At 37.2% G+C, this 60948-nt stretch overlaps 8 protein-coding genes across 9 annotated transcripts; 4 read left to right on the top strand and 4 right to left on the bottom strand.

Annotated features, from left to right (window-relative positions):
* The first annotated feature begins 541 nt into the window (after positions 1-541).
* Positions 542-4839, top strand: LOC134792255 (dnaJ homolog subfamily C member 9). Its single transcript, XM_063763520.1, has 5 exons — positions 542-724; positions 802-1071; positions 2770-2897; positions 3000-3141; positions 4025-4839. Exons 1-5 carry the CDS (start codon positions 634-636, stop codon positions 4198-4200), a joined length of 807 nt encoding a protein of 268 aa, XP_063619590.1. The 5' UTR covers positions 542-633; the 3' UTR covers positions 4201-4839.
* LOC134792254 (26S proteasome non-ATPase regulatory subunit 5) lies at positions 4832-10099 on the bottom strand. Its single transcript, XM_063763519.1, has 7 exons — positions 9819-10099; positions 9412-9556; positions 8504-8725; positions 6969-7221; positions 6432-6620; positions 5546-5860; positions 4832-5100 (listed from the first exon to the last, which is right to left on the bottom strand). Exons 1-7 carry the CDS (start codon positions 10001-10003, stop codon positions 4904-4906), a joined length of 1506 nt encoding a protein of 501 aa, XP_063619589.1. The 5' UTR covers positions 10004-10099; the 3' UTR covers positions 4832-4903.
* A 4675-nt stretch (positions 10100-14774) lies between these two features.
* Positions 14775-19084, bottom strand: LOC134792253 (zinc finger protein 830). Its single transcript, XM_063763518.1, has 4 exons — positions 18455-19084; positions 17870-17991; positions 15643-15812; positions 14775-14950 (listed from the first exon to the last, which is right to left on the bottom strand). Exons 1-4 carry the CDS (start codon positions 18921-18923, stop codon positions 14806-14808), a joined length of 906 nt encoding a protein of 301 aa, XP_063619588.1. The 5' UTR covers positions 18924-19084; the 3' UTR covers positions 14775-14805.
* On the top strand, positions 16092-17792 carry LOC134792252 (ATP-dependent (S)-NAD(P)H-hydrate dehydratase). The gene is made up of 2 exons (XM_063763517.1): positions 16092-16400; positions 16820-17792. The coding sequence occupies exons 1-2, from the start codon at positions 16170-16172 to the stop codon at positions 17558-17560; spliced, it is 972 nt and encodes a 323-aa protein (XP_063619587.1). The 5' UTR covers positions 16092-16169; the 3' UTR covers positions 17561-17792.
* Positions 19085-19429: 345 nt separating the features above from the next.
* LOC134792350 (uncharacterized) lies at positions 19430-33575 on the top strand. Its single transcript, XM_063763620.1, has 14 exons — positions 19430-19815; positions 20008-20212; positions 20654-20850; positions 21840-22092; positions 23040-23214; positions 24120-24259; positions 24736-25282; positions 26026-26204; positions 26458-26741; positions 27652-29548; positions 29879-30126; positions 30668-30764; positions 31493-31662; positions 32514-33575. Exons 1-14 carry the CDS (start codon positions 19688-19690, stop codon positions 32692-32694), a joined length of 4701 nt encoding a protein of 1566 aa, XP_063619690.1. The 5' UTR covers positions 19430-19687; the 3' UTR covers positions 32695-33575.
* On the bottom strand, positions 33431-34809 carry LOC134792394 (tRNA (guanine-N(7)-)-methyltransferase non-catalytic subunit wuho). Its single transcript, XM_063763687.1, has one exon. It carries the CDS (start codon positions 34720-34722, stop codon positions 33595-33597), a length of 1128 nt encoding a protein of 375 aa, XP_063619757.1. The 5' UTR covers positions 34723-34809; the 3' UTR covers positions 33431-33594.
* Positions 34810-34952: 143 nt separating this feature from the next.
* LOC134792535 (signal recognition particle 19 kDa protein) lies at positions 34953-37164 on the top strand. Its single transcript, XM_063763800.1, has 4 exons — positions 34953-35111; positions 35193-35370; positions 36210-36349; positions 37030-37164. Exons 1-4 carry the CDS (start codon positions 35056-35058, stop codon positions 37097-37099), a joined length of 444 nt encoding a protein of 147 aa, XP_063619870.1. The 5' UTR covers positions 34953-35055; the 3' UTR covers positions 37100-37164.
* Positions 37165-37591: 427 nt separating this feature from the next.
* Positions 37592-49702, bottom strand: LOC134792251 (uncharacterized). 2 transcript variants are annotated; one of them, XM_063763515.1, is made up of 8 exons: positions 49556-49702; positions 45066-45158; positions 44497-44592; positions 43800-43886; positions 42636-42731; positions 40342-40443; positions 40039-40107; positions 37592-38805 (listed from the first exon to the last, which is right to left on the bottom strand). In XM_063763515.1, the coding sequence occupies exons 1-8, from the start codon at positions 49608-49610 to the stop codon at positions 37631-37633; spliced, it is 1773 nt and encodes a 590-aa protein (XP_063619585.1). In that variant the 5' UTR covers positions 49611-49702; the 3' UTR covers positions 37592-37630. The 2 variants fall into 2 exon arrangements, with proteins under 2 accessions (XP_063619585.1, XP_063619586.1); XM_063763516.1 differs by lacking the exon at positions 44497-44592.
* Positions 49703-60948: the final 11246 nt, after the last annotated feature.

Genomic DNA, 60948 nt, shown 5'->3' with positions numbered 1-60948 from the left:
TCGTATTTCGCCGGCAAAAGAATTGAGAAAGAAATTATAGACTGTCAAGCTTTGTCAGTAGAAAAAGGCGCGAAATTCAGATTTTCTATGAGACGATAACCCTTCGCGCCTATATTTTTTAAATTAAGCGGTAAATTTAAAAAATATAGGCGCGAAGGGTTATCGTTTTCTACTGCCGGGAACGGCTTGACAGACATATATTTTTGATAGGATAATAAAATTTTAACCTCTCGAATGCCGGAACGCGGATCCACGGTAGTAGGTATTGAAATCTAATTATTTATTAATTAGAATTCAATACCTACTGCGCGGATCCACGTTCCGGCATTCAAGAGGTAGTTCTTTCTAAGTTAATGTCATGTCATCCAACATTACAACACAACTATGATCAGGCTGACCAACGTACAAATAAATAATCATCATCAACCATAGACAAAAGCTATTTGAGACAATATCTAAACCGTTGAAAATACGCGCAATCGTACGTCAGTTTTAAAAAGAAAACTGTCATTTTGATGTCAATGTCAAAGTTACAATCGAATCGATAGTTTTCCGTTCTGTTGGCGCGTAAATTTCTTTGTTATTTTGATAGCCCTAGTCTGCATTTGATTTATTTAATATAAAAATCACAAAATGGGTCTTTTGGAGTTGTGTGATAAATATTTCCAAACCAAAAATCTATACGAAGTTCTTGAAATCACTGAAAAAGCTACGGATAAAGAAGGCAAGTCGATAGTGTACAAAATAACCCCAATCATAATACCGGAATATTGTTTTACTGAACCTGTTGTTTGTTTGCAGTTAAAAAAGCGTATCACAAGTTATCTCTCAAAGTGCACCCGGATCGTGTTGGTGAAAATGATAAGTTAGAAGCCACTGAGAAATTCAAGGTGCTTGGAGGCGTTCATGCAATCCTCAGCGACTCAAACAAGAGAGCCACCTACGACGAGACGAAGTGCGTTGACGACGATGATGATGTTGTAGTTGACCGCGACTGGACAGTGTATTGGAGACTGTTGTTCAAAAAAATAACAGAGGATGACATTATTGCCTATGAAAAGGAATACATTGGTGAGTTGTTACTGCTAAGAATCCTTACTTTAATTTAACTAACAGCTTTCAGTAGTATAACCATTGACACATATCTAAGGATAGGCCTTATGGGCACTAAGAATGGTGCTAGCACAGCAGTGTGACTCACAAATTCGAGCCTATTGTGCAGTCGAATGCAACTAGTTGTGACCAAACTCATCAACCAGTGTGTGGTGTGATGCAAACTCATCAACCAGTCGTGTTGTGGAGTAAGACTGCATGATTGTTCGAATTTGTGTGTGTGACACCGCTGTACTGGCCCCAGACTTATTGCCCCTTAAGGCCTGTCCTCAGATATAAATGTCAATGAGTATAACCAAGGAGCCCACAATGTATTGATAAGGCACCATGATAATAGCAATTCATTCTTACGTTTCTTAAGTTTTACTTCATTTGTTTACTTTTTCATTACTTGCTGTGTCAGCTCATAGTAACCTGGCTTCTCAGCTAAGATGTTATGCTTCATGTACCTGCCTCCAATACTGTCTTTACCATAAGGGCAACCAACCCCAACCTCGGGGGGCCCCAAAAGACAGACAGTAACAGTATATCTGATTACTCATAAAAAAAATGGATAAATGGAAGATTCTAGTAGAAAAATATTAGTTTAATTTGCTTTCTTTACTTTCCAAAAGGGCCCCAAATTCTTGTGTCCAAGGGCCCGAGTATAGTTTAAGACGGCCTTACCTTCCTTTAAATCAGGAGACCATTGCAAGATAATTTACAACTCAAAATATGAGAAGAAACCTTTAATAATTTAATTTGAAACACAAAATAAGAAGTGAATAATTATGCAACAGACACAAGGATGGTGTAATAATTAACACATTCAGTGCCGAAAACCCGACTATCGGATATTTTATGATTTCGTTCCCAGGTCGGACGACCCGATAGTCCGATAGATGGTACTACTGCTTTATATGACGAAATTGTTGTGGCCTAGCGCGGACGTCTTGTTTGGCTGGGTGGCAATGAATGTGTTAAATCATCCACACTTATATTTTTTCACTGTAGCTATAATATGGTGTTAATTAGTTTGTAATATTTCCGCTTAGTTGTAAAACATGCTGTGTACACTTGTTTTGGATCTTGTGCTAGATTTAAGCCATAATGTGCAATTACCCATGATATTGAACAAAGTAAAATTAAATTAAATAAAATGTAACTGTCCTTATCCCTTTTGTAACAAAAGAGTGTTGCTGATTGTATGGCCTTAGCTTATGTTTCCTTTTTTCAGGCCTTGGTATGTTGTTAGGGTTCCGTACCCAAAGGGTAAAAACTAAGACTCTGCTGTCAGTCTGTTCGTCTATCTGTTACCAGGCAAAAACGGGACCCTATTACTAAGACTCCACTGTCCGTCTGTCCGTCCGTCTGTCTGTCACCAGGCTGTAACTCATGAACCGTGATAGCTACACAGTTGAAATTTTCACTGATGATGTATTTCTGTTGCCGCTATAACAACAAATAGTAAAAACAAAACAAAATAAATATTTAAGTGGGGCTCCCATACAACATGTTTTTTTGCAGGTTTTCGCGTTTAACAGTACGGAACCCTTCGTGTGCGAGTCCGACTCGCACTTGGCAGGTTTTTATATTATAGACTCCAGAGTTAGAGGTGTTTCCAGAATTCTTTTAGGTATATTCACATGCTCAGTGTTACCTTCAACTTGTTTTCAGGATCTGAAGAGGAACGCAATGATCTCAAAGTAGCTTATTTAGCGGGTAAAGGTGACATGGACTACATTGTTGATCAAGTGCAGTTTGCAAGGAGCGAGCATGAAGACAGACTTAAGGGCATCTTGAGAGTGAGTAAAAATCCTTAGCGACTGCTACTAACCTTTCAACCCAGAGGGAAAATTATGCCTCAATATACTGGTCAGGTTTCCTCAGGTTTTCCTTTGTTCCAGGATTTGATTGACAAAGGAGAAATTCCAGCATATAAAAAATTCACTCATGAGCCAGAGAAAAAACGCCAAAGGAGGATTGCGAAAGAAAACCGAGAGGCAGTGGAGGCTGAGGAATTGAAAAAAGAATTAGGAGTTGGTTCAGGTGAGACTTCACATACAGAAAATAGAAAATTATTTCACTCCACAGTATTGGATATAATCAAAGAGAATTTGAAATAGAGGCGGATTGTCAAAGTAAATTATGTAGCCACAGTAGTTTTACTGCCATCTTTCGACAGAAGACTAAAACTTTTAGAATGCCATTTGACTTTGATCCTTAATCTTTCACTTATATAAAATAAATAAAATAAAATAAAATATGTTAAATTTGTTTATATCAAAAAGTAACGCTATCTACTCAAAGGTATGGTGTAATCTTTTTTAGCAATGGTGCCATATCTTTGGCCTAGTCTCGAGATCGTCGTCGTCGAAAAAGTATCGACTTTTTGATATTTAAAAAATTTAATACATATCATTGAAAGAATAAGGATCAAAATCAAATTGGCATTCTAAAAGTTTTAATCATTTTTAGGGTTCCGTACCCAAAGGGTAAAACGGGACCCTATTACTAAGACTCCGCTGTCCGTCCGTCCGTCCGTCTGTCGCCAAGCTGTATCTCGTGATCTGTGATGCCGAAAACCCGTCCCGTTTTACCCTTGGGGTACGGAACCCTAAAAACAGAATAAAATAAAGATTTAAGTGGGGCTCCCATACAACAAACGTGATTTTTGACCGAAGTTAAGCAACGTCGGGCGGGGTCAGTACTTGGATGGGTGACCGTTTTTATAGATAATGGTACGGAACCCTTCGTGTGCGAGTCGGACTCGCACTCATTACCTTGTGAGATGTGGCCTGTTCTGGGACTGCCTGGACACGCCCACAAAGTATTGTGGCTGCCCGTACATTTCTTTTGTTGCTCAAGAGTCCTCACAGCACATACATCCAGAGTAATAAGTTAATAACTAATAATATATTTATTTTTTTAGGTCCCAATAGTCTGGAACTCATGATAAAACAAAAGCAGCAGGCACGGGCGCAACAGATGGACTCGTTAATTGATAGTTTGGCAGCCAAATATGGTGGCGGGAATAAGCCAAAGGCTACGAAGAGGAAGGCCGCCACTAAAACTGAAACTGCATCGAAGAATAAGAAAAGAAAGTGAGACGTAAGGCGTAACGCCGTTTTTACACACGCGGAGCGTTGCGTTGGTTTTAGGCAGCGCAGGGCGCACTAAAGGGTGACATACGCCGATGTGGGAGCATTATTGTCCCACCTACTGTATCTAAGAATCGTGCAAAACACATAGCCCGTGCTGAAATTTGAAATATGACCTTGGATAGGCGGAGTCCACTCAGAACGAGGCATTACGGCCGAGGCACGTCTATACAGACCGAGCTGATTCACGCGGCAATTTCCTCGCGAGGCGACTCGTTCTGTGTGGGTTTACTTTATTCACCATTTGCAGTCTCCAGCGCGATTACCATGATCTGAAATTAGTATATAATTTAATTAAGCTATATTCCATTGAGTGTAGAATTTAACCTCACTCTTCAAGATGATTCAAGAGACGCTTAACAGTGAGTGAAGTAATACAAGATCATATTTCCTTGCCTCAGCTTGCAAGCTCCAGTGTTTTATCTTCTACGCATCGCGAGATTCGCGAGTCGCCACACAAGTCGAAATCGCAACGCGCCGCGTATGCAACAACTAGGCCTAAATTTGTATTGTGATGATGTGTCAGTTCAATTTTATTATTGATTAGGACTAAGTAAATTATTGTAAGAAATACTGTCTAATTTTATGATGTGTTTAATGAAGAATAAAACATTTTTCTTTACAAAAACATTATATTAAATCCTCCAAAATTAATCTCCTTCCTCAGTAGCGACTTGCATTTCGCTTTCGGGATAAAATGGACCTTGTTGTACATAAACCTGCAGTCTTAAAATAATACTATCATCAAATGCAACTGAATTAGAAAGTCTTTTAATGATGTCATATTTTACTTCCTTCAACTCCTTTGGGTAGGTCACTGAACGGTCCAGTAGATATTCAATGAAACCTGTAAAAAAATTAGAAGTTACAGAAATATATCTTAGACATATTATTAGGCGGGTAAACACAGAGCGTGCCGCCTTGCGAGGAAATTGCCGCGCGAAGCAGGTCGGTAGACTTGCCTCGTTCGTTGCTACAATTTCCTCGCGAGACGGTTCAATCTGTGTGATTCATCCGCCTGAATCACGCACAAAGCGCAACAGATTCTATGAAAAGTTTATATCAAGTTTGATCCACTCTGTGTATCTGTTTTATTTGTTACAAGGCTGAGTTATTGACCTGAACCATCAATTAGTGGTGAATCATTTTCTACTCATGAGAGTGACTAATGGCCAATGAGATGGGGGTAATGGTGAACCGAAGTCAACGCCGATTAGGCTCGCGTACTTCGCGAAGTCGTCGGCAGACTGGTTTAGGTTTAGATATATGTGAAGTTATAACCAATAAAATACCTGCAGTCCTTGCTACCAGTTCTTCACCCCATTGATGTTGGCACACCGCATCCAACAGCGTAAAGGCAGCCGACCTAATATCCGGGAATGGATTTTTACATAACTCTAACAATGTAACCATAGGTGATTGGCTTAAAGTCCTGAACCATTCTCTAGTCATGAGGGTGACTCTATGGTCGATGGGTCGGGGTAATGGTGAACCGAAGTCGACTCCGATGAGGCTCGCGAAGCAATGTAGGGCGCGGACTTTGATCTCTGTTGTGCCGTTTCGGATTAGCTGCGCGACGGCGTTTATGCCTTGGGTGTACTGGCTACCTGCATTAGAATAAAAATATGAATGGGTCTTTAAATCTACTAGAGAAAATAGTACATTACGATACAGGTGCGAAAAATAGGAAATTCGCAACGAGTTGCGATAAATTAAATAGACACGAGTTGCGAATTACCTATTCGCACATGTATCGTACGTTTTACTGTACATAAGGCCCTTTAAATTTTCGACATAGTCACGTAATGTGCTAAGTATCTCACTAGTGCGGTAATGTAGCACCATATATATGTACTGTAAAAAATAGTGCATTAACATACAAGAACACTGCGTCGTATAGATATTTGTTTAGTTCCATTCCTATTACTAGTGACTATTAAACTTTTGAACGCCAAACGGTGCATCCATTTGCCACTGACGCCACGGGGGTAAAGTTTAGTTTTGTGAATAAATAATGCCAACCTAAGAGTGGGGTGTTTTTCAGTAGATTTTCATCAAAAAACGATCGACGTCAAATGCCGTCTTTGGCGTCGTTATCACGATTTTGCGTTGACGTCAATTGCCGTCTGTGGCGTTCAAAATGTTAACAGTCAACTCTGTGTTACTATTACTACGTACCCAAAGCAGCCAAACTTAGTTTCCCTTCAATAGTAGATCCAATAAAGCCCAAAGTATCCAACGCTATTGGCAGGGTGGCTTGGTCCTGGCTTGCGAACGTGTCAAACATCAGATTCATCAGGACAGGGTATTTCGTAAATATTTCCTGCGGGTATTTATGGGCGACAGTGCCGAAGAATTTCATGTAGCCTGAAAAAGAAAAGACATAAAATCATAATTTATGACAAAACTGTTTGTACTTTGTTTGTTATCTTATCTATATTTGTTAAATCTTAAGTGGCAAAAGGTGTGCGTCACTCTGTATTTTACGCTGTGCCGCTAGAAATAAATACCTACCTACGTCTTGAGGTCTAATTTTTCAGGGTACGCATTCTATGCGTCCTTTTAAGGGGTGGCCCGACTGTGACCAACCAAACCTCCGAAAGTCCAAGGACCTTTGTCTCTACATGGTCGGAAACCAGTCAGTTCACCTTGGCAAGAAGCTATAAGCTTTAAACAGTCAGCTACAGAAAAAAGGAGTTTTATAACAACTTTTACCTGGTGTAAGTAACACGCTCAGAGGATTATTAGGAAGCGCAGCCACCAACTCGCTGACTCTCTTCAACACCCCCGCTTTCACAAAATGGTTGATACCATGCGGAGCGACCGCGAGACGGGACATCAGCTCTAATATGTTCAACTGGTATAGGACATCGTTTGTGTTTAACTCTGATACCATTACGTCGAAGTATTGGTGGTCGGCGCAGAGCTTCAGTAACTCTGGTGACTTTGAAGCAACGTTGACTATCACCTGAAATTATTAAACTCCGTGATTTCAGTCCGCAGCTCGTTAAGGACATGCGTGCGTGCCCGGGATCGCAGATATCATTGATAGGTATTAAATTTTTATTTTTTAACTAAAAAAAGGAATCAGGGGTTATTCCCACTAGTTACCACCAAGTTTTTACCAGTGGTAACTACTGGGAATTTTTTTCCCACCTTTTACCACTGGTAACTACTGGGAATAAAAATTCCCAGTAGTTTCAAAATAACTCTATTTATACTATTCATACCTACTGTTTTTATTAGTATTTAACACTAACAAAGTTTTGGTGGTAACTACTGGGAATAAAAATTCCCAGTAGTTACCACCAACTCGGGTTAGTGGTAACTACTGGGAATTTTTATTCCCAGTAGTTACCACCAAAACTTTGTTAGTTTGTTACCACCAACTCTGGTTAGTGGTAACTACTGGGAATTTTTATTCCCAGTAGTTACCACCAAAACTTTGTTAGTGTTAAACACTAATAAAAACAGTAGGTATGAATAGTATAAATAGAGTTATTTTGAATTACCTAATAAAATCACTTGAAAAATCATCTAAATGGATTATTAAATTTATCCTTAAGTACATATATCATAGTTTTTGTACTAATAGTACCGGTTAAACTGTTTCAATATTTTTGGTCACTTTTAAGGGAGTTTACTAAACACTAATCGACTTATAATTATTTATTAAATTACTCTATATATGTATACTACACTATTTATAGTGTTTTTAGTAGTATTTAACTCTAACAAAATTTTGGTGGTAACTACTGGGAATAAAAATTCCCAGTAGTTACCACTAACTCGGTTTAGTGGTAACTACTGGGAATTTTTATTCCCAGTAGTTACCAGTGGTAAAAGGTAGGAAAAAAATTCCCAGTAGTTACCACTGGTAACAACTTGGTGGTAACTAGTGGGAATAACCCAGGAATCAGTGAGTTCAATGAAAACTAAAAAGTCATTTTAGAAGCAAATTCTCATGTTTAGGTTTTATGCAAAAAATATTAAATTTTCAATGGTGCCTTTTAGATAGTAGGTGTTCCTGTTTTTTTTTTCTATCGAGCGAAAATTGTTTAATCAGGGTTTCGATTCAATGAAGTTACTCAGGATATTTTTATAAATGGAAGAAAAAACTATGGCATTGAAGTTGTGGACATAGTTGTGTGGTAATACTGGACTATAGTCGGGTGATTTCACTGTGTAAGACCAGCTTAAAATTAGTCCTTTTATTTACCAGAATCCATATTTTAAAACCTGTGTATTACCTCAAAAGCATTACATTTACTGCTGCTGTCATACTCAAGTGCGATTTTCATTTCTTCCAAAACTTTCGGGTAAGCTTCGAAGGGCAAGTTGGATGTAACAAGGATGGCTTTGTTGGTAATAGACACATCTTTGTCTAGAATCTGCTGTGCTACTGCCACAAACACGTCAATGTACTGCGGCACTGGCAGTAGTGATGGGTCAGATGTTACTACTTTTGTCACCTGGAAAATACAAGTTATTCATTAGTTTCTTAAGGCCCAAAGGTATCATATTTATTGCAGGGAAAGGTAAAATGTGTAACTTCAACACCAGAGGAGTTACAAGAGTGTTGCCAGCCTTTAAGATGGGAATACACTCTTCTTGAAGGTATGAAGGTCAAATTGGTTCAGAAATACTGTTATGTTGGCAACAGTTCATTCCACAGTTTAAAACTGTACAAGACAGGAAGATTTCAACTAAACCAGTGGGGTGAAACTGGACCTTTCGGGCAATCTCGGCTCCGTTCAGCTTAGCAACAAGCAATTATTAGAGTTGGCAAAAATTGACATTCCCTTGCATGCACAACCACAGATCACTTGAAATTCAAGGGATGTTTACAAAAACAACATAACTGACTACACTGGTTGACACCTGAAATGATTAACAATGTTCTTAAAAGTGGTTGACACTTGTTGTTATAAGACATATGACACTTATGCTCTAAGCAGTTATGTTGTTTTTGTAAACATCCCTTCAATTAGACAACCCTAAATAGCCGAAAGGGATAGTGCTATACATTAGAAAGGGACAGCATGATTTGTCCCTGAATTGCTGTCAAACATCGGTTTTGTAGGAAGTTTCATTTCTGTATCTATTATTTATCTATTTATTCTGTATTCTGCTACTAAACAGTAAACTGTAACTTTACCTCATCAACTGCAATCTGACGCACACAGGTCTTTTCATGTCTCAACATGAACATAAAGTGGCCTGTGTAATTTCTGATGATGCCGCCAAGCTCAAACTTATCACAGCACAGCTTTAGCACTTCACATGTTAAGTGGAATTGGGTCCTGAAAATATTAATGTCTTATAAAACAATACTACAAATATGGGGCATTATCTATGAAAAGGGACCTTATTGTCGATGGTGCTTACGCCGCACGGCATCGTATTTATATCGGTGTATTTTTAATAATGGCGTAAGTGCCATCGACAAAAGGTCCCTTCTCATAGATAACATCACATATAAGAATGCTACATGTATAGGTTGAATCAGTACAACAAAGATTTAACATAACCTAACAAAAAATAATATTGTAAATAGTAACTTACTTGTCTGGCACATTAAGACACTGAACAATCTCTTTGATTCCAACATCTCTGATCACGGCTGAAATTTCATTTGCAGGCTTCAAAGAAAGTAAGTTTATGATGTCATTTAGTGCAGCCGGTCGAGATTCATCACGGTGGAGACTATTTAGAAACTGACGGTATTGATCTGCATCTGATACAACCATTTTGGTTGGTAGCTTTTAAGTAATACAATAAATAAAAAAATTAAACACTGAAAGAAATAAACAAAATTGTCAACACACTTCAATTCACCGCGGCGTAGTGATTAGGGTTGCCAGACATACTATGAGCAATTCTCAAAAAGTTTGTACAATCAATCAATCAAAAATATACTTTATTCATGTAGGCCTAGCAACAAGCTCTTATGAATCGTAATTAATCTTAATCTAATTATCAGAGCAATTTATTGATGTTAATATTATTCCGTAATAAAATTGGATTATTATACATATCAAATTTAACACTAAGAATTTCACAAAAGGATCGTCAAACATTAAAAAGATTGTATAAAAAAATACTAGTCTAGAATTTCTAGAATAAAATCTAAATGCCAAAAAAAAGCATAAGTAACAAAAGAAGTAGATAGTATTACATCGGAATATCCATTTCCTCATCAATAATCAAATATACCTAATAAATAAATAATCATTTCGAATAACAATTAATCCCACGTTATAATATCATTCATGTAGTCTTGTGTGGTATAATAAGCTTTAGAAATAAGTTTACGCTTTACATAATTCTTAAATTTATTAATAGATAATTCAGTAATATGGTTTGGAAGTTTATTATAAAATCTTACACAATTACCCATGAATGATTTTTTAATTTTATGGAGCCGAGTGAAGGGCACTGCGAGCTTATGTTTATTTCTAGTATTAATATTATGAATTTCACAATTTACATTTCGATCACATCTTAGATTTCTATAAAAATTGGTATGCTGGTAAAGCAGTCGTCGATCTCAAAGTGCTCGTTGCCAATGAGGTGGGCGTAGCCGTGGTAGAAGCACTAGTGCACAAGGGCGCGACGTAGGCAAAGTGCAAGGGGTAGGTCTGGAGATCTAGTCCAGGTTTTGAACACCTAAATACAACCTCCGTGGATATAGTATGATATTAAAATAATGAAATGAAGTTTTTATACTTGGTCAAGCAGATCTTGTCAGTAGAAAAAGGCGGCAAATTTGAAAAATGTAGGCGCGAAGGGATCTCGTCCCATAGAAAATTTGAATTTCGCGCCTTTTTTTACTGTCAAGATTTGCTTGACCAGCTATAATTCACCTTTTTATAAGAAGAGTTTAGAGTAAAAATATGATTTAATTTTTATGTTAAATAAATCCTTTAACTTTTTAAATATATTTTTATTATACTGTGTAAAAACCGAATGTACTCACACAAGTACAAAATATTTTCAATTAATTAATTTCCTTCTTGAAGAGGTGCTATCCATAATAAACATTAGAGATGCACCGGATATTCGGTTACTATCCGGTATCCGGCCATTATTTTACTATCCGGCCCGATACCGGATAGTGACCTACTATCCGGCCGGATACCGGATAGTAACAATGCTTGATTTTGGAGTAAACAAATTCGATTTAAGAAACAGACACGGTCATAATCGTTCTTGTTTATTATTTTAAAACAATTTAAACATTCCACTGACTTGCACGCGCACTCATTTCGAACCTAGAAATGTGTCCGCGCGAACGTTCACTAGGAAACAGGTCAAACCTGCAGAATGCGCGCCTGAAAAACCGAAATGTAGGTATAATTCCGCTGGCCGAATATCCGTCCAAACAACTATCCGTTGCATCTCTAATAAACATACCAAAAAAAATACAGAAAATAAGACCTCACTTCAAAAGATCTCTAAAATCGACATCTTTTTGTTTTGGTCTGAAGCACTATTCTTGGTTTGTACTTGGTATAGTACAGCCAGCAGATATGACTACTGCTGTCGGAAAAATACAGGAGTGACGAGGTTATGAAATACGAAACATATAAAGTATGCTAAAATACTTTATTTAAAACTGAAACTAGAATAAGCAAAAATATGTAAGAAATAAAGAAATACTTAATTTTTTCCGTGTATACTTTCATTTTTGATCCTTTAAACCGCCAAATACTACATATCTCAAAAAAAATCTGGCAACCCTAGTAGTGATGTACGAATATAAAAAAAATCGATGTTATAACGTAAAATGACAAATCATTTTTACATGCCGTTAATCAAGTAACCAGGAATAGAACGGTAATAAAATAGTATTATAATTGTTAAACGCCTTGTGTTATATCCAGTAAAATAATCAAGGTTAAAAATCAATAAATTGAAAATGTATGTTTCATAAAATCATTCGATACAAATCGTGTTTGCATGTGCATTACAACACTAGCCGACTAGTGTACAAATATGGCAAGTCATTATTGACATTAAAGCATGGAGTTATAAGAAGGAGTGAACTGTCACTTTTTTTGCCATACTAAATTGAACCTTATCACAGAGCCAGAAAGACGTTCGTACCAGTACAGAGAAAACGGTCCACTTGAGATAGCAAAGGTGGGCCGCGGTGTCTCACTCGCACATGTTGCCAATGTTAAAAATATACCATTGTGGTAGTATTTATATCAATATACTACTGAAATTAAATACCTTCTTATATTATTTAAGTGCTATATTCAGAGTACGGTTCTGATATCTTTTAGGAAATTTGTAAATAATTATGATGTCAATATTATTAACTGATTTAACCAAGCATGTGCACAACAATAAAAAACACTAATTTTGATATGGTAGACATTGTAGTAGTAAGTTTGAATATTAATTGGTATCCCTAACCTGATGACATATTTACAAAACACGTGAATGCAAAATTTCTTAAAAATGGTGAAGAAATGTTGCGTTAAAGGTTGTGGGAGTGAAATAATTTCTTACTGTGTAATATCGTTTCACAAGGAAGCCACAATTATTACATTTTACATACATTTCACATAAAAATACAAGTTAGACATTGTCAAACTCATTAGGGTGACCATGATGTCGGCACGATGAGAACCAGTTTTACCACTTCCTTTATGGTTTTACACAATTCTTATTACGTACTTAAACGTAAGTTTTCATAAATAGGTATGTATTTATTTCGGCATGTTTGAATTGGTGAAATGAGAGCCAATACAGAATAAATAATTGCAAAAATTGAAATCCAAAGTCCTTAAACATTACAGACACATTTATAAATTGTTATAATAATAAAAAAGCACATAGATAATAAAAGAAAAATAGAAGTTTATCGTAATTTACTGACTTTTGGGACGATACCAGAAACGTTACTGGGAATTTAGCCCTCATAAGCACGAGCGCTTTTTCAACGCGCGTTACAAAAGGGGTTGAATCCGTTCACACGCTAGATTCGATTTAACGACCAACGCTTAAAGTCGAAAAAAAAAAACAAGGCTTGATAAAAAGCGCCACCACCATCGTGTGAACAAATACACATGTTTCCATTTGTTTCATTCTAACGCGCTTTTTTAACGCGCGTTGAAAAAGCGCTCGTGCGTATGAGGGCTTACCCTCTTTGGAAAATTTACTGGGAACGGCACATCACTAGTTTCTTTACATTTCACGACTCTTCTCTTTTCGCACAGATGGCCTACCACCGTGAACACCGAAGTTCGCAAATTACGGGCATCTTTCTCTTTTACTCCTATAAAGGAGTAATTACAATGACAGAGAAAGATGGTCGCAATTTGCGAACTTCGGTGTTTATGGTTTACGGTGACGCCGAAATAATTTTTAGCTTGTAAGATTTTTACTTATGTTAGTTTGTAAGGTATGGGCCTTAGTCGCCTGATAATAAATGATATTTATTTTTTTAATTTAATTTATGCTCCAGTGACAAGCGTCCTAGTTAAAAACTATAACAAACGGGCGTAGCGGATCCACGCGACCCTGAGGCAGTGGCGGATTTGCTCTAAGGCCGAGTAGGCCCGGGCCTAGGGTGGCAGTCTATATGATGGGTGCTGAGAAAGGGGCGTCTAGTGCTTGCTACAGGGCCTGGGGCCTAGGACGGCAAATACTGTAAATCCCCCACTGCCCTGAGGGCCTACCCCAAACCACTTTCGACATTTTGTCTCTCTGTCGCACTTGTAAATTCGTACGTAAGTGTGACAGAGAGGCAACACGTCGAACTTGATTCGCGGTAGACCCTCTGGTTCTGTCACCATATCTGTCTCTCTATCTCTCTCACTCATACCCGTGTTCTTGACAGACGTTACGGCGGACCACATTCCTGACGATCCACTATGTTCGTGGTCCAGTGCGCCTATTAGCAACAGCTTTTAGAACAACTAAATTAAGTGCCTAAGGTTGTGTGAAGCGTTTTACAGAAGAGAAAAAAAACTATATCCATCCCTTTTCAGACCATAATACTAGTACAGCGAAAATACAGTATGATTCTCTATAACTATGCACGAATAAGAAAAGATCCTGGCCAAACTATATATTCAATGTTATCCTAATATCCCACATACATATGACTTATGGTCACCCTAATTAGAAAGAGATGCAACGGCCCACCTTGACTTCTCATGTGGACACACTTTTTGGCTAATGTACTCTGTCCGGTTTACTCTCTAGGTCCGTGCATTAAAGCTACATCTACATAGCTGTAACTAAACGTAATAATTTAATAGAAGTTTGACGTTTAAAATAATAATAACACAGTGCTATCAAAATCGTTGGTCCGTTAATTCCTCAAGCGCTTATTAGATGACTACACGGTCGCCGGGCACTTTTTGTAGGGAGGCCGACCGGCTTTCTCGTATGTATATGTAATATAAAGCGCTTCAGATCTTTTGACTAGTGTTGTCGGTTTAAACTAGTAAATTGGTTACCAAATCGCAAATTAAAATCCAAAAATTCAAATGAAACATATGGTGGATTTCAAAATATAAATTTATTATCATTATTAACTGTATGCTTTCTTAGCTCGCCAATCCAAAAATTCGTCAATATCACCTTCATCATTTGAATCTTCTTCATTTTCACTTTGTTGTTCTGTATCTAATTTGTTTTTTTTTGTTTCTTCTTTTTTCAATTCTAGTTCTAAGACCCTGCAAAAAATAAGACATATGAATAACTAAACTCTAAATCATAATTAGATTCCAAAAAAAGTATGACAATGTTGCCACTTCAATAATTTGTTTGTAAAATAGTAAATTTCTTTTTTATAAATAAATACGCTAAGATAATTTATTTATTGGTAATTTTACTCCTACGATTAAAAAAAGTACTTTTATTTACTTATTTTTACATAAATACAAGACGCGCTAGTAAAAAGTGGCAACATTGTCTTACTTTTTTTGGAATCTAATTATGATTTAGTTAGAGTATAAACGCTTCCCATGCTAAACTATGGCGTATTGTCAATCGCATCCTTGAAAATCTAAGGAAGCATTTGATTTCACTCTAAATTTATATTGGACGCATATGACCAATAACATGTCGGTTGTAAAAGCACAGCAATTATCATGCTAATCCTAAATGTATAATTGTTTTAAAGAACCAAAAAGAAAATTACGGCTTATTGGAATTGCTTAGGCTATATAAATAATAAACACTCGTATAATAACACCGCGATAAACAACTACCGGAATTACAGCTCACTTGCGTCCAATCACGTCATTCATCCTATACCTAACTAATCTGATCACGGGCGACGCCGCTAAATGTGCATGCTTGCCAGTTCAAGTATCATTTGCCAGGAAAAGTATAAAAGTGTTGTAACTACAACACAAGTGCGTACCTGTTCCAATTTCTCATCTGTTCTTCTATTTCATCAATCTGTCTTTCCGCCGTGGCTTCCTCTTGTTCCCCAGCTATTATTTCAGCTGAGGCAGTAGCTTGTTCCTTTATTTCTTTTTGAAACTTTTCCCATTCCTCTTCTACCGGATCCTTGTACTCTATATTTCGCACCTGAAACATAAAAAGCGATTTCTTACGTTAGTGTACCTACAGCATTACCTTGCTGAACATAAACGTTCTGATATTCAATCTAATTAATCAATTTACGATGTTTTTATTTATATATATAGTTTATTTTTATAATACTCTATTTTTAAATAATATAATATCGTATAACAAGATATATTTACTTTTCATGTAATAGAATAACGAATATAGGAATAAATATGTAATAAATTAGACGTCAATTTTGGTGACTTTGGAAGTATCCGAACGATCCCTCCCAGTGTAATTTTGTGAAAACGTCAAATCTTATCAAAACATCGTCATTTTATATTAATTATTAATTATTATAAACAGCGTTTTGGTATGTTGATATCGAGTAATATTTTATCAACAAAGTTATACAATTGGTGTTTAAGAATTAATACTTGTCGATACAAAGGCACAATGAACGAAACACTGTTGAAATCGGTAAAGGCTTGCATACCAAAGTTAGACGGAGGTAAACACAAGGGGCAGGCCGGTAGGATAGGAATAGTTGGAGGATCCTTAGAATACACGGGAGCGCCTTATTTTGCTGGGATAAGTGCTTTGAAAGTGAGTTTGGTCTATCAATATTATTCCCACTTAGTACATATTTTAACACACCACATTATAGTATTTTATGGAACTTATGGCAAGTATCCGTAAGTACTCTGGACTTTGGCCTAATTTTTAGCCTCTCCAGATTATTCTGAATATAATTGAAGTAACTATAATGTCCTTAGATTTAATTATTAGTTTGTTCTGTAGATGTATGTATAACACATAAAGCACTTATAATAATTTGAGAGCACACACACACAACAAAATATATTCAATTGGCGATTTTATAACTAGATTAATGTATTCAAAAAAGAAGGAAATAAAAATACCCAAAGGAAATAAAAATATGAAATTTTTAAGTGTTTGACCCTATAATATCTTGAGAAGCCCTGTCCTAGATCATATGGCAATTCATAATTACAAATTTACAGGTTGGAGCTGATTTGGTGCACATATTTTGTGCATCTTCAGCAGCAAGCGTCATCAAGTCGTACAGTCCAGAACTGATAGTACATCCATTACTGGACCACCCTAATGCTACCGCACAAATTTCTCCATGGCTGGAAAGACTTCATGCCTTAGTCCTCGGTCCAGGACTGGGACGAGAGACGGAAACCTTCAATGTTGTGACAGATTTGATAAACATTATAAAAGACAAGAAAATACCCTTAGTTATTGATGCAGATGGACTGTTTCTAGTAACTAGCAAACCAGAAATTATTAAAGATTTCTCATCACCTGTTATATTGACTCCTAATAAAATAGAATTTGAAAGGCTATGCAGCAGCCTTGGTGGGACTTCAGAGTTACGAACCCTTGGGGAAAACGTAACAGTTTTCAAGAAAGGAGAAGAGGATCAAGTATATTCTTCGCTTCCGGAAGCCGAGTGGAAGTCTAATGTATACGGATCTAACCGAAGATGTGGTGGACAAGGGGATCTTTTATCAGGATCAATTGCTACATTTTTAAATTGGACTTTGAGTAATAAGGATAAGATTGAGATTGGTTTGGCTGCTGATCCTCGGACAGCAGCATCCTTGGCCTGCTATTCAGCATCAATTCTTGTAAGGTTATGTAATGAGAAGGCTTTTAAAGTCAAAGGCAGAAGTATGCTAGCTGGTGATATGATTGAATACATCCATGAATCTTTTGAAGAGTTATATGGACTATAATATTATAGGAATGCAAGTACATACCATCATAGTACTGTTTAGAGAGTGTTGTTTTTTATATTTAATATGGGTGTTACATAGATTGGCCTGGGTTGTATCTTTTAGTTTTAAGAATACAAGAAATAATTTTTGCTATGTTAGTTTTTGAAAGCATCTATAAACCAAAAAGTTTTTGAATTTAGTAATTTTATAACTGAAATATAAAATAATTAAAAATAACATGATTAATGCATTGTGTGTAGTACATTTTGTGTTTCATTGGGTATGCAAATCTGTCATTGTCTCTTGTAAGTTTATGGAGAAAATTACCTTGGCATCCAATATAGGGTCATCAAAAAATCCTTCTGGTATAGGTGCCTCTGGTACAGGTGGAGTTTTATCTTTGCCACTGGAATCCTGGACTTTCATACTGGATCCAGGCTTCTCATCACCTTTAACATAAAAAAAATCAAGATATTACATTGCACTGATGAGCTACAAGTTTACTTAGCCCTTTGAGCACAAGAGACAATACAACATACCTGATGTGCATGGCTTCAGCCCAATATCAACCTTCATGACTTAAGATTTTGACATTGTCTATTTGCATGCAAAGTACTATGTTTTTATCAGCAAATAAACGATTGATTGATTTGCAAACATAAAACGTGGGCTTGTTCATGGCATACATACCTATAACAACTAGGTTTTTAACCAACTTTGCTATTGCTGCTTGAAATAATATTTTGAACATTGAAGTACCTATGCATAAAGTATAGCAATACAATTGAATTGGTACAAAACATTTTAATGCTTAGCAAGTAGCTTAGAACCAAAAACATTTGTTTGCAACAAATACATTTGAAATAATGCACTAGTTTTAAGTGACTTACATATTAGAATATTTGCTATTACCTCCATTTAGTGTTGACTGCACTAAATCCAAATTCAAAGGAGCCCTTTTTATCTCCTCGTCGTGATAAGTAATTATGTTAGGCACATTACCCTTCGGTAACTGTACAGGTTTAACATCGCCAGCATTCTTCAGTATGCTCTTTAATTTTTTCTCCGGTGGAGCATCTGATGGTGGAACACCTAATCTTTTAACTTTTTTAGCATCTGTGAAATCGTTAGTGATTTTCTTTAACTCCTTAGCTTTCTCGACGTTTTCTTTGTGCTGTTTACTATTAAGATGCACTGGCCATGCTGCTTCTGAACGGACCACAGAAGAGCATAGTAAGCACATAAGCTGGCCCAAGTTGTTATATTTGGCCAGCGGATTATCTATCTTCGTAGCCTTGACGTCTTTCTTTTTGCGTTCTGCCATGAGGCGCCGCATTTCTTCTTGGGCCTTCTTCTTCTCCATTTGCGCGCGGAGCGACATGGTGAACACGAGTGCTACAATTGATAATGCTGGAACTGCTAACGCGCGCTATAGATAACAAAGAGACGTGCGTGCTCTGGTGTTATCTGGAATACTCTGAATTACTGTTAAAACTAAAACTATGCAGAGCAGGAATACGAAATCCAAATAAATACATTTGACAAAAGTAGTAAAGTATGTCAATGTCATTATAAAATTGACAGTCCAGTACGTCCAGTCATAGACATCTTGTAGATACAACATATCAGCGTCTTAATGTGTATCTCAAATAGTACCCCAAACAAATATTATCACAAATACCGGTTAAAATACTCTTAATGAAATAAAACCAAACATAAGCTTGCTAAATGCTCTAGCATTATAGGTAAATCTTCGATGTTTATCATAATATCAAAGACTCAGAATTAATTTAAACCATTTTAAGCATTTTGGTTTTTAACGGACATATTTTTTATGAAATTTGAACGCTACCATAGACATCAAAATTCTATGCGATTTTGGCAATTTAGTGCTTCTTCAGTTGGTAGCAGTCACCAAGATTTTTCTGATTTTGAAAGCTAAAATTTAGTAATTGTAGTTAATTTCGCCGCAAAATATATTTTAATATTAATTTTAAGTGTACATACTTCACGAGTGCGGTATTGTAAATATCAATCGTACGCTTCAAGCCCTAAAATTCGGTGTTCCGATATCACGTATTTGTCGCGAAGTGTGGTGTGTTTATTCCCGATGCTGTGATACTTCAGCTGTATTTTGGCTCTAAAATGGACATCGACGTTAGCAAGGAGAACATCCAGCCGTTGAGAGGCGGCAGAAACTTGGCTCAGCTGGGTACGGCGTTGCAGGCTCAATCAGATGTTGATGCCCAGAGGCAGTTGCAGTTGCAAAAAGAGTAAGCTTTTAACATGCTTTTCAAACATATGAGCCGTTCGTTTGGTAGTTTAAATGAGTATATAGGGCATTCCGCTATTGTACACGTCTCAGGAACTGTACCGCTTTTATTTTAGACTTGAGACAACACATAGATTGATTCAGGAAAATTACTTCAGATTGAATGTTTTACAAACAATTGTTTTGTATCTAGGGAGCATGAGGCTGCTATCAATAACTATCAGGGGCCTGACCCTTTGGATCCATGGTTCAATTACATACAATGGGTAGAACAGTGCTACCCAAAACATGGCCATGAGGGCCATATTGACAAGTTGATCAAAGATTGCTTGTTATTGTTTGAGAAAGATGAAAGGTATTATCAAGACAGGAGGCTTGTTAAGCTGTGGATCAAATATGTAAGTACCTTTATATCAATACCATTATTTCAAGAGCTTTCTAAAGAACTTAGACTGTATCAATATTAATCCTTCTTTTGGTGATGATCAATTTTTAAACCTCATTTTAAGGTCATGAAATCCAATAATGGTTAATTCAGTGTTGATATTCTTAATTAATGTTAATGTTTGATATTGTTTATGCTCTAGAATTCTATTTCATACTTTAACCATTTTTTTTAACACTAATGTACAACTGTGTGGTCTGAAAACCTAAAATTAGTAACAGAAGTTTCACAGTATATCCTATGTTTTTTTTCAAATGCTGTTTGATGTTGTTAACTTGTGAACCTGTATGACTAGACAGCAAGATTCCATTGGATTATATTGTTAAATTACCTGATGACAGATAAACTCAAACACAATTAGGTTTCCCTCATTAAAAACCAATTTACCTTTTAGGTTGATTGTCTCTCCAACCCCTTGGAGATATACCAAAGGCTCTACAACACAGGCATAGGAGTAGAATGCTCAGAATTCTACCGAGCCTGGGCCTGCTACTGCGAGGAGTCTGGAGACTTCAAGAAAGCCAACCAGGTGTACATGTTAGGGCTCCAGGCTAAAGCGCAGCCTCTGGATGAGCTTGAACAGGCCCATATGTCAGTAGCATTTTATATTCTTTACATACATAACATACACAAGTTACACAACAAATTTTAGCTCACCCTATGAGCCTTTACAAAACAATTTAAATTACAACTCAAATTTATAATTAAATATTTTGATTTGTTTTTTTACATACTCCCAAGCCTATATGTATAAATTACAAATCAAAATAGATGTCTTTAGCGCTCGGCTTGAGGCCTTGGTCACTTTTTTTTTGTATATGGTATTTTGTTTAGTTTACCATTTTAATTGTTGATAATCCAATCCAATTTCAACCATAATTAGGTATAACAATAAACTGTAATTCGCGAAGTTGTACAGGAATTTCATGACATTGCATCATTTATGAGTTTATTGACTTGATATTACATGAACAGTAGTTTTTATTGCTGTCTAAGCAACAGTCAATTTGGCAAGTTAGTAATGATTATTGACCTACATTTTTTGGTTACTAATTCATGTAATGTGATGAGTTCATATCCACTACATGCATTTAAATAAGATTAGTTAGTTTGAAACCGAAAATAATTATGTTTTAAACTTAATACAGCTGTTCAGTTCATAAATACTACAGTTAAATTTCGTTTGGTTATACCTATTCTATGTTTCTAATACAAAGACTTACTTTTATAAAGGGGTTTCGTCCCAAAAAAAAAAAAGTCCATTTTTCACACCCGAAAGTTATTTACTGTTGTCTGTTGTTTCCTGATTTTTGCTTATGTTTGTGTCAATATTCCACAAAAGCCATTGTAGCCACAAATTGTCGCGCGAATCTGCTGGTTTGGTATAGATGTGCCTTACCTAAAGTATTGTGGTAGTGCACATATGTTAGCCGAGGCCAAAGCATGTCTACATGGACCTAATAACAATTTCTTCGCGAGTTTACTTATTCTGTATGGCATACTAGTGGATCTTGAAAAAGCAAAGTATTTTGAACTAAGAGAACACTTAGAAACAATTCTAATATAAAATTTCGTTTTAGGAACTTCCAACTAGTCTTCGCACAAAGAATGCTCCATGATGATTCACCAACAAAAAGGAAGGCAGCATCAGCCCTAGCCGAGACCAGAATGGCGCTCACTTCCCTCAAGTCGTTCAAGCGACGGAATATAGCCAATGTGCCCATTCAGAGAGTGGGGGATAGCATAAGGAGTGTAGTTCCTGGAGTTGTGCGGCAACAGCACGGATTTGACTCTAGGACACCTAATTCTAATGTTATGATCAGCGTTTATGAGGTTAGTGCTTATTTTATTTCTTTAACTCTTAATTGTTATGTACCTTAGACATCAGAAATATTTGGGAACAAATAGAGAGTAAAATCAAATTGAGGGTGAGGGCCCTTTAAGTGTGGGTCAGACAGGGGATAACATAATGTGAGTACCCATAGTGGTGGGCAACAGCAGAGCTTTGACTTTAGGATGGGCCTTCCTAATGTTATGCTAGCTGCTATACTTGCTGCAAAACTACCTGGCGAGTGGCGACTGAGATCATAATGACTCCTTTACCCTTGTTAAGACCTACCAAGAGTGAAAGAGATGGCATTATGACCTGACTCGCCATTTGGTTTTGCAGCAAGTATAGCATGTATAAAGTTAAATTCAGTTTTCTGTAGACATTTGTGTGACATCCAGGTAATTCAGGAAGTAGTTATTACATAAGGCATCTCTTAACTTTGCTTGCTCTTAGCGTAGCTTTGTTGGTGTTGCCCCCAGTCAAAAAACTGCTAAGAAGTGTCTTGTGCTGCTACTACAGTTTTTAGAATGCCTATCCTTAATGTCGTGGTCACCATTTATGAATGTATATTTCCAATGACCTTTATTTGACCTTTAAGATCGCAAGAGACTTTCGTTATTCATATTGAAATTTATATCAATTATCAGTTGCTGAAAATCAGCCCATATTAGAGGATGAGTTCGTATCAGAAATTCATGTAATGTTACAACGATAATTCGTATGTTTTTGGACTGAGAACGGACCAATACCAATTTGTTCTAATTGTTCGCAATAAAGATTTCTGATGTTCGTGTCAGGGTAGGACCTCTGGCATATCAAAGGACAAGTGTGTATTAAAGTACGTATTTTAGTCACTCTGACACTACTTGCGCGGACATCTGGCCAGATTAAGCCTGAGCCCTGAAGTATACTAAACTTATCTTATTTTTATACTTTTATTTTCACTAAGGATGCCCCATCAACCTCACATTCTGCCGTCCCAATGGCTGACAATCCAGGCCCTGCCTCCATAGTACAATCGTGCGGCAACATAGAGAACGAAAAAGAAGTTGGGATTTGGACCAACGCCAAAACCAAAATGGTACACACCAATGTTGTACCACATCAGCCTTTGCCTTTTACTCGTAAGTACAATGTTAATTTGGTTATTAACTTATTATTTACAACTACATATTTAGGGTCGGTTGCACCAAACTGTTTGTCATCGTTAAAGCCTTCGTTAAATTCTTAGTAAACCGCGCGCTGGGTGACGTTGATCAGTCTGTCAAGTGAGAATGGTGCAACAACTTATATGAGACAGGATATTTTAAGGTGTCAATACTTTCAATGCAAAGATATTATTATGCTGTAGAATTGATGAATTGAAAAGTACCTGTAGGAAGGAAATTGTTAAACTATTTCAATTCTCTATTGTCGCTACCGTGCATCAATCCACCAACGGAGCGGCAGCTGACTAACGAGGCTGTAAGATACGTAACAACTCATCTAAATATTACATTGGATGAAATGCTTAACGTAAAAATTAATATCATACGAGTAACCTCGAGTAATTTTAAAATGTGGTGTCAAAAAAGAGATATCATCATCATCTTCCTCGCGTTGGCTCGGCTGTTTACCATGGCACATGGGAGCCTGGGGTTCGCTTGACAAATAATCGGAATTGCCGTAGACACTAGTGTTTACGACAGCAACTGCCATCTGACCTTCCAACCCAGAGGAGAAACTAAATAGGTCTTATTAGTCCGGTTTCCTCACGAATCTCACGATGTCAATAAAGATACGTGTACACAGAAAACACAAATTATTTATATTCGGATTTCTTCTTTCCTTATTGTGTTACTTTAAACCTGCAGCGAGTGTGGCCGCACATTTGCTGCAAAGATTGGCTAAGTCAGTCACCACCAGCGAAACTCAGCGGTAGAAAGGATACGCTGTGACCGAAAACGTCTAGGAGACGATGATAACTTTAAAAAATTTAGTTGATAAAAAAATACTAGAGTGATCATGAAATTTCATCATTTTTCAACAGCCTACATAGATGAAGAAGATGTCCTGAAACTTCCAGCCAACCATATGCCTTATTGTGTAGACGACCTGACGTTTACCGTACCTTTGAATGTACCTGACCCTGTCGACCCCACGAAAATTCCGTGTTATAATAAGTCTCAGGTATGTTTTATTTTCTTTAGTAAACGTTTGAATTATTCGTGCCTTAGACACTACTTTATTTAAAATCCTATACTTTGTAATGAAATAAATTACTCTAAAAGTAGGTTAACTTACTCTTATTTTCTGTATATATAATTCCGATTGTCTGGTAATTCTGAAAATGGACTCTAAGATTTTGGAATTTACCGTAGGATTAACCATATCACGTAATTTCTAAACTTTAATTTTGATTCATATGTTGTACCAGTGTTTTTTAATCTGTGGGGGTCGCGAAGCCTCTGCCGACTATAAAGCAATACACATAAGTGAAACATTTTGTACATACTGAGGGGGTCGCGTCAGGAGTAAATTTGAAACACAATGTGTTATACCGTGATTTTACAAATTTTGGGCACATTATGCTTTTGTTGCTCAAAGAAGAATGATGAAAGTTATAGCAGTATTTTATCAAATTTGATTTATATTTTTCCGTTTAGGTATATGTAGATGACACTGAATACAGTTTAGAAGAAATTAGATCAAGAAAATACAACTTAGAAAGGACATCCAAAGCCGTCTACAACGAAACCGTGGTAGAGGAGCAACGAAACGCTAGCAAAATAAATGAAACTTTGGCTCAATGCAGCGCGCTTGAGACCTTAGCCAACTGCGCTTTAGACGCCGAGCAGGACCACTTAGGTCAGCTGATGCCTCTAACCATGCCTACCATACAAAATGTTACCAGGGTAACGAACATGCACTCACCCGGAGAACCTAAAGTTTTGGTAAATCTAGATTCTAAAGAACTAAGCCAACTGTCAAACAAGATTGACGAAAACCAGAGAGAAGAGAAACAAGACAAGCCTACAGCTTCTAATAATAACTATGGGAATGAGAATGCTTGTGGGAATTATGGGAAGAATAATTTGATGGAGGAGTTTAATAGGAGTTTGATGGGGAATTTGCTTGGCGACTCGATCACTAATGTCACCATGAATACGAAGGAGGCGCGGTGGGAGCTACGAAACATTTTCAATGACAATGGTAAGAAATTCCTTAACCGAAAATATTTTTGAAGTGAAAACTTCTTTAGCGGCGCTGGGCACTTTTTGAGGTGGGGATAAAAATGATAAACTCGAGACAGCGTAAGGCGATCACGTGACCGTAACGTTTAGATGGCCACTCATTTAGATGGCATTTAAATCAATAAAGAAAAACTCAATGACATTACAATGAAAAAGGTTCTAATCTTGTACGGGTTGAAATACGAGGATCTCACAGTTACATTCTAACTTTATATCACTCAAATATAATTCAATAAAGCTACATCTTGACGAAATCGCTAATAAAAGTGAACTCTAGTACTGGTGAATAAAACTCAAAATATCATGACCAAATATATTTAGATGCGAGGTCTGCAAGGTAACTTTACAATTTCTATTCCAATATTAAACAATTAACTTGAATTTCGAATTTTAAACAAGCTCACTGACCAGCAATTTCGGAACTAAAGTTTTTCAATAGAAAGGAGGATGGGTCAATTATACATAGTGCTGCAGACATTTTGGACTAGTCATTGAGTTTTCACTTCTGTCGGCACTCTCGGAGTGCAACCCGTTGTTTTTTTTTCTATTTCTTTTAGTTTAAAAATACATTTATGAGCCGTAATTAATATACGCCCCCTTAGAGTTGACTGTTTGTGAAGAAAGGTGACTAGATAAAGTATCGGGAATAGACCAAAAATTCATAGAAATTTTTGTAACTATTTCATTTGCACTCATTTTTAGAACCTACCATGGTGCAACCAGTCGTGCAACAATTCGACGTGTCCAACATGAAGTTCGACATCCACGAAGACAGGTCTATGACGATGGCTCTCGCTAAGAAGAAGCAAGACACCGGAGCTCACACCGTACCTCAGGACAAGGAGAACGCGAACAAGTTTAACAGCCCCGATGCACGGAATGTAAGTTATATAATGTTTTAGTTCTTTGCTGGTTGACGCCATATTCTATTTTTGTGGAAATTTTTATTAAGTAGGTTTCAAGTTGTGAAGGGTTCAAAAGTAGCTCGAAATGGTTCGTGTAACTGGTGTTACACGAGTCCACTGCAGAACATATGCCTCTTTCACGGATTTCCATGTCGTCATGGTTTCCATATTTAACATACTAAATAACTATATACTAAATTTTGTATAAGAAACCTTTACGTTTTTTCAGACGGGAAAAAACATGTATTTCGAAGAAACCCAATTCACTCAAGCATTCAATTTTGACGTAAAAGACGCTAGTACGCCAAACATGTCCCAGTTCAAAAAACCGAACAACATAGACCATACCAACAAATTATCAACTGTTCCCAAGTTCCATATGGATGAGAGTACTATAGAGTTACAGAGTGGTATTGGCAAAAGGGATGATTCGCGGCAAATGGCGGAACATGCGACTGTGGATACGCAGGGCGCTCTTTCAGTTATAATGGAGGCTACGAGGGAATCTAACAGGTAAATTTTAACTGCATGTTCCATTATTTTAGGCAGGTAACCGACCTGTGAAGTTGATGAGAGGAGCAAGTTTTGTTTTCTCGCTGTTAATAAGTATTTTTTTATTTACACGGAATCGAAATTTTAAGACTTGAGGTTTTTGACACGTAAGTAGTACAAGAGCTACGAGTTCAACAATATTTATTTAAGAATTTTAAAATGTCGACTTTATATTTCTCATTGGATATTTATTTAAAGAAATAGGACTAAATTTGATAATTCTTTGTTACATTATTTGCATCGACGTTATGGACCTGTATATTTCTATATATCCCTAACTATTTCAGAGTTTTTTTTAAATTTTGTGTTTTGTTAGATGTCGTAGTTCGTGGTCAATAACTACGTAAGAATTATACGTGATTAAATCCAATTAGTAGGTATGTCAATCAAAGCCAATAGCCTTCACTGGTCTTCTATTTCTAGAAATTGAGTTCATGACACTTTGGGCCACTTGCCAATAAAAATGTGTCATATGTGAATTTAACTGAAATTTATGAGATGACTGTATAATGTTCAAGTATATACCTACATCAAAGTAATCTCTTGAACTTTTTGAAATCTATACGAAGTTTAAATGCCCATGCAATTAATTACGTAGACATCTATTGTTGATATAATAAAAGATACAAAAAGGTGTTTTGTTTGATCAAGGTCGTATATTATTTTTTGAGAAATAATAATTATTTATTTTTGAGCTTTAAGAAATACATGTAAAAAAATGGAACCGTTTATTAAAATATAATCTTGCATTTACAAGATGGCTTACTAAGAGTTGTTTGTTTATAATAATTTTAGATATTTGTTTTATAATTACTTTTCTTCATTGTTGAATACTTACTACTAATATGAAATCTAATTTTGTCAATTTTAGTAAATCAGGCTCCAGTACGTCCAGTCAATCTACAAGAAATAACTACACCAATTACACCACTACGCCATTCGATTCCATGTACCATAACGACCAAGGCCCACCAACGGCTTCCAAAAGGAATTCAATATCCACGCAACCACGATTAGCCAACGGCCATTTTGCAAGTAGAGCTTACCCGCAGAAGCGAGAGGAGGCAAAACCTCAGCCCTCACCAGCGGCGCCATATTTGTCCCACGACCATCAATACCAGAAGCCAGCACCACAAAACTTCAACGGCTACACTTCACAAAGACCAGCGGCCCCACAGGTCAACCCATATCAACAATACGGCTACCAACAAGGATACCCAAACAACCAAATCCAACCTCAACAGGGCTACGCAAGCCCTAACCCGAACGTTTACAACAGTCCCCAACACGCGGGCATTCAGAGCCCTCATCAGATGAGCCCTCCCGTCCCTCCTGGCTTCCAAAGCCCAACTTATCAATACCAAAACCCGACACAACCCATGATGAGCCCTCAACAAGTGTACGCCGGAAGACAAGACTATTACGGTCAGGAGAGACACGTCTACGCCAATCAACAGCAATCAGCTCCCTTCCAAAGCCCGCCCCATCAAGCCCAGTACCAAAACAACCCCTATTACCAGAGAACTAGTCAAGTGAGTCAAGTCCCTCCTTCACCCAATCAAAACTACAACCAACAAAATTATCACGGAATGCACAATCAATACGGCAACGCTAACATGTATCAACAGAATCAAAACTATCAGATGCAGAATTCTTACCGGCAATCACCGAAACAAATGGAAAATGGACAAGCTGGCTATGCAGCGCCGAATCAGCCGTTCCAAATATATCAAAGTCCTCAACTTCAACGTGCTCCTCACGATAGCAATAATATGAGTCATGAGAGTATTCCTGAGACGCAAGTGAAACAAAGCCCCCACGAACAAAATGCTATGAATAAAGTCAGTCCTCCCAAACCCCCAGTGCCCCATAAGAGTCCTACATCAGCTTTAAGAAACGTCCGACACGATCAACCTAATGTCAAACTCGGCCAGAATTCCCCCGACATCGGATTCTCAAACCAGTTCCTCAATTTCATATCCAATAGGAATGAACCGAAAGATAATGCTAACACGCCTAAATTCACAAACAGCCCAAGCATATCTCAGAAAATGCATAAAAACCTATACGTTTCGAGTCCTGAGCAGGCTCAGATTCCTCCTTCCTCTGGGCTTTCGGACTCTGATAGCAAAGACGGTTTAACAGCGCAGACGGGTACACCAATTCAATCGGCGAAGGTTTCACACGCTATTGAGAAACAGAAGGATATATCAAAACGGCAGCTTGACTTCGAGCACCGAGTCGAATTCCAATCTGAAGATAGTAGAGACTCTTTAAGCAAGGAAAGCAGAATCTCTTCAGTTTATTCGAGACAGTCAGACTTCCAATCCGATGGATACGGAATGGATGTTGACAGTGAAAACTCCATGGAGTGTGCGGCGTATAAATCTACGCATTCGATCTCATTAGTAGAAACCACTGACATACCCAGACCGGCAGACATTGAATTCCCAGACGTAATAGATCCATTCAACAAAAAGATGCTAACTTCATTGTTAGACTATGTAAAATTCCCTAATAAAACACACGCGGAAGGATACAATGAGGTTCGATCAGTACCCAAGTTGCAAGTAGCGACGACGGTAGGAGTTGGAAACAATAAATTCGCCGTCGAAAAGCAGCTAGGCAAAGGGAATTATGGCGCCGTGTTTTTGTGCTTAGACGTACATAGCAACCGGTCTGTGGCCGTGAAATATCAGAAACCTGCCAGGCCTTGGGAGTTCTATATCTGCCAGGAGATCAAAGCGAGGATAAAGGATCCCTTCATGGTAATATATTTAATCTGTTAACTTAAAACAAAACACTTGATCTTATTTGCCTAATTATAAATCCATAATGCATCAGTTTTCTTTGAAATAAATATGCAGAGTTGTATTTGCGCAAATGAAGTGGTCATCCATCCGGTGTTTAGCTAGAGTCTTGCCCCGACTTTGATTTAACTTACTTAGAGATCAATATGCTCCTTATCGAGGAAGTAACCACGAAAGCGCCAAGATAAAGATATTTTTCCGCAATTACGGCCAAGTGTATTGCCTAAGAATTCAAAATATTTATAGTATTTATTGCGTATTGGTTGTTAATTTTCTGTTTCATTTCAGCTTCCAGGCTACATGGACATCACAACAGCTTTCGTTGGAGACAACGCCAGTTTCTTTGTGTCCGAATACTCGAAATACGGGTCCCTATTGGACGTCGCCAACAAAATCCGAATGGCTACCTCAAAGTGTATTAACGAATTCATAGTCTTCCTTCTGACTGCAGAAATGTTGTCAATAGTTCATTACTTGCATAAAGCTCAAATTATTCATGCTGATATAAAACCTGATAACTTCTTGTTGATGAAAATGTAAGTAAAACTTAAAATACTAAATTATTAGTGTCTTGATTAGTGTAGCCAGTATGCTGGCATAAGGATTGCAAAATACACGTATTATGTGATTAGGTACAGGCGATTCAAACGTGTATGTTTACTTTAGAGTTGTGCCGTTTACGAGTGTTCTCCGTTTACTATAAGAGATGTTCTCGAGCGAGAACGTTTCCCATACAACAGATTTTTGATTAATTTACTTGCATTGCAACTTAAGTCACTTTTAATACCTTTTGATGTTTAAAAAATTGTGGGTTCAAACTTCGGTTGTGCTGAATAGAGTAGAAAAAATCGTTCTCGGGGAAAAATTATAAAATTTACTAAAAATTTGGTCAGGATCCTTAATACGTGAAGATGTTAAACAATTGACGATCACGCAGGTCGTGGGAAAAATAAAAGTTTGTATTTAATAAAAATAATACTACCTACTCTGTTTTCTTCAAGAATCATTGAGGCATTAAACAATATGTTTTTGTAATAATACAAGTACAGGAACGATTGATTAAAGAAACTCTTTCAGACCTTCGCAAGAATGGAGGACCCCGTCTCTGCAGCTGATTGATCTTGGCTGCTCCATCGACATGTCCTTGTTCCCTGAAGGAACAACGTTTAGAGAGGTAACTTTCATTTATTAGAAATATCGCAATAAATTAAAAAAAATCACGGACGCGATATTTGGTTAGCAATGACAATCAAAATTCAACTCGTAAGAGAGAACCCAGACTTGAGTCTCCTGAGCGTACGCGTCTATATAGTCAACTCTATGGCTGCTGCTTGACGCAACGTTGGCGCAACTGCGCAACGACACCATTTTCCATAGCGCTAACTAGACGCCGACGCTCAAAAGACGCTAGTGTGGGATTTCTCTGACCTCTGTATTTAACCTTTTGAACGCCGCGCGTACCGGGCGCGCCGCCGTCGCGTCATCATGAACCTTGCTGGAATGCACGAAGGTTGATATTGGGCTGTAGCCGCACGCGTCTTTGGCGGTCAAAAGGTTAAACTTTCGAGGTCATTTGTGGCAGTAATATCTAGAGAAATTTTATGCTATGTCAGGCGTGGCTCACTCCGCGATTTCCTCGCGTCGCTACAAGTACATGTGGCCACACCAGTTTGTTGTCTAGCAGTCACGCTCACAGACCTAGCAGTAGTAGTTGCCGTGCACCGCTATGGAACTGACGCCTGTTCGCGCTTGCGCTTGTATCTCTCGCAATAGACGCGTTTTGTTAGAGAGTGAACCTTCTGTACCTAGTACTATTATTTACTAGTTAATTCTGTGGCTATGTGCTCAAGTTAGAAAACTGTATATTTTGTAACAATACTCATACATAGTACCCTTTTACAGCTCATAGCAACAGAAGGCTTCACATGCACTGAGATGAGAGAAGGGAAACCTTGGACTTACCAGACAGACCTGTACTGCCTCGCCGGGACTATACATGTCATTCTGATGGGCAGTTATATGAAGGTAGCTAATCGCCTAGGCCAGTGGAATATAGAGAAGAAATTGCCTCGGTAAGTATTGATGTGTTTACCCTCTATTCTACCTGGTGTGTGAGGGAGACAGTGCTATTCACGTATGTAGCGACGTCCGTCTCGCACACCGGTGCGGTTAGCAGATTCGCATCCAATATGAACTGTGATTACTGTGAAGTCACCTTACTTAGGGGCTATTCATAAATTACGTCATTTCAAATTAGGGGGGGGGGTCTGGACATCGGATGACGGTAGCATGAAGTAGGAGGAAATGGGGTCATTTGAAGCATGATTTTTGGATGATTATAGGGGGGGGGGGGGGGTCCAAAATCGTCAAAAATCGATGACGTAATTTATGGACAGCCCCTTAGTAGATTTACCTCAGAGATAAAAATTGTTTATATTTAAATTCAAGTAGGGATATTACAATGCGCTTGTGAACTTCAAATAAAGCTACACCAGCTCTGCCCGAAAATATTTAAATCCCTCCTAAATTGGAGGAGGGTACCCCAATATGGCAAGAAACACGGCGGGACTAATTTTTTTCAAAATTAATGTAAAAGGTATGATTTACGTAATTTACCTGTACCGTGACACCTACTATTAGACATAATACAATGATTTAATTGCTACTCAATTTTTTCAGTGAGTGCAGTCATTATTATGTAGCTAGGGTAGGTGCACTTTCTCAGTGTAAAGGCAGTGCGCACAGTACATTTATTTTCGCAAATTGGAAGTTTCTAGGATACAATAGATAGCAGATTTATTAGAAACATCCAATGAAACTCACGGGATCGATTATCTACATTTTGAAAATAAATTGATTCATGAATCTAATTGTGATTTATCCGTATTTGGCTGGAATTTATATTAACTTCAATTTTTTTCAGATATATGAAGAATTTATGGGACAAAATATTCACAACACTGCTTAATGTCCCAGACTGTAACAATTTGCCCGACCTCATGGCACTGAAGGAAGACATAGACAAACTATTAAGTTCAAGTGGTTCAACTGATGTTTTAAGCTCCCAGCTCCGTACCTTTGCTAACGTGCTTAAATCTAGGTAAATGCAAATGGTTTAGATTGTATTTATTGCATTTAGATATTATGGCAATTGTAAAAAATATGATATAATTAATTGAATATACAAACTATTTTTAAGTTTTAAATTTTCATGAACTGTCATCCCTATAGAATAAAGTGTCAAGATACAAAGCCACGCTTAGCTTAGCAAGACCTTGTTTTGGGATGATAAAATGACATTGGAACCTGTATTGAAATACACATACAGCATTGTGTTAAGCGTGGAATAATGAGTCATTTTTTCAATATTTATTGGCCAGAGAAATAAAGAGTTTGCTCATAAACTTAGGAGTTGTCAGCAAGATATATTGATCCCAAATTGATCCTCATTATCTGAGAATGTTACATAATGAACATTATTCCAATTATACTCACTCAGCATATAATAAGGGACATTGGTTTAGTGGTAATTATGCAGTAAGTAACAATCTGGTTACCGCAAAATATGTAGAATTAAATTTGAGGCTACAATATTTTGCACCACTTGCACTACCATATTTTTGTATTCCTTGGTTTATGGTGCTTGAAGTAAATAAATATGCTTTTGCTGCCAACTCCTAATTGACATAGGCAGTCACATTTGCTAATGAAATATATCACTCCTCTATTAAGAAAGCAATAAGTATTATATCAGACCTAATTACTTATGTCCTTATTGTGTTTAGTTAAATTGTGATATTGTCATTTCATTGTTTTCCTAGTATAAAAAATAAAATGAAACTGCTTAGATATTAACTTGTTAGCTTTATTAATGACTGTTCCAACATTACTTATGTTTCAATTATTTTTGTATAAAATGTGCACTTCACATTTCTGTTTGACTGTACCTACTGAAAGTAATAAACTTATCTGGTTGAACTGATAATTGACTGTTTTTTACTTATTCATGAGATGGATTTTTCCAATCTTTGTTTTTTCCTTTCTTGGTATTCTTGAACATTGTCAAATTTCCTTTTATACAATAACTTGATGGATTCATTGTTATCTCTGATGTCAATACTTGTATCATCTTTTTCAAACATCTTTATTACTTTATCCGATTGAACATTAATCTTATTGTCCTTATATTCTATTTTTAAAACTTGAACTGTGCATTCCACATCATCATAGACATACAAAGATGATTTGTATAATTTGATAGCAGCTGGGAACCTGTCCATTGTAATTCTTTCTAAAAGTTTGTGACATAATTGGTTATTATTTGATTCTAACCTGTATACTAGTAAAGTATTACAGGTATGTACAGCCACTACTAATAAACTGGAGTTATCATCCAAGTGAGAGATTGTGTAGTGAACTATAGGCAATTTCTCCACTTCAATTTCATCATCATTCATGACTTTGACAAAATTCTCCAGCAGCTGAGCATCCTTTATGTCATCATTGGTGTCTATGGTGTGCGCCAGCTTTCCATTTAAATAGTCCCAACATTTTATAGTTCCATCGCCTGAAGTGCTTGTCAAGTAATTTTCGTCATGCGGTAGAATTTCAATTTGTTTCACAAATTCCTTGTGGCCCAGACAATATGTTTGAATGTTATAAGTATTAGGGTAACAAGAAACCTTGATTTTCTCATCTCGGTCAGAGGTTATGATATATTTTCCATCATTTGTTTGTAAAACATCCAGCAATAAGCTTAAGTGTCCCAATAGTTTTGTGCCGCTATCGTTAGGGTTATTGATATCGTATATGAGAACATCCCCCGTTTTATCAGCTACTAATAAATGTTCGTTGTTCGAGGTGAATCTTATTTTGCTAGCACTTCTTGGAAGTGTAAAACTTTTGTAGTTGTTCCATTGAGGCAATTCAAACACTGTTAACTGTTTTGAAACTGTAGATACTACTGCCAAGTACTTACAGTCAGAGGAAATAACAATATCAGAAATGGAATCGTTTTCCAGAGGTTTACTTATTGGAATCTTGATGCAGTCGTGCTTCGCAAAGTCGTATCGGTCAATGCGCAATCCTTTGGTGACAGCAACGTAGTTATCACTTACTTCTATACTACTCATCTTTTATTATTTGCCGTTAATATTATAAAAATAACAAATTTTTTCAAAATAAATTGTTAAGGATGCCGTTCACATTCACACGTGTGGCATAACATAATGTCAAATTTGACAGTGACAGAATAGATGCGGTACACATCTAACACACCATTATATAAATGTTGGACGGTTTCCACAAGGTCTTGAACGAACTCATATCTGTACTATTTCTACAGGTTATCTTTTTGACGTTGACAAGTGATTTTATTGAGAAATAACACCATTCTACTGAGCATACGTGTATGTTTATTAGTTCTTGTGCTTTGGCTATAATCGAAATTATTAATCAAAGCTACCATGGCTGCAATGATAAGTTCATGGAACCCAGAAAAAAAACACAGTGAAGTCGAAAGGTAAGGTTGTTGAAGTTATTACATGTTTAGACCAAATGACGATTTCTTGGGTGTATTTGACTAGGACGTGGTATTTTACAGGTGGATTTGTATTTACCCTGCATATCTGAACAGTAAGAAGACTTTAGCGCAAGGTCGCAGGCTACCGAAGTCCTCTTGTGTCGAGAATCCTACTCACCAGGAGATTAGGGATGTACTCGTAGCGACGGGATTGCCTGTGGGTGTGGAAAACAAGTTATACCCACGGGAGCAAAGCAAGGTTAGCGACAATTAATTGGTATCTAAATATCAAGTAAAGTTTTAGCGTAGAACTAAAGCCATACAAAAGATAAGAGATTGTGTGTTTTACCTTTTATATCTATATACAATTCTCTCTAACGTCTGGCTCATGACTCAACAAATTGGGTTTGAAATAAAAGCTACCTACTATTAAATTTGACCAATATTCTGACATGACACTTCTCTGTGTACACAATGCACCTTTATTGTATTTCTTTATAGTCTGTGTGGAAAGAGAAGAGTTGTGGAATGTAAGGGATCCCATACTTTCTATGACTCTTCTCATTCCGCACAGACTCTAGTGTTGATATACCTATATAACATAAGTAAGTAATGTTAACACAGTTTGACTATTATTAGTCATATTAGTCAATGTGCTGTTGTAAAGTTTCCAACATTCCGAAATTTCCATGTGTAAAAAAATCAGAAACTTCTCATACTTTTGTAAAGGATTCAAAGTTTTCTATTTGCAAAATGATACTATCCTATGTTTCCTGTGAAATTTTCCTGAAATTTCCGAGAACTTTCCCCACTTGAATGACTTCAATGAAAAGTGTATAACCAGTGATCCTTAATTTTCCAGCAATTTTGGTGCAGCATTGTTGGTTAAAAGCATCTGTATGCCGTACTCTAGGTGGAATAGATAATTAGGGTTAATAACAGTAATATTAACCTTAACCAATCCTCTCCCTAGAATTTTTTTTAAGAAAATCCTTTATTTTTACTATGATGCACCAAAATTGCTGGAAAATTAACGATCACTGGTCACAACAACAGGACAAAAATCCTTTTTAAAATTGATACATATGCAAATTTCAGGAAATGCTGTTCAGAGGCAGAATAAGGGTTCAGATAAAGAACGATGATGGAACCCCAATCAAAACCGAGTTCAAGACCAGGGAATCTGTCATGAAGTATATTGGTGAATCAATACCTAAACTGAAGACCCGCCAAAACAGGTATGGTATTTTAAATGTCTGGTGAAGTCTAAAAATATGAAACAGGATAAGAAGTATTTATTTCGAAATTAGAAAATGTCACGGTATGGCCTTGTCTCATTGTAATGCTGGCGATTTCCAACACTGATCTTCTACAGTTAAAATCAAAGATGTGATCAGAAACTCTCTTTTACTCCAATGCAGGCGTAATTAGAGTGACAGAGAAAAATGCCCTCTGACGGAAGCCCTGTTATTGATTCAATGATAGCACTTTGAAAAAAGTTAAGTAGTTAAACTGCAAACAAGGTATCACCACCCAACTATAGTCCAAAAACTCCCGACCATGGTCCAAAATTAACTTGACAAGATGAGATGGGACTAATTGAACATACCATTTATATGGCGTAATATTTGGTGGTTTTACAGTAGCAAAGTGGTGTGTGGTAATTAATCTACCAATAGAAACGCTTGCAACAATGGTAATGCATTGCTCCACTTAGTGCCGGTTGCACCAAACCGTTTGTCACCGTTAAATCATTTGCTAAATTTTATTGCATGGGAAATTTCATACTTTACTGTTTGATGTTAAATGTGGTTGGTGCAACTGGGCCTTACTCTTTTCTAGGATGGTCTGGTGGTCATCCTTAAATCGTTTTATTGTATTAGTTATTGTCTAATGTTTGTTTTATTTGTAATTGCAGGCCTGCTGACCAGCAGCCGCAGGCGCAGCAAGTCACCAGCAAGAGCAAGGGGAAGAAGGGCCGCCGATAATAACATAGACGTACATTATATATTATTCATATTATTATTTCTTATTATATAAAACAAAACTAAAAGTGTCTTTATATTTTACTGTACAATCTTTAGAAAATGTTAGTTGCAATCGCCACATTAAGTAAGGTAAACGTCGCTGGGTAAACGTTCCAGTGCTCAACATGCTAATGCTTAATATTGGAGACCCTGTTGTCATCTCTATTCCTAATGACGTTCGTTTAAAAATGTCATAATGTACTGGGACAGTGAAGAGCACTCGGATGTCTATCTTACATATTTTTACTTCGCCCCATCAATTGCAATCTCTCTTTTAGCATGGCAAAACAAAAGAGAGGCGAAAATACGGCGAAGTGGATTGCGTCACAATACCAGTTTTTTCTTACAAGATAAAAATAAAACTATGAAGATGGCATCACAGACTTCTGGGTAGATGCCTCATGTACCTTCTATTCTATTATTTGTAATATTACAGACATTTTGCTATTAACCTAGGAGACATTAAAAATCAACAATCACGAAGAGTAACTACTAATTAGGACTAATTCGGATAGATTTTTCGGTAAGCTTATTCCTACCATTAATATCCCTTGCCACGCTATATCCATCGAAAATAGCCACAACATGATTGTCTTGGGTACGTTGTTTCAGGAAATTAGGGTCAAGTATGTCGTTTATCGGTATTAATCCTTGAATGACTTGACGAAGTCTTTGATCTTCTGCGGGAGCTGTGCCATTCCCGTCAGGCCCTCGTTCAGAACTGGCGTGATGGCGTGCGACATCGACGAAGCTTTCTTCGCTAGATTTTTGGGCCGGTACGGGTTCTGCGTCAACAATAAAGACTTTATCGGGTAGTCGTGGTAATCTTCGTACGTCTCTTGGTATTTGTAGCGTTTCCCCTCTAATTTGGAGCGTAGCTTTTGCGTCAGTGTCATTTCTTCTGACGAAGCTGTGGGTTGAGGTTTCTGTTTCCTCTTCTGTTTTGTTGTCGTTTCGATATCGGTCAGTTCCGGTTCCGTATCCATCGCGGCATTTATCGATTCGTGTAGGGCTACAGGAATCTTCCTCATTAGATGGTGAATAGGTTTGGTTTCGTCCGCTGGAATTATATTCATCACTTCCATTATACCGGGCGATATGTCTCTCAGTGTCTCCGTGAAATGGGGTGCTGCTTCTCTCACTGACTCCATTATCGTTTCTCCGATCGCTGCTGGTATTTCTTGTAGATGGTAATGGTAGGTCCGTATCTGGTCGGAGAGTGTAGACGTCACTAAAGGGAGTAGTATAGGTTGTGGTGTCGGGAGTCTCAGTCGTGGGATCCTCGGTGTCAGGGGCCTCCGAGGGGAGAGTAGTGGGAGCAACAACTGTCTTTTTCTGCGGCTTAGATTCTGAGGATGCAAGGTCGGGGTCTTTTCCTGATAGCTTTTGATTGCGTCTGGGTTTTCTACGGCGGACAGGTTCGAGAGACTCGCTAGAGTCAGGGGAAAGAATATCATCCATAAGTAAACCAATCCGCTTAATGAGCGGTATGTACCGGTGATTGAATATAGCATTTTCATCAGCTTCCCGCTTCGTTGATTGGTTTCTACGCTTGTGACGGGGCGTGAAGGTGTATTTAATCTTTTTTGGTTTCAGAGGAGACCTTATTTCGAACCGCTTTCTGAATTTCAGTGGTGATATTGTCCTGGCCAATGAGAATATATTTTCTGTAAAGAGAAACTTTTGTTAATATCGTGAAAGAGCAGTGAAGTGTTTGGTTGGAAATACATTGGTCACTCCAGCGCGATAGCTGATGGCATCTAGGGGCCTAGCCAAGACACAGAATAAATAATAGTACTAATAGAAGGTTCACTCTAACAAAACGCGTCTGTTACGACAGATATGACCGCTAGGTGGCGTAAGCGCGAGCAGGCGTCCGTTCCGTAGCGGTGCGCGCAAACTACTATGGCTAGACACCAAAATTGGTGTGGGGCGCATGTACCTACTTGTAGCGACGCGACGAAATCTCGGAGTGAGCCACGCCTGGCCAAGATGACAATCGTTCGCAGAGAAACGAAATGAAACGCTATCTGTCTCTATCGCACTAATACATATGTGGAGGAGTTATAATAAAAAAAATAAAAAAAAATTCAGCCTATATACGTCCCACTGCTGGGCACAGGCCTCCTCTCATGCGCGAGAGGGCTTGGGCTATAGTCCCCACGCTAGCCCAATGCAGATTGGGGACTTCACATACACCTTTGAATTTCTTCGCAGATGTATGCAGGTTTCCTCACGATGTTTTCCTTCACCGAAAAGCTAGTGGTAACTATCAAATTATTTTTCGTACATAAGTTCCGAAAAACTCATTGGTATGAGCCAGGATTTGAACCCGCGACCTCCGGATTGAAAGTCGGGCGTCATATCCACTCGGCCACCACCGCGTGGAGGAGTTATAGAGATACAATAGCGTTTCATTTCGCTTTCTGAAAACGATTGTCATCTTAGCTAAGCTCACTGGGCGATCAACGATATGGAGAAGTGCCCAGTAGATGGCCTTATCAGTCTTTTTCTCACTGTAGTTAAGTTTACGAGCAGGCACCTGGTAACTGAGTGAATATACATCTTTTAGGTAAGCATGTAAGGCGGCCATCAGAGAAGAGTGGCGACGTGTTGTGAAGCTTGCCACCAACACCTGAAGTGATGACCACGACTACCCTGTCAAGAGTGATATATACCGACGAAGAAGAGAAGAAGGTAAGTATGTTCCATCCTAGACTGCATCGGCACTTACCATCAGGTGAGATTGTGGTCACATGTTTACATTTTCTTAAAAAAAAAACTGCAGCTACCAGCTACCACGAACATTGACATTCGAAGATCGTCTATTCTGCGTCTCCACCGCTCGGATAATGCAAGAGAGATGGAGATAATTATTGAATTTCGTCGACGGTACTTGCCTGCTGACTCGAAGGGTTTATGAGATAAGGTTGGTAGAAATTTGCTACGATGCAACCGAAGCCCCCCGCCTGAAAGAAAATAAGTATAAGGTATAAGGTTTCATTACAACCGTCTCAGTTCGAGAGTGACATAGGGTCTATGTTTTAATAATGCATTTTTAAAGTCTTTCGATCTCGTTATATCAAGATAAATATCTGCAACGATTTTGATAGCACACGCAGTCCAAGTGTTATTTTAAACGTCATAATTTCATAGAGGTTTTACGTTTAAAATAACACTATTCTACTTTTACTCAAACTCACCCGGTGTCTTCGATAATAGGCTTTCTATCCTGTGCTTGGCTGAAGATTTTTCTGTAGCGAATAAATCTTTTAGGGAGAATATTTTTATTCGCGGTTTTTTAGCTGAAATAAAAAAAAATCACTCAAAATGATTTCATCTTCTACTAGTTCGTCGAAAAACACACATACTTCTAGGTTAAATAAGACACAAATTTTTATTTGGATCGCTGCGACGCTAACCTGACCTCAGGAGACCATTAATATTAATAGAAATTCAGCTCCTAATTTCAGAAGGTTTGTACTTAATCAGTAACTAAACATGCTTCCTTTTGTAAGGACACCCACGCTAAAGCGCTTACCGCCAGATAAAAAATAATTATTAGCAGCAGGTGTTCCGGCATTTAATAAGTTAAATCCTGGAAGAAAATCTGACGTATTGAAATTAAATTGGAATAGAATAGTATTGATGTGTGAGCGACGATTTGCTAATGGGATATGAAATAACAGGGATTTAATTGGTTGTTTCTGAATGTAAATTTAGGTTTGATGTCCTTAATAAAACATCTGATAATTTATTGGAAATTTTCGAAGCATTTTACTTAAACTTGTAACTAAAGATATTATGAATGTTCAGGGGTTCAGGATGTTTGTCCAAAATGGAATCATTATATTTCAGATTCGATTGAAGTAAGCGCTAATAATTTACTAAAACAGTGCTACGTACAGTCATACAATATACTTGACTATCATCATTAGCGCAAATTTAACTTCGAAAAATGAGTCAATAAGTAGGTATGCAATGCTCCTGGACTCCCCTATAATACCTATAACAATGAAGCGGAAATATTACGTTTATCATTTTACTAAACCTCTGCAATCCATATTTTAGCATGGTAAGCGGTAAAATAAATAGATACCGGTACCTACAACGTTGCTAAACAACAGCAACGACGGAAGATAAATTAATTTATGCACAATATTAATTTGGTTCTCAGTTTGGTGTCTGCGCCAAGCACTTGGCCCCTTGAACGGTTAACGGTTTGTTTATTTACAGAATGTTGCTGCCTGATAACTTGGGCATATTGCGTTCAATAGTTCGAGTTTCGAATCGTGGAGGTAGGTTAGGACCTGCTTTTTGTGATTGGGTTGTATAAAATTACCTACCATTTGTTCTGCAATCATTGCGATATTATATCAGGTGGAACAGAACGAAGGACTTTTACGCAAACGGGGAATTGTTTAGGCTATACGTACCTACTTTATTTTTCACTTATTAATCACGTTAATATTTCTAACCGTTTTTGAGATACAGTTTGTTAAACATTATTGCAAAAATCTGTATGTTTCAACCAAATGTGTTTCTTCCCTGTCGCTCTTAGCAACAAGATAGCAAATAATCTTTAATAGAAAAAAACCGACTTCTCAAAATAGTTTGAAATGCTATACTTATACATTATTGGCTGGTATTTAACTGATCACCAGATATAGTAATCCACTTCGTCACCTTTTTCTCGTAGCATATTTCGTTTCTCTAAGGGTCGCAGTTCTATCCTAACCTAACCCACAAAATCGAAATCGCCAAACTATGCATCGTTGAAGTGTTCTGTTCTTATCATCATCAGCAGTTCCACTTCATCATATGCGACAGTTTTTAATGAAAATAATTGAATTTCTGATGAAAATACAAAAATCTCTATACGCATGTCTTTAAGATTTGAGGAGTTCCCTCGATTCCTCATGGAACCCATCATCAGAACTCGAGCTTGACAAAAATATGGTTTAAAAACTTAACTTGCTTAACAAACATAACGAAGAGGACAAATCGTCAAACGTGAACTATGCGTCGTTGAGGAGTTCCCTTCTGATCATCATCAGCAGTTCGACTTCATCAATGTCACCTTTCTGAATGTATATGCTTGATTTGTTGATAAAAACACCAAAATCACTATATGTATGCCTTTAAGATTTGAAGAAGTTCCCTCAATTCCTCATGGATCCCATCATCAGAACTGGGTTTTGACAAAAACGAGACCAATCTGTATGCATATACATACAATCAAAAAAAGAATTTTCAAAATCGGTCCAGTAATGACGGAGATATGGAGTAACAAACATAAAAAATAAAAAAAATAAAAACATACAACCGAATTGTTAACCTCTCCTTTTAGATTTGGAAGTCGGTTAAACATGTATACGGCGACTAAATAGATCTTAATAAGACTTTAAATAACTTGTAAACCTTAGACATATATCTTTTCTGAAGTAATATTTTCTTGAAGTTATCGAAATACAACAAAAGCATCCTTCGTACTTACCAAATATTTTAGGCAAACGTGTTTTTTCTAAATTTTGTCGTGATTCTGATGGCGAACTTTCTTTTGTGGAAAAGGGCTTTGTCGAGAGCGCTACACCTAATGAATAAAGAAAATAAGTTAAAGAATACATAATAAATATATTTATGTAGTAGTAATGTAACGTTTAAGTAGGTACCTTAATAAAAATACGGTAAAAACATATTTCCTCAATTACTTTTTAAATAAAGTCAAAGCAAAAGAAATACACTTGAAGGAACTGCCACAGGGATCATCATTAGGGAGGTATAGACAGGAATATCCTCTTCCACAACTCCTCCATCAATTAGGTACCTACATTTCTTATTTTTTTTTTACTAGAGGTATATTATTTCGACACACGATGCGACATGCGTTAGTGCTTAATATTTTCAGGTCCCAGGCTATAAAAACGAATACAATGACCACTACACTACAACATATCGATCTACTTTAATGCTGACAGTACATTTTAACTATTGTATCTGAATATTAACCGGAATTTAACGACATTCGTGCAACGGCACTGTTACAGGCCCCCAGGGAGTTACCGCTGTTGGTAAAACTCGTAAAATAGGAGTATTTGTGCCATTTCTAATAGCGGTGCTATGAACTGCAGTATCACTAGGAAGTTGGACTTATTTTAATAACAGAGTAAAGCGAGTCATGAGTTTGATACATGCTCAAGAAGAAAAGAAACAACTTAATAGCGGTCGTCCTTATACAATGAGACTATCGCAAGTTCGCGCGAGTTCTATATTATGTTTGATCGCGCATTCGCACGAGTAACATTCGCGCGAACTTGCCATAATCGCGTATTCACGTTGCATTAAGGCGTCCCCATAAAATGGTGACTCGCGTTGCTCTTGTCGTGGAATGACCGGTAGTACAGTCTATAGTCTGCCAAACGCCTTAACTCAACAGTAGCAGTAGGTACCTACTCAAGTACTCATCCCTTTTATGGGGTGATAGTACTAGTATGTATTATGAAAAAGACAGTATGATTCTCCCTGCCTATACTACAGTGACAACTTGACAAGAGACTTGCTAAAAGCAAATGAGATTTAACTCAAACAGGGGTGCAGTAAATCCGAGCAATTTCGGGTATCCGTGGAAACAGTACCTAATGTTAGGATTGTTATACATTACCTGATTTAGTATTCTGAGACTTCTTTTCCTGTTTGCTTTCAGCAGCAATAAGTTCATTCAGTGACACGGTCTTTGTGCGCTTGGTTGCTGAGAAATAAATATAAAAGTTACTTACATCCCAGAATTCCCCAAACTTATTTAAAAGTTACATATGTAGGTAGATAACAAGTACCTAAAAGCCCTTTTTTGTAGATTACTTTGGAATATGTGGGTAGAGTTAGACCAAGAAATTCTGCAACGATTTTGATAGCATACGCAGTGCAAGTGTTACTTATAAGTATGTCATAATTTCATAGAAGTTTGACGTTTAAAATAACACTTGCACTGCGTGTGGTATCAAAATAGTTGCAGACTTGTCTTGGTCTAGCTCTACGAGTAGCTACGAGTACTTATGTTATTTTTAACAGACATTTTGTCTGTCTGCGCTTGAGCGATATTATGCCGACCTACCGCAGGGATGCAGTTATGCGTTAGAGTTGCACCCTGCAAGCGATATCTTATTCCACCACATAGCTGCGTCCCTTGGATTGGCCTACGTTGGCCCAATATGTGTACCTACTCGGCCTTAGACATATTTTAGTAACAGGTGATTAAAAAAAAATGGTCAAACGGGGGCGCAGTAAATTTCAATGATTTCGGGTAGTGATCTGTCAGATTGCAGTAAGTAATGTTTGTTATACCAGTTGTTATACCTTACCTGATTTGGTAATTTTAGATGTATTTTCCCGTTGTTGTTGTTTACTTTCTGCAGCAATAAGTTCATTGAGTGAGACGGTCTTTACACGCTTGGTTGCTGCGAAAATAAAAGATAAGAAAATTCGTTAGATAAAGTCTGTCAAACCACTTTGTCAGTAGAAAAGAGCGCGAAATTCAAATTCTATGGGACGATAACCCCTCGCGCCTACATTTTTTATATTTCCCGCTTTTTCCTACTGACGGAAATGGCTTGACAGACTATAAGCATTTACTTATCACTTTTACATATTCGAGCGATAGAGAGGCAAATAGACGATGGACAATATCTAAACCTTCTGCATTTATTTCTATAATGGCCTTTACAAAAGTCACCGATAGTCACATGCAATTTGCATTACAGTGCGGCATTAGATCAAACGATTAAATTCGTTGCTCCTACTTAGCCGGTAATTAATTAAATTTTATGCCATTTGTTGCAAGTGTTGCAACGTCTGTAAATGCCTTAACTCCTAGGGCGTTATATCCTTTAACCTTATATGTAGGTAGGTACATACAATATGTTGGACTTACCTGAGTTACCTGTGGGTTTAGTATGTTGCTCCTGCTTTTGTTTGCTCTCAGCGGCGATAAGCTCATTCAGCGAGACGGGCTTAGCTACTAAGTCTGCGGACAAAAAGTTAACTCTATATAAAAGGTTTAGGCGATAATGTTGAGCTAGATCGAAATTGCGGATTTGTATCACAGGGCCCATAAATTTTTATTTTCTTTATTAGTTATGTCTGCTTTTATCTGACTGCACAAGGGAGAGTTATATGATTGAGTACGATTTTGTAGGCACAAAGGTAGAGTTAGACCAAGAAAATCGGCAACGATTTTAATATTTTTAATAGCATACGCAGTGCAATTGTTATTTATACGTCATAATTTCATAGAAGTTTGACGTTTTAAATAACACTTGCACTGCGTGTACCATAAAAATCATTGCAGACTTGTCTTGTTCTAAATCTATATATATTATTATACCTTGCTGACCTAGTAGATCGGTCAGGCCTAGTGGATAGTGACCCTGCATGTGAAGCCGATGGTTCTGGATCGAATCCCGCTGAGGGCATTTATTTGTGTGATGAACACAAATATTTGTTCCTGAGTCATGGGTGTTTCCTATGTATATAAGTATGTATTTATCTATATAAGTATCTATATCGTCGCCTAGCACCCATAGTATAAGCTTTGCTTAGTTCGGGGTGACATTGTTGTTTTTAAACGAAATGAACCGCGAAAAACGAAAGTCGCAAGCTGCGGGGATCTTTCTCTTTTACTCCAACGAAGGCGTAATTAGAGTGACAGAGAAAAATGCCCGCAATTTGCGAACTTCGATTTTCGCGGTTATAGCCCTGTTCGTTTAATCCTCATTGCCCAATTCTCTATTCTATAACTTTTCACTTCCCATGCTCGTAAACTTCGTCGTTGTGTACGTTGTGTCGAAGAATGGAGGGGCGTTCACTTTGTGTCAATTAGTGGAGGGGCGTTGTTTTTTTTGTCGACTAGTGGAGTGGCTTTCATTTTTGTAGAAAAAGTATTGTATAAAATATCGGCATTGCTTATTAAATTTCGTACAGTCAGCATCAAAACGATGCGACGGTCAAAGTGCATAGTCAAATACTATTTTAATTTTTAATTATCTATATTGACCAAACTTAATTTATTTTACTATCTGTACATATTAATGTTTGTTATCCACCATATGCCAACAGCGCATACTCTCATATTTCGGACACACAGTCGCAGAGGCGACGAAATTTTGGAAAAACTGATTGTGATTGGAAACACCGAAGGCAGAAAATCACGCGGTCGTTCACCAATAAGATGGATCGATCAAGTAATGGCTCCTCTACACGATGGGCCAACGCCGGCCACTCTAAGGGACGCATTTATGCGTTAGAGGGAGCAACTGATATTGCTATCTCATTCTACCGCATGGCTGCGTCCCTTGGAGTGGCCGGCGTTGGCCCATCGTGTAGAGGAGCCATTAAAAACTCGTCATTCTCTGCTTTCTACACTATCGTCGGAGACGCGTTGGACAGAAACCGGTGGAGGCAGATCATCCGCTCCAGATGCAACCCTGATACTGACCACGATCCTCAAACATGAGGGACCGACCAAAGAGAGAGATCTTGATAATGTATAATCAATACTGAATAAAGAAATATGAATATACGGCTGTTACCTTTTACTAATTATTTATACTGCTAGAGATATATGCGGCATCTTAGTAGGTATTAAAATTATTTTTATCGGATCACTCACGTATTATTAAGTCGAATGTGTCGACATGTTTCGACTTTCGACCCAATTTTTCACCACCAATTTTCAATTTTCGACCAGTGAAAGCGAGTTGTTGCTCCGTGAAGAGGTTCCTCGAAAATTGGATCGAAACATGTCGATCCCTTCGACTCCCTTTAATATGTTCGATTCTCACGGGAACTTTATAAGTAGATCAAATCTAAGCACCTTGAATGTATGTAGGTAAATAATATGACTTTAAATTGAATTCTATGGTCTTTGATAACATCACATTGATGAATATGGTTATTACTCTTGTGGCTAACATTTTATATCTAATACACGTAGAATATGGAAATGGAATTGCGACAGCAAGTTGGTTTACACGCTAGACACTAGCTAACTAGCCAATAGATATGGCTAAAAATACGAATATAAAAAGGCACTTATCTCTTGGGAACACACCGAAAAAAATATGAGCTATCGAGCACACATTAAAATTATTTCATTAAGATTATCTGCTATTACAATATCAACTAATGTACCTACGTTCGTTCGTACGAAACGCACTAACAGTAAACTTTACTGCTTGGTTCGATAGGCTCATATGGAACTGTTTAAAGCATTAATCGTTAATGCAATTTCAATTGTTTTAAACGATGTTTTTTCTCAGTGCAGGGATCTTGCATAGAAAATATGTTATACCACTTTAGTAAAATAATATGAGATATACAATTTGGACAAGACCTACATTACAACATACATTGGTCTCTCTCGTGAAAAGTCGGATATATTGACATTACTTATAAAATAAACGCAAGGAGACCATTTAATGGCATAGTCTACCCTTAACCTTCCGATTCCAGTACCCCTAGTTTAAATTTCATTCGATAACATGACGTTGCGTGACGTACGCGTTTGCGTCAAGTCTCATTTTGTATGGAATTTTGAGTTTCCAAAACGTCCCGCTTGGCGCGTTGTTCAAAATGCCATATAAAATGAGACTTAACGCAAACGCGTACGTCCGTCACGCTATCGAAAATAAAGTAATAAAAGTAAGACCCAGATACTAATTCTATATTCATCTCATTGCTAGGAGCCATTGGGAATGCCGAAGTGGGGTTTGTGGATGCTATTCACGTATCAAGAATTCGGCCCGATATTACTCACAAAATATGATTAGACATTTCTTTTGCATTTACGAATTGCTTTTACTTAATTGATGCCACTTATACATACAACCCAAGTACTAGGGTTCTTCAATAAAGAGTAGGCATATACGTTTCAAACACGCTCGCACCAAACAAACTAAAAGTTTTCAAATGTTAAAGGACTGTGCATACGAGTACCGGATACGTGTGCGCTGTAACATACAGATCCTTATAAGAGACGGCACACCGCTTGCCAGACGTGTGCGTGCACGGCTCCAACATTTTAGCGCACGTGCACGTTTAGCGCGCAGCCGGTGTGCTCTGGCCTTTTTAATCGGCAATTTCATATGTTAACGCTCGAGTAATGACCAAAAAACCAGGACGTAACCTTGCACCTAGGCTGCTAGTTGCAAAAAAAAAAACGTCTAACTCTCTGCATCTTTAGGTACTTACTTAAATAAAAGTAAACAAATAATTTGTACATTTATTGATTATGATTAACCAACCAAATATAAAACCACCTGTATCTGTCACTGACCTTACTTATAACCTACATTATTTGATCGTGTAATGTTTTCATCTACCCTCAACTGGCTTAAGAAGCCATTTGAGGGTAGATTCTGTTTACTCTTTTTTAAATACCTAAAGATACAGACTATAGAGTAAGGACTGGAATACCCACAACAGAAACAAAAGCACAAAAATACGCGTACAAAAGGCTAACTTACCCCTTTGCGGGATATTTACCGTTTCAAAGTTTCCGGACTTCGTATTTATGTTAAGGCGAAATAGGTTCAAAGGAGTCCTGCAGAAGGTAAAATGGAACCAGGAAATTTTAACTTCCTTTTACGAAAACTGCAGAAGATGAGATTGTTTTTTCGTGTCAATTCCGCGGTACAGTCAGCGGAAAAAGTAGGTATCTATTATTATCTGATACTTAACATAAATAGATTATGTATTAAATATTAAACCGGGTCACTCACGTTTATAAAGTCGATGATTGCTTGACATGCTTCGCTTCATAACGAGGAGCATTTTTACAGAGCGCACGCGTTGGTGGTCCGACACAGACTGCGGGCGACAGCCCCCCGTCACAGATTACTCGGCGCGGGCGACGGCGGCGGCAGGGGAGACTATTAACTACCCTCGTTTTCGGCATTATTGTCAAATGATGGATTAAACACAACGACTTTAATAAACGTGAGTGACCCGGTTTAATATATTTAATATATCAGTGTCTCACGGAAGTTTTGTTATTACAATAGATTAATGTACATATCTATATATAAAACATCTCACTCTATATGTTTCAGATACTTTTGAACGCGGACTGTCAAAATATATCTCTGTTTGGAAAAGTAATTTCAAAAACGGTAGATACTTTTGGCGCATTGTTTCATATGCACTATTGATGCTGACTGTATCACGGTTATGTCACAACAAACACATTAGAGTTCGTCTAAGTTAACTCTACTCAGATATTGAAGTGATAAAATGTGAAAATGCCACTATGAACGTCCTATACTTTAACTAACTTGTATAAAAATCGTTCTAAAAAAATGCAAAAAAAATGCAGAATTCAGTCAGGATTCTTATCAGACATGTGAGTTGAACTGCTGTACTCACGCGTTACGATGACACAATTAATAAGCACGTAGAGTTGCCATCTCCGGATTTCCATTTTCAAACATTTTTGCACCGGTCACTCCCCGAGCCCACTGGTAACGTCGCAACCCGTCTCTCTTCTGACGTTTCGTTTAATTGTTGACCAAAGTTACAAATCAGCAATTTAATCATTACGTGTTCTCTGTCGGTGGTTAACGGTATTACCATTTGCACGAGTCAGAGTTTTCGGGATAACCAGTGAAATGTGACCCAAGATCCGTAATTGCTTATAATTCTACACAAATAAGTATATCAATTTACTGCAAGGTAATGCATGCAGGTACCTATCTCTCGTTCCAAGAGAAATCTTTCTCGTCCGTATTGCTCACTGTAGGTAAACTCATAAAGTCCAATGTTGTTTCGAGTACTTACCTTGAGCTGTAGATCGCATACTGTACATACTTAGTTCGAATGAGTCTCTGATTCGCTCGTTCTCGCTAATGCTTTTGGAATATCACCCCTGTTTTAGCATTCGCCTAACTTGGTAAGTAGAAATTGTCACGTAGTTATGCATTGTTTGTTTTGCTGTAATTTACATTTCCGTCTGATTCATGTAGGTCAGGGTGAAGTTTAATAAATTTGCTTACTGAGACATATGTGTTTGTTTTCTTGATGTACTTACTTACTGTATTTATAGGTAGGTATTTCTACTTATGTTACTTTTTTGATAACTACTGATGTGGCGCAGGTTAGATTCCATAATTACGAAATTAAAACAAAGCAAAATTTTAGGAAACATATAGAGTATAATAGTAAGATTTGAAACCGTCCATTTACTAAATAGCACTTTCGTTACACAGACGTACTCTATGAGAGTAACCACTGATGAAACTCACCGAAACTCACCGTTAAAAAAATCAAGAAAGTTCTGAAAACATTTCCATCTGCTTGGAATTTTTCCGCAAGTAACATTTAATATAATTATATAAATAATATTTTTATATTTATAAACAGGGTGACTTACACCTGCTTTAAAAATTCTATTAAGGGTAATTAAGTTCTGTTATACATGTTTTGGTGAGAGCTGTTAAGGAAATAAGTGAATGTCCTTAGTGTGTCTCTGTAAACTTATCTCCTGCTCACTTATTTTTGTTTGCTTTCCAAATAAATAAAATAAAATAAAGTTAAAAATAACAAAAAAATAGTCAAGCCGAGTTTTGCTTTTACTAAAATTAGTTTTACCCGATTCACGAAGGATGTCACGAAGGATTACGAAGGATGAATTACCTATTTCGAACTATTGTTGGACAATTTTTTAAATAAAATTCGTTTACCGAGCAAAGCTTAGTGTCTGAAGTAGCTATTTTTCGTTATATGCCTGTAATATTTTAAGAAACAGATCGCTGGAACATTACAGACGATTGTTTTCAGCTTGTGCACAATTTTTATTCTAGCGGGGTACGTACCGGGCCGATGCTTGCATGCGGAAAATTTGCACAAGATTTTTATTTTATTTCGTTAAAACAAAAATGCTCGTATCGAGGGGCTCATAAATGTTTTATGACTTTCATACATTTTATACTACGCGCGTCATTTAAGCTAATATTTCAACTTCTTAAACTGCGTAACATTGTCGGTAATTTAACGCTGGCAATAAATTATCACATAAAATAGTAGGTAATGGCACTTTTATATCAAATGTTTCGATAAATAATAAAATAAGGGCAGTAAAACAAAGGAGTCGCCGGGGTCGGGGTATCGTTAAAATATTACGATCGCCCGATATCAGGGGATGAAATCTTTAATCGCACGCCAGAGTTTTACGCAGAAGTTCGGGGAGGTCTGTGGCGACTCGGCGAATAGATAAGCCGGTTTTATTCCCTAACTAACCATTACAACTATTCCCTGCGATTCGTAACAAGTATGCGTAATCAGGGGTCTAATTGCTACTGGTTACACTCAGGTGAACGCCGTGAACGTTCGGTCGTGAGTGGAGTGATAGTAACATGAATCCCTTTCGGACAGCTAAATCATATGCCGTAAAACCAATGGAGCAGACCGTATGCTGGCTCGCTGCTCAATTACCTATCTACTTTAAACTGGAATCCTAAGATATTTTTCATTAACTTTGAGCTAGCTTGGCTTCTCAGGAATAAAATTCTTAGGAAATTCCAAGTCCCATGGAGCGCTTGGGTTTTCAATGCCGGATTCTTTAATTACTTATTACGAACCACTTAGGTAAGTAGGTAGTAGGTAGGTACTAGGGGTCACAAAACCGTGTGTATTTTAGAAAACCGGTTTTTCGGTTTTTGAGAAACTGCAAAACCGGGTTTCCGGTTTTTTCGGTGATTTCGGTTTTACGTATAATTTGTAAAATAAGCAAGTATTTTTAGGATCAATGCTTTGATATTACGTCTTCCACGACATTTCTATTTACTTTCTTTTTACCAAGACCATATCAATAAATCAATACAAATCCATCAATAAAGTTTTTAACTAAGCAGCAATTCTAAAACGGAATGCACACTGCTCTCAACACCGCCTAGTATTAGTTGTCATAGGTCTGAAAATACCGATGGTTGAGTCGTATCCTGCTTATTTGCCTAACACCACATCGCGGATGTTTGCTTATGCTGATGACCTGCCCCTTGTGACACAAAAAGACAGATTGGGAATGGAACTAAATAGCCTGGAAATGGACCTGGATCTAGTAGATGACTATTTCTCTCAGTGGCGTTTGTGCCCCAGTACTTCCAAGACCGAGGTGTTCTGCTTTCACCAGTACAACAAACTAGCCAACAAGGAGCTGAGAGTAAAATTCAGGGGCAATCTTCTCCGACACAACTTCCTTCCTAAATATGTCCGAAGCATCCTGGATTGAAGCCTCTTCAAGGAGCACCTAAGCAGCCTATCTGCAAAACTGGGCTAATAGATATAACGTTGGAGACTAAAAAGCTGTTCATTTATACAATTAGAGCGTATAATGTACTTGTTTTTTGTTGCTCTTCAAAATAATTAAACTATGTTTACAAAACTGTAAAATCGAAAAACTCCTAGTAGGTACATATCCCTACTAATATTTAAACCACGTAATAATTCTGTCTATCTGTCTGTCTGTTACCTCTTCACGCTTAAACCGCTGATCCGATTTAGGTAGATGAATTTGGTATGGAGATAGTTTGAGGCCTGAGGATGGTCATAATCCTATGATGAGTTGTTGGTTTATGAGTTCCATTTGCATCATCATTAATTCACGATCATTCCACGCGGACGAAGTCGTGGACAGACGGAGCCTTATAATTATAAGGAAATTACAAGAATTAATGGGAAACAAATTATATTGATTGATTCTTGAATTTAGGAAAACGGGTGTCTTTTAGTAGTAGGTAGCGTTTTTTTTAAGGCTTTCAGCGTACAACTCTAAAGAAGTAGAAAGTTTTAACATGCCTATATAAGTATAAATTAAGAAAATTAGGCTATACAATCCGTTTATTTTATGGTGCACAGGAAAGACGGATAACCATAACTCATACTAAAAAAGCTTTTGACACTACTACATATAATTACGTGCTTACAACCATTTAGTTTTGTGTCAGCGAACGCGGCGGGTGCACACGAACTAGTAATACCGTTCAAATGCAATAGCAACCAATATGACAAAACGTATTCGAGAATTTACCAATTTTCAATATCGCGCAACGATGTCATCGACAAGCGAGTCAATATACGCAACTGTATAGAAGGAAATGAATCCCATACGTCGTGGCAACATAGTGACCAGTTCGTTATAGTACATGTCAGACCCGGCCATCTCGTCCCGCGTTACGATCGTCCGATTTGCGTACAAACAAAATTGCTACCGACGTACATGGAAAACTAGATCCGACAGACCTAAGATTGCCATACGTCAGTATTTCAGGACATTTCAGGATTTTTGGTCCTTTGTCAGGATTGCGGGAGGACTTGGCGTGTGTCAGGGTTTTTTAGAAAGCTAACCTACCCAACTAGCAAAATCACGCTAACAACAGTCTCTAGACTACAATTTTGTCGCTCTTATATTGATTTTATATCATCGTATAAGCCCGGGTTTGGGCACAAAGCATAAGCGTATTTATTTTAATATCGTTCTAATATCAGTCTAATTGAATGTTGTTTGCATTCACAGTAATCTTTTTCAAAACTATATTAAGCTGCTTTAGGCTAATATCGCTTTTACGTAAGTATCTTGTAAGCCTACATAGGCTTATATTGGTCGAACGTAAGTATCTGGTAAGCCTACATAGGCTTATATTGGTCGAACGTTAGAATATTGTAAGCCTAAATAAGCTTATTTTGGTTTGAAACATTCTATTTGTGAAGTATAAATATACGGGTGAAATTAACTGCAACGTGACAAAAACATATTAGTGTAAGTGTTTATCAAACTTTTTATGAATTATGTTTAAATATAATAACGTGCTGTTTATCATCGTCTGTTTATGTTTCAGGGTACGTATTCACATGGGAAAATATTATTTATTGTAAAGTAGACCCTGTTTTACACTTCAAACTTCATGCGCCTACTCAAATATGGTATTTAAATATTTTATAATTATTTTATTTCTTTATTTTGTATTGATAGTCAGCCATTGATGTAGGTGTATTTTTCAAGCGCACTATTAGAGTATTTTAAGCATTCTGAATACGAATGATGTGGCCATGTTGAATAAATTACGGTTCCTTGCTTTACTTATACTAACAATAGTGTTCCCAAAAACGATTTAAGATCAAACCATCTTATATTGATCTTCTCTTTTGTGATATAAGTGTCTTAATCTTATATCACTCTAATATCTTACTAAAGTGCTGCTGTTGATCTTATTATAGCTTTAGTAAGATCAGAAAAGTACGTACTTACAGTGTTCTTATGCTATGTTGATATTAGTCTTACGTTCTTACAATAGCAGTTAGAAATCTAATATAAAATCATATGAACTAAGAGAATGAGGATATAAGACCAGGTACTCTCAAGTTCAATGAGACTTCGTAAATGTTGTTGTAAGAGCAAGAGGCTTATAATAGTATTATGCTATGTTGATATTAGTCTTACATTCTTATAATAGCATTTAGAAAGTCTAATATAAGATCAAATGAACTAAGAGAATGTGGATATAAGACCAGGTACTCTCAAGTTCAATGAGACTTCGTAAATGTTGTTGCAAGAGCAAGAGGCTTATAATAGTATTATGCTATGTTGATATTAGTCTTACATTCTTATAATAGCATTTATAAAGTCTAATATAAGATCAAATGAACTTAGAGAATGTGGATATAAGACCACGTACTCTCAAGTTCAATGAGACTTCGTAAATGTTGTTGTAAGAGCAAGAGGCTTATAATAGTATTATGCTATGTCGATATTAGCCTTACATTCTTATAATAGCATTTAGAAAGTCTAATATAAGATCAAATGAACTTAGAGAATGTGGATATAAGACCAAGTACTCTCAAGTTCAATGAGACTTAGTAAATGTTATTGTAAGAGCGAGAGGCTCATAATAGTATTATGCCATGTTGATATTAGTCTTACATTCTTATAATAGCATTTAGAAAGTCTATTATAAGATCAAATGAACTTAGAGAATGTGGATATAAGACCAGGTACTCTCAAGTTCAATGAGACTTAGTAAATGTTATTGTTAGAGCGAGAGGCTTATAATGGTATTATAAAATGCTCTTATATACATATATAAGACTAGGTAATAAGACTAAACTTACTAAAGTGCGTATTAGCTTGTCTAAGACTAATATAAGAGCGATGATAAGTTCAAAACAAAAATAAGAGCGCTATAAGCTCACTACTCTTATAAAGTGCGCAATCTGAGACTTTTTTGCTAGTTGGGTAACCACTAGAAGTTAGCTAAAAGTTTGGAGTTGGGTTGGGAAAGGGAAGGGGTTTTGGGGTATAAGGGATTTAATGATACTCTAATTAAATACCTATTAAGATTTACTGCATGCGATAACCCTGTTTTGACTATTACCTATTGTTTGTCTCTGATATTATGATTAGAGTGTGTATTTTTATTGAACTTGTATGCCAATAGGCACGACATAGTGATACTGAACAATTTATTTAACATCTTGTACCTTACCTATGTTGAACAAATAAATCTTTGAATCTTTGAAAAAAAAAAAATGGGCGCTTTTATACTTTATCGTGGTAGTGGTAACGGTAAATCGTGGACGATATCGTCCACGATAGTATAAAAGTGACTGCATACAATCTCATACATTTAGATCCCCTGCTTTATCGCGATGACAAATCGTGTCGTTGCCGTGGATGACCACCATAAAGTCGGATTTTGAGAAATGGCCGTCCAGGAAATGTCAGGATATTCAGCGTGAATTCCAGACTTTTGTCAGGATATTCAATTTTTTCATACGGCAACCCTACAGGCGCAGCGAAGTAGATATAAAATGTGGACTCGCCAGAAGCCATCTCCTGCGGAAATTTGTGCTCCCCGCGGTTACTCGTATCATCTGTCGTATACACTACCTCTAGATATGTATGTAAATAGACTGAATAGTAGTAAATAGTGCCTTTGATAGCTGGCGGACTCGGGCTTAGCAACATAACCAATTAACCGTACGTAAAGCCTAATTTAGAGCAGGACGTAATTTCGGACTAGGATTAAACACGAGCCGTAATGATTTGCTTTCGACATTATAAACCTTACCTTACTGCAGCTGATAATTAATATCGCATAAATTACGCAATAATTTAGCATCGTGGTTGCGATTTCGAGACAAATTAATATATTGTATAACCGCGAATTAGCAAAGTTATATATTTTTTTAATTTAATTACTGTTTATAGAAATAGAAATAGAAAATATTTATTTGGTGTAAATAACATACATTAGGTACATCATCAAGTTACATAAAGAAACATACACCAAATAGGATGCCGCTTATAGCCTGCTTGATAGGGTTAAGTCAGTAAGCGAAGTATGTAAGTACTCCTACTACTTACATACTTCGCTTACTGACTTAACCCTAATTAATTTGTTAAGAGAGCATACCTACTTGTGCTTAGCTAATATGCTACTGATTATATTTTATAAGCTTTACATAGTGCATTTATTTGAACTACTGTAGGCACTAAATATTAAGGTAGATTCGGTTTTTCTATCGTTCACATACAGACGTGATCGCGTATTATTTTATCAATCCACCAAGAACAATGTGTCTTTCAACATAAATCGGTTCTAATATCCGGAAAGACCCGTATGATTAAATAATAACATGTCACAAAGAATATGTCCATAACATAAAATCGAATGACACATCAAAAATAAATCGGAACGGTAAACAATTCAAACACAAATCACACACAAGGCGAAGCTACGGACAATATTGCCAGCCAATTGCGATTATATCTATTCGGCATCCATAGCTACTCGTACTTTTAGCCGGTAGCGATCTGAGCGGCCGCGGCAGGAGGTTTTATAAGGCATAAACCCTGAGATAGCGGCAGTAAAACTTGGAACTGAGGCAATATGCCAGCTCCCTATTGCGGGTCCTGCTTTGTTTTAAAACGACTAGGCGGCTACATTGTCGATACAGTACTCGCACCCCATCCGCGAATACAATCATCGTAAACAGGAACCCCCACACTGTTACTGAGTTTTGTCGCCACATGTGAACAGCCCACGCGAAACAAAAGTACCTACCTACTTCGTACATAAAGGCACTGCTAGCTGAGTAGGTAATAATTAACCTCCTACACAAACTAAATGGAGATATAAATGGATAGATAAAGACATATAGATAGGTACGTATCTCTATTTATCGAAAATAGAGTTACTTAGAGACAGTATTTTGTTCGTAATATTTTGATGCCACAAATATGACATCATAACTTTTTATAGCGAAGCCAAATAGTGTCATCAGTTTCCCGAATGGTCCCAAAGAAGTATCACTCTATTACGGCGGAATAATACCGTTTCGCCCAAATCCGTTTATCGCTACAGTGGTAAGACCCTCAGAGGCGGTTCAGCCTGTTTAGATACATTGGACTCGATATACTTTACTCAACCGGGGAGTTTCGGCTCCCTTTGCACAATTTTGTACGGCCGTTTCGACAACATAAAAACAAATAAATTTTGTACAACAAATTCAAGGGAACTTTGTTGCGGGAATAATGAGGTATTTTCGCTATTCAAAAACACGGTGTTTGTATAGAATAAGAACGAGATGTAGTAGTAAAAGTTAGTTCATATTTTAGAGACACAGATAACTCTTGGGTCCGCCCTCCTGAAGGTTAATGTAAAAGCGATTCCATGTATTTCCATTCAGCGGCTAAAGCGCCATTCCACATACTTATTTGACGGGTCGGGACATCGCAAAATTTTAGCATTGTCTAATTATTAGACTAATTAGAATCTAATGGATTACTATAAAAGTAGATTGATTGATTATTGCGATTAAGATGGTAAGGGGTCATCCATTAATTACATCACACATTTAGGGGGACGGAGGGGGTCAAGAAAATGTGACATGTTGTGACAAGGGGGAGGGGGGAGTCACAAACTTTGTGACGTCACTTTAACTTCATCAAATCATCAGTAACCGAAAATTTATTTAAATTATTTTATTCGCTATACAGTTAAATAACAAGTTTTTGAAACGATAATCGTTTTTATTCGTTTAATTTTATTTAATCAGTTTTGGGTTATAAAATTACTAATATTTCTTTTGTCAAAAAAAAATATATTAAATAAATATTTGCCGATTTCGTTGAAGAAATGTGACGTCACACCAGGGGGAAGGGGTTTGCCAAATGTGACCAAGTGTGACAAGGAGGGGGGGAGGGGCCAAAAAACCTAGAAATGCGTGTGACGTAATTAATGGATGACCCCTAAGTATTTCGATTTAATTTTCAGTTTAGCTATCTATTACATAATACATTTGTAATAGTAATATAATATGTATGACAGTTCATATTTATCACGACCGTAAGTAAAAAACTTGGTTTTTACTAAAGTACATAGCTATACGGTTCATGTCACGGCCTGTTATTAACTGGGCAAATATTTTTCGCATCAATTGTATTCCAAGTCACGGTCAAAGGACCAATAAAAACAAAATATATCAAGTCGCCTAACATAATTCAAAGTACAAAAAAGGATCGAATAAACTATCGCGAAATCTAGATTCGCTGCCGTGTATCGGTGGAAGTATAAATCGACGTTTTACGAAGCGTGACGACAGCGATACTAACTCCCGACTATGGACGGTCGTAAATTCAGGAAGTAACCGACCACCGGCCCACGCCGGGCCTTCGGATTTGCGTACAAATAAAATGGGCACTTTAACAACCGGAAAATAAAATGCTGACCCATTCAGAGCGCAACGATACTGCCAAAATGGATGATATTTTACGCTGATTAAAAATGCTGGAGTCAGTTAAATTTAATTAACTCTATTTTTTGCGACTTTGTAATGAAATAATGAAAGCGTGTATATAAGTCTCATATTTGTACCAAGTTCGGAAAATAGGGACTTAGCACTTGCATTAACATAAAGCGTTCTAGACAAGGACATTAATATGACCCTAAATAAACTTTGTATAGTACCTATATACTACATACTTTCTTAAGAAAATACATAATACCTACCTACGCAGCTTCGACTGAAGCTATAAATAATACCTTTATTAAAAGCGCCATTTTAATCACGTAGTATTAGCGGATATATTGGGATGTGTAGGTATGTATATTAAATTAATATCTGTCTTCGTGTAAAGGCACTTATGTACATAATACCTACTCAGATGACAGGGACCGCAATACCAGTACCCCACTAGAACACTCTTGTACTAGCAAACAAAGATGGGGCCCACAATAGAACGTTCTTTCATTGTCTCTGTTCTCATTTTGATTTACCATGCCTTTGTAGCGTTAACCAACCTGAAATTGTGTATTAAGAAAGCAGCTATCTAACGTAATAAATTCACACGTATATTTTAATGGAAACAATGCGGGTAAATTGCATTTTTAGATACAAATCACGCTTTTCATGCCAGGATACTTAATTGTTGTTAAATTTACGAGATAACTAGAGCGGGTTATATAAGATTAGTATTAAACTAGAAGTAGGTGCTATGTAAGATTGTGTGAGCTGCGCCATCCGTGCAGGGCCTTATCTTTCGGTTTATGGGTCCTAACATCGGTTCACGAGGCATGAATCGACCATTACAATCTTCTTAAGGCAGCACTCACCTGTTTTTATTTAAATAAACGTCACCTTAACTTGAGATAACGAGTTCGATGGGTTCTTTCTCACATCGCTTATAAAAATTGGATGGAATATCATAATATCATTATATGCGGCTTTTAAGATATTGCAGAATGCCTGATAATTTTGTGGGTAATAAAGTATGATTTTATATAAATGTATAGCTTTAATACATTAATATTGCTATGAATTCGGTTGAAAGTCGCTTCCTGAAGCAAGCTCCACAGCGGCAGAGGCACCTCCATAGCGGTCTATTGTTCGTTTTGTCGAGGGGTGTAGTATCAAGAACCTACCCCAGAATCTACCCCAACGCCCATCTAGACAACTACCACCAGTTTTGACATTGACATATTCACTCACGTCTAAGTAACTTACTTTCTATGCATCACGCTCGTACTCGCATATTAGTGCAAGCGAGATGTATATAAAGTAATTTACGTAGACGCGAGCTAATATACAGGGTGACTTCAAATTGGTAATACAAAACACTTGATTGGGACTCAGTTAATGCCCAATAGTATACTACAGTAACCCCGCTGTTAAAATTAGCTGTATTTAATTATCGCTAATTTTCTAATAAAACAAATAATTAAAGTCCCGTAGTGTGGTTACCCCACATTAAATACCTAACTGTCATACCTGTCACTCGATGTTATCAATGTCGATATCACTGAGTGACACTCGTGTAAAGGCCAGGGCAGACGGGCGGGGGAATTATGGTGCATCCGCTCTAAATTAAAAGTAATGCCTCTAAACGCGCATACTATCGTCACAAATTAGTATTCTTGCGTCCGGACCTCCATTTTATCGGTCATAATCTTACAATCAAATAAAAGGGGAATCGTCGAGCCAAATGGAGTTTGCAACCACACCACCTGATTTGATCAGACAATTTAATCAGATTGGCGCAAAACTGTTGCCGTCTGGACTGGCCTTAAGCTCTTTAGTTTTAAGTACCCTGATACAGTCGACGTCAAAGATATGTTTACGTTTTTCGCCTTATTACAAAGAAGTAAGGTGCAAAAGTGTAAACATATCTTTGAAGTCGACTGTACAATCTATGGTAAATAATAAGCGAATTAATTTAAATTAAAACATTTATTAATGTACGTAATCTACCGAATGTAACACAATAA

This window comes from Cydia splendana, chromosome 7, assembly GCF_910591565.1.
Source record: "Cydia splendana chromosome 7, ilCydSple1.2, whole genome shotgun sequence".
Classification (NCBI taxonomy): domain Eukaryota; kingdom Metazoa; phylum Arthropoda; class Insecta; order Lepidoptera; family Tortricidae; genus Cydia; species Cydia splendana.
Note: the sequence above shows the minus strand (reverse complement) of the source record. Positions and strands in the feature narration are given on the sequence as shown.

Coding starts and splice junctions, on each gene's coding strand:
- LOC134792255 (XM_063763520.1), top strand. CDS start 634: ATGGGTCTTTTGGAGTTGTGTGATAAATATTTCCAAACCAAAAATCTA. Junction 2,898..2,999: donor GACTTAAGGGCATCTTGAGA/GTGAGTAAAAAT, acceptor CCTTTGTTCCAG/GATTTGATTGACAAAGGAGA. Junction 3,142..4,024: donor AGAATTAGGAGTTGGTTCAG/GTGAGACTTCAC, acceptor TTATTTTTTTAG/GTCCCAATAGTCTGGAACTC.
- LOC134792254 (XM_063763519.1), bottom strand. CDS start 10,003: ATGGTTGTATCAGATGCAGATCAATACCGTCAGTTTCTAAATAGTCTC. Junction 7,222..8,503: donor GTAAATGTAATGCTTTTGAG/GTAATACACAGG, acceptor TAATAATTTCAG/GTGATAGTCAACGTTGCTTC. Junction 5,101..5,545: donor ACTGGTAGCAAGGACTGCAG/GTATTTTATTGG, acceptor ATTTTTTTACAG/GTTTCATTGAATATCTACTG.
- LOC134792252 (XM_063763517.1), top strand. CDS start 16,170: ATGTTGATATCGAGTAATATTTTATCAACAAAGTTATACAATTGGTGT. Junction 16,401..16,819: donor CTGGGATAAGTGCTTTGAAA/GTGAGTTTGGTC, acceptor ACAAATTTACAG/GTTGGAGCTGATTTGGTGCA.
- LOC134792253 (XM_063763518.1), bottom strand. CDS start 18,923: ATGTCGCTCCGCGCGCAAATGGAGAAGAAGAAGGCCCAAGAAGAAATG. Junction 17,992..18,454: donor GCAGTCAACACTAAATGGAG/GTAATAGCAAAT, acceptor TTTATGTTAAAG/GTGATGAGAAGCCTGGATCC. Junction 15,813..17,869: donor ACCCTATATTGGATGCCAAG/GTAATTTTCTCC, acceptor TTTATGTTTCAG/GTGCGAAATATAGAGTACAA.
- LOC134792350 (XM_063763620.1), top strand. CDS start 19,688: ATGGACATCGACGTTAGCAAGGAGAACATCCAGCCGTTGAGAGGCGGC. Junction 20,213..20,653: donor TTAAGCTGTGGATCAAATAT/GTAAGTACCTTT, acceptor TTTACCTTTTAG/GTTGATTGTCTCTCCAACCC. Junction 20,851..21,839: donor GAGCTTGAACAGGCCCATAT/GTCAGTAGCATT, acceptor ATTTCGTTTTAG/GAACTTCCAACTAGTCTTCG.
- LOC134792394 (XM_063763687.1), bottom strand. CDS start 34,722: ATGAGTAGTATAGAAGTAAGTGATAACTACGTTGCTGTCACCAAAGGA.
- LOC134792535 (XM_063763800.1), top strand. CDS start 35,056: ATGGCTGCAATGATAAGTTCATGGAACCCAGAAAAAAAACACAGTGAA. Junction 35,112..35,192: donor AAACACAGTGAAGTCGAAAG/GTAAGGTTGTTG, acceptor GGTATTTTACAG/GTGGATTTGTATTTACCCTG. Junction 35,371..36,209: donor ACCCACGGGAGCAAAGCAAG/GTTAGCGACAAT, acceptor TGCAAATTTCAG/GAAATGCTGTTCAGAGGCAG.
- LOC134792251 (XM_063763515.1), bottom strand. CDS start 49,610: ATGGAAATCCGGAGATGGCAACTCTACGTGCTTATTAATTGTGTCATC. Junction 44,593..45,065: donor TAAACCCACAGGTAACTCAG/GTAAGTCCAACA, acceptor TTATTTTCGCAG/CAACCAAGCGTGTAAAGACC. Junction 40,444..42,635: donor ACGTTTGCCTAAAATATTTG/GTAAGTACGAAG, acceptor TTTTTATTTCAG/CTAAAAAACCGCGAATAAAA.